Raw genomic sequence first — 51467 nt, forward strand, 5'->3', positions numbered from 1 at the left:
ACGGGGTCTTGAACCAAAGAGCAGATGATAGAAGGGGAAAGAGAAAGAGAGAGACGCTTGGTTACGTATGAGCAAAGAAACACAGGGACACGGCTTTGTCAACGCAGAAGACACGAATGGACACAGAGACAGAAAGACACGGAGCAGAAGATGAGGGGGTCAGATCTTGCAGAGGCCATGGCTTCGGCCGTGGACCGGATAATGAGCGTGCGCGAGGGCACCAGTGCCCTTGACAGGGCTATTGAGGCGATCGTCGGTATGATCGGCCGGTTCAGTGGAAAGGATGCCACGAGTTATTTGGCGTCCTACCGGGCGGAGATGTTGATGAGGGATATTCCAGAAGAGAGGCGTATTGCCGGATTCCCTCAAGTGGCGATGCCGGGCATCCATGCGGAGGTGCTCGAGGTCCGGGCGGAGAGCCGGACCTAGGAGGAGTTCGAAGTGCGGCTCCTGGAGAAATACGGGATGGATGACGCGCTTCGGCTTTCGAAGCGGGGCTTCATGGAGTGGGTGGAGTTCCCCAACAAAGGAAGAAATGCGTCAATACTCCTCCGGGAGTTTGAGGAACGCTTTGCGCGCCTTTCGGCGCTCGATCGGACCGTTCTTGACACAAGTCGTGTCCTACTGTTTGTCAAATCGGTTGACGCACGGGATCGGGGGCAAGTTGGCTCCTTACTGGAAACTGAAGACGGGCTGACGACTGACTGGGCCGCGGTAAAGAGAGTCTGCGGCCGTTTTGACAAACGGTGGGAGTGGGCTGATACAGAGGCGACCGGGGCGGGACCTGTCGCAGCAAGGAAGCTCGAACCGATACTGCAGGCGCGAAGGGAAGAGACCCGAGAGTGGCTCGAAACCGGTTCGTCTTCGACCGACGTGATCAGAGGCTCATCCGGGGGAACAGCTCTGGAGGAGTTGACACGAGCGGTAAAGGATCTCCAAATCGCCCAGGCTCGGAGGGAAGGCGGCGATCAGGCTCGTGACCGATGGCCTCCGGCAGGAAGTAGGTGCATGTGGTGCGACGAGGTCGGCCACATCCGGAAAGACTGCGGGGACTTTATGGAGGCTTTGAGAAGCCGGGTAGTGTACCTGTGGGAAGGTCGGGTGCACGCCAGCGATACCCGGAGGGCCCTGAACCGAAACGACAAGAGAGGAGGAATGAAAAGGCTGATGGAAGAGGCGGCAGCCCGGCACGCGGAGACCATCCACTACTCAGCGTCAGCCGGTATTCGGGTCGGGGGCAGCGGGGCCTGGAAGGAGAGCAAAGCCGAGTTCTGGCTTACGGTGCTGGAAGGCCTCGCCGGTGCCCGACTGAAGAGAGACGAGGCGGACCGCGCGGAGAAGCGAGTCCAGGAGGTAACCGGGTGGAGTGACCCGGTCGAAAAAAAGATAGGTTTCGTCGAAGCAACTTGCCAGAACTACAAGGCTCTGGTTGAAGACAAACGGGTAGGTAAAATCAGAGGGGCCAGACATACGAAACCCGATTCGGGCCGAAACGGAACAAGGCCGATGAGTCCAGTGCCCGGGATAACCACAAGAAGGGAGGATACCGTTTGGGCACGAAGATCGAAAGGTCCTGGACGAACGAATCCTCGACAGCAAGGTGGAACTGTCATTGCGGGAGGTGCTCGGGATCGCCAAGGAGTTCCACGACTCCATCGTGGACTTGGTGAAGAGGAAGAGGCTGTCGACAGAGGCAGAACCAGAAAGGCCGGTGGAAGTGCGGACGACGCACATAGAGGACATGGCACAGGAAGACGAGTGGGCGGAGAGCCACTATTCGAGGCCACACTGGACCCGAGCAACCACGGAAACCCCAGTGAAGATCGGAGATGTTCAGGAACCGGTGGTGGCGCTGGTGGACCACGGTTCGGAAATAAACCTGATGTCCATGGACTTCTACAAGAAGGGGAAATGGCCGATCAACACTAAGCACGGGTGGAAGATACGGGCGGCGACGCGCGCCACCGAGGAACTACACGGGGCCTGCCCAAACGTGTGAGTCAAGATCGGCGACGTCGAGATAGACCAGCACTTCTTTGTGCAGGAAACGTCCTCGCACCCGGTCATACTAGGGGAACCGTACATTACGGCAGCACGAATGGAGACCAAGGTGCTGGACAACGGATCGGCTTACGCGAGGGTCAAGAGTCAGGATGGGCGTCATTCGGTCCAGTTCCTGATGGTGCGACCCAACCACGAGCGAAACCGCGAGTCCCTCGGTGGCGAGAACCGAGAGGATTTTTAGAGAGGGCTGCCAAGGCGTGGGGCCGCGACAGTCCGGACACTCCGGGAAAACCCCACAAATGTACGATAGAAGCGAAAACAAAGAAACCTTGTACCATAAGTAGGAAGTTTTGTTTCTCCGACAACGGAGGGTGTACGATAGTCGGCGTCGTAGGCCGAGAAATGACAAGGGCAGAAGAGCGACTTCGGGCGTGCGGAGTTCTCGGGCCCAGCTAGGATATCAACGGAGCCGTGGAGGCGGTCTCCTTCGACGATACCTTGGGAATATTGCGAGGGATGGTCGAAGAGGGCCTTAAAGAGGACCGGACGATACCGGTTTGTTCTGAAGAAATGTACGAAGTCATCGCGGACTTTAGTCGAGGGCTCCAGTCGGATAGGACGGCCCGGGTTAACACGAAGTACAAGACTGTGGACCGGAAGGTGAGGCCAGTCGCGGCACCCTTACCGGAGGGCAGCGAGTTACAAATCAAGGGGGTCGCGTCGGACCCCAGTTTACGAGATCTGGCCTGCATAGGGCACGCCTTCACCGACAGAACGCTACGGGAGCTCAAAATCGGTGGGGGCGGTTTCCTACTGCCGGCGGAAGAAGACCGGTTTTGGAGAATGCTCGAAAGGCACGGGAAAGCCTTCGCATTCTCACCAGAAGAGATCGGGTGCGTAGACCCGACAGTCGTGAAGCCGATGGTGATATTCATGGTACCGCATGTCCCGTGGAATCTCAAACCAATTCCGGTACCGAGAGCTCACATCCCGGAGCTGATGGAGCTGTTGAGGCAGAAAGTCGATATGGGCAGAGGCTAGAGGACGCGAGGCTCACCTTCTCCGGGGAGAAATCGGCCTTCGGGCAATCGGAGATCATGGTCGTCGGACATCTATGCAGAGCGTATGGCCGGAAACCGTCTCCGGCCAAGGTGGAAGCCATCTCCGCTATGAAGCCCGACTGTAACTCGGTCACGGAGGTACGGAGGTTCTTGGGAGCATGCGCGTTCTACCACATATGGATCCCGCATTACGCCCACGTTGCCGAGCCGCTATACGGGTTGCTGAAAAAGGGGAGAAGATTTGAGTGGCGAGATGAGCATGCGGAGTCGGTCCAAAAGATGAAGGAGGCTCTTGTTGCAGCTCCGGCACTCCGGAAGGCTGTCTACGAGAAAGGCACCCCGATCTACATAACGGTAGATACGAGTCTGACCGGGATCGGATGGGTCGTCAACCAAGAAGAGGAGGACGGCATTCGGTTCCCAATCCGGTTCGGCGCGAAGGTCCTCAGCGAGCGGCAGCGAGGATACGCCCAGGTTAAACGCGAACTCTGGGGTATCGTTTCGGCGGTAAAGGCCGATAAAGACTATCTGATTGGGACAGAGGTGATTATCGAGACGGATTGCCTGCTGCTTCTCGGCATGGTTTCCGGATGCACAACCCCGGACAAGGCAATGCTCAGGTGGATAGCGTACATCAAGTCCCTGGATCCGGAAATACGACACATTTCCGGGAAAGACAATGCCATGGCCGACATGCTTTCGAGGGCGCGATTCGACGATGAGGGCGGCATGGTTTCGGAGGACGAGGAAGTCGGCATAGACTTCTTCGAGGCGGCTTACGTAACAACCAAGGGGGGAAGCACTCCGGTGCTTAACGATTTCAACGAGAGCAAGTACGACGGGGAGTGGCTGCAGATTGGGGGATTCTTAAGGACAATGGTGCCGAACGCATCGTGGACAAGGGACGAGGCCAACCGGATCCGGAAGAAAGCGTACCGATTCTTTCTCCGGGACGGATACTTGTTGAACACCCGAAGAAGAGGAACAACATCCCGCTCCGAGTAGTGGCGATGAAGGAGGAACAGGAGGAATTGCTGAAGGCCTACCACGACAGCCCCTGGGCTGGACACCGTGGGACGTGGGCCACGTTCGAGAAACTAAAGGGGAAGTACTGGTGGCCGGGACTATACTGGGACGTGCGTCAGTTCGTGACAAGTTGTGAGAGCTGTCAGATGCACTCCATAGTCCGACATCGGGACGAGCTTCACCCTACATACCCTACGGCCATCCACTTCAAATGGATGGTAGATTTGGTGACGATGCCGATGAGCGTAGGGCAGATGCGATATCTGGTGCTGGCCCGGGAGGACCTAACGAACCAGGTGGAAGGCCGAGCCCTGCAGAACAAAACGACCGCGGTCGTGTGTCGATTCCTGATCGAGGATGTGATATGCCGGTGCGGGTGCGTCAGGAAGATCGTGGCTGACCGCGGGGAGTTGAACGCTGAAGAGGCCGAAGAGTTGTTTGACCGGTTAGGGGTCAAGCTCTTGCTCACCACAGCGTACAATCCGGAGGCAAACGGGAAGGTGGAGCGCGGGCATGGACCAATCGTCAAAGCGCTAGTCCAGGCGTGCGAAGGACAGGTCGGGAACTGGCCACGACTGTTACCCTATGCCTTGTGGGCGGACTGGACAATGCACAGTTCGGTAACCGGGTTCATGCCGTCAGAACTCATGTTCGGACAGAAGCCGATCATGTCGATGGAACGGACGATCTCCTCTTGGGCGACAGTAGACTGGAGTGACGAAATGAGTCGGGAAGAACTGCTAGCGGCGCGTATACGGCAGCTCGAGCGGAGGCCAGAGGACGTGGAACGAGCGGTGGAGAGACTTCGGGTGGCGAGGATGAAGAACAAAGCCCGGTTCGACTGGACGCACCGGCTCCGACCAAAGAAAATCGAGGAAGGTGACTGGGTGCTAGTCTATGACAGCAGCCTCGACAACTAGCACCGAGCAACACGAAAGTTTTCGAAGTGGTGGTTCGGGCCTTACATGGTAACAAGCGCCAACGACAACGGGATGTATCACCTGGCGGAACTCGACGGTACGAGGATGGCGATGCCGGTAGCAGGGAAGCGGGTCAAAGCGTTCAAGAAACGCCACGACGACGAACCGGATCTAAGAGGCCTGGACAGCGAAGACGAACAGTCCGAAACGGAGGACGAACCAATGGACGAAGAAATGGAACTCGGACCAGTTTTCTCCAACCAAAACCCAATTTTGGCGCATACCGGTGCATGCGCGGTTAGGTGGGGGTGGATGTCGTGAAGAAAACCGTCCCTTGGCGCAATCGGTGCATAGTGCGTGTGAACCGGCTCTTCACGTGTGCGCGCCCTTAATGTATATAATAGGGAATTAAGTACGAAGGCATATCCAGGTAGTTAGATTCGGTAGGTAGGAAGTAAATGAGGGAGACGGCTCCCTTCTTAACGCTATAAAGGAGAGGGAGACGCAGGGAGAAGGGATCGCGCATTGAGGAGGACGAAGTGTTGTCGGACCGGAACCGAACGCTTCTCCTCTGTCTGTTCTTGGTTGCTCTTCTCTGTAGGTTTCGGGAGGCTCGCGCTGCTTCGCAGAACGCCCGTGTGCTTCCGGCAGCACCTCCATCCTATCCCCTTTTCGTGCGCAGACAAACAGGCATCGGCATCTGTTCGCCGGCCTGTTCGGTTGTAACCGCTCGCGTGCTCTGCTATGTACTTGTTATTCGTTAATATACAAACACTTGTGTCTCCATGTCTCTGTGTCCATTCGCGTCTTCTGTGTTGACGGGCCGTGCCCCTGTGTTTCTTTGCTCATACGTGACCGAGCGTCTCTCTCTTTCTCTTTCCCCCCTTCTATCACCTCCTCTTCGGTTCAAGACCCCGGTGGTCCCGCCTCGTTTCTCCACGCACGCGCGTAGTAACGCGACAACGGGGATCCTACTCACGCACACTGACAGAACACACCCCACTCAAAGAAACAAAAAGGGGAGAGCCTCTGCTGGAAGCGCACGGGTTGTCCACGAAGCAAAGGCAGCGAACTCCCGACCCCACAGAGACCGACAATCGGCGGAGAAGAGCAAGCTCGGCACTCGGTCCTGCAACCCTTTGTCCTCCCTCATGCGCGATTTCTTTTCCTCCTCCTTTTTCTTCTTCTCCTCTCCCTCCTTCAAATGTTCGCCCAAAAGGGGGTGCCCCTTTCTCCCTAGTCAAATCGCTTTATTCCCTGTCCCTTTTGACAAAGATACGCACAATTCCCTAATAAATGTGTACTACTACTTAGTATTTACATCAGCCGACCCAATTACGAATTATGTACAAAATATCAAAATATCAATTCACGCGTCCATCCGTGTAAGAGCCGGTTCATGCGCCCTTTTGTCCGATTCCGCCTATGGCCGGTTTTCTTCACGACAGCGGCATTCCACACGAGACCACCGAGGAGAAGAGATGTTGTACTGGAACTAGTACACACAGACGTGTGCTATGTGGATGCCCCATTGCATTGAGGAGGACAATACTTTGTTACGTTTATTGACGACTATAGTCGGAAAACATGGGCCTTCGTACTAAAGTCAAAGGATCAAGTACTGTCAGTTTTCAAGGAGTTCCAGGCAAGAACCGAAAGAGAGTCAGGTCGGAAACTGAAGGTTGTTCGAACCGACAACGGTGGCGAGTATAAAGGGCAGTTCGAAGAATACTGCAAGTGCCAAGGTATTCGGATCGAATACACAGTACGGTGCCAAAGACCCCAGAGTTGAACGGGCTTGAAGAGAGGATGAATCGAACAATCAAGGAGAGAGTAAGGAGCATGCTCTCCCATGCGAAACTATGCGAAACTCTCCCTTTTCTTCTTATCCCTCCTTTTACAATATAACCTCATACCAAAGCCTTCCCCTTATACATTAAAGCCCATAAAATCCTCTTCCTTCTTCTCCAAATCTTTCCCCCCCTTTCAAATCACATCCATAAGCACACCCCCACTCCCTATTGTCATTTCTCTAAAGCCACTCCGAAAACTCCTTATATAAACCTATCCACCCCGAATGGTCATTGTAGCACTGATGAGTCCCGTAGGGGGCAAAACTAGTTTGCTCATGACCATTACCCATTGTATTGTAATTTTTCCTTTTTCTTAATGAAAATTAGTCTCCTTCTTAATCTCTCCCTCTCTCTCATCTAGACTATTTAGCTTATGGTTATGTTTTAATTTGTTTCTAGTTTTAATGTTAGTGATTAATCCCTCGTCTCTCTCTCTCTCTCTCTCTCTCTCTCTCTCTCTCTCTCTCTCTCCCCCCCCTTCCTCTATCTCTTATTATGCCTCACTTACACCAAGTTTGCCAAATAATTTGGGTGTGCTCAAATTATTCTTGGTGTTTCTTTTCACTTTACTCCCTCTTGCACTTAATCGTAAACCCTTTTGTCCTCTAAACCCTAAGCCCGAAACAAACACTAAACCCTAATTCTTAAACCCTAAACCCTAACCCTAAACCAAAACCAAAACTCAAACCCTAATTCCTAAACCCTAAACCTTTTCTCTATAACTCTACATCTCACATATTGCACCCACTGATTGCCTACCGTCTGCACTCCTTGTTTCGACTTCACGGTCCAATTGAGAACACACAAGGTTTATGCGGATCGTCATCGACTCCCATCCAGTTTTAACATTGGAGATCGGGTATGGCTACTACGACGACACATCAAGACTACTCGCCCATGCGAGAAGTTGGATTATCGGTGATTAGGTCCTTTCCGTATTATAGGAAAGATTAATGATGTCGCTTTTCATCTCGATCTACCTCCACAACTTCGGATACATCCGGTGTTTCATAGTTCTCTCCTCGAACATCAAGAGAGCACCATCCTAGGACGGATTACACAACCTCCACCCCCGATCGAGCTTGAAGATGGACCTGAGTACGAGGTTGCCGCTATCCTTGATTCCAAGATTGTTCGCAACAAGCTCTACTATCTAGTTGATTGGCTATGATATAGTCCCAGTGAGCGTACTTGGGAACCGATAGAGAATGTCACCAATGCGCATGCTCTTCTCTAAGACTTCCATCGTCAATATCCAGACAAACCGGGTCTTCAATCCAAAATTACTGGTAACACTCGTCGTTTTAAAGGGGGGATAGTGTCATGATATGGCAAGACTCGAACCCATGACCTTATGCTACATGGGTCGAGCTCTTGACCATTAGACCATACATTGTAATACATAGAATATTATTTTCATTTATGTTTTATCATAGAAAATTGATGTATATTCTAGATTTCTCTAGAACATTCTAGAAATTTCAGGAGTATCCCTTAGAACACTATAAAAGGAGGCACAAGGCATTATTTCGAACCAAATCGGTTCAACGCCAGTCTTAAGCCTCCTAGCTACTACTGTACATCCTCTTCCCATAATATATATATCTTTTCTATCATCACACACACACACACACTCTCTCTCTCTCTCTCTCTCTCTCTCTCTCTCTCCTTCTCTCGAGAGTTCTTCACCTCTCTTAGTACTAATACTTCTCTTAGTACTAATACTTCTTTTAGTACTAATTCTACTTCTTTTAGTACTAATTCCTTCTCTGTCTTAGTACTGTTCCTGACACTTATAGAGGAAGAGTATATGGCAGCGGTAGAAGCCGGAAAAGAGCTTATCTGGATGAGAAATTTTCTCACCGAACTAGGCTTGAAGCAAAAGGAGTTCTTGCTTCACTGTGACAGCCAAAGTGCCATACACCTAGCCAAGAACGCAGCATACCACTCCCGGACCAAGCACATACAAAGAAGGTATCACTGGTTGCGGGAGAGAGTTGAAGATGGAGAGTTTGCTCTTGTGAAGATCCATACTGACGACAATGGATCCAACATGTTGACGAAGAACCTACCTATGGACAAACTCAGAATCTATCGACAAAATACAGGACTGACAAATTTCCTCCCACAGGAGTGAAGGGGGAGTTTGTTGGGAATATGTCCCTCTAGTGGGAGGATGATCCGACTGTTCGGAAAGCCGACAGTCGAAGAGTTGGAAAATAGGAGCCGAGTTGATGAGGAACTCGGCCTTGGCCGATAGGCCTCGACCGAAACCGGAATCGTGTAAATAGCCAACTCGGGAGACTATATTTGTAAATAGTCTTAGTGCGCACCCCATGAGGGCTATGTATGTAAATAACCAGAAAGTTGCGTAAGTATATATATGCAACTAGGGCAAACATGTTGTATGTGAGATGTAGGAACAAAAGTAGTCGAAAACTCTGTGCAAGAGTGAGAGTGAGAGAGAAGTGTGAGCCGCGCCATAGTTGTGTGAGTAACAACAAACGCGAAGAGCCCTATGCAACTGCTACACTCGACCGAGTGTTGTATTCCTCTTGGTGTTGTATATCCATTTCGTATAGTGAAGAAATCTGTTCACTCGTGGTTTTCCCGTTTTAGGGTTTCCACGTAAATCTCAGTGTACATCTGTTTATCTTGTTTTTTCTAGTGTATTTGTATTTCAACGTTGTCTATCTATTGTGATTTAAATTCCGCAATGATTTCTCAACATTGTACGCCCGCCCATAATAATTTGCAATAGTGACTTATCTCTATATGTTGGGTTGCACCGATGCATATGAGCAATGAGCATCATCATCACTAGAATAAGCATAGGCAATAACATCATAATGGTTGCTACTCTAGGAGCTCTTGGGGAATGAAGATGGATCACCCGAATTAGGATCTTCCCATGATTAATGCAAGTGACACACATCATAGGGAATGCTCCGACCATTGAGATTGTTGTGACCACCACAAATTTTTAGGATCATCACTATCCCTTGAAGTCCTTGCACCATGGTTTGTAATAGCAATATGGCCATCCGCCTCCACCCTACAATGCTCGCCACTTGTACTAGCCTAGGTGACCCCAATCGCCCCGACTACAACCAATGGATCAACCAACTCATGTGTTGGACATGGTGCCTCCATCACAACCAACTTAGTCACTTCACTACCCAAAGCCTCCTAAGTCAACCAGAAGCCAAGGGAAAATGCTTAACCACTAACTTCATTGGGTCCACCACCAATAACATATTATAGGTGCATTTTGTGCATCAACTTCATTAGGTTCACCACCAATACCATATTATAAGTGCATATTGGGCAATAGACAATGGTTGCCAATCCTTGGGCCACACACAAGGAAGTCGAACTTAGGACCAAACTTCCGTCAAATGCAAATGCCAAGGAACACTTCCCACAATGTCTTTACCCAAACCGGTAAGAGTATCCACATGGATAAGCTCCATCAAGCTCCTCTTATCATGGCAAATGATATCTAGCTTCCCCTCCAAGCTAGTTAGGTCATGATACTACCTCTCAATAAACTATTATGCCTCTTGTTCATGTTTCAATGCACTAACAAGTGTCATTCCCTTTGCATTCTACACCCCCACGAAAGAAGTGTTCACCAATATGGCCTTCACAAAGTTCGCCATCGGCCCCGTTGGTTGTAGATGAGAACTCGCCCATTGTAAGCCTTCACACAAATGGGTTTGATGACCTAGAGATCATGATCTATGGTGGGTTCAAGACATCAATGTCATCAGTAAGCACACTTGTCATTGGTTGGGGATTCACAAGAGTAAATTGCCCTTTCCACCTTGGGATATGGTGGATGGGATCTCGTAGAGCGATAATAGTTATGACTAAGATAAAGTGAGAGGAGGAGAAGTAGATCACGTTCTCAAGTTGACAATGTTGGAGTGATTTGATGAGAGAGGATATGAGAAAACAGACACATAGAAAGAAATGTGAATTATGTGCACACCATGGATGGAATGGAAGCAGGGAACTCAAAACAAACAAACCCTCTCTTCACCCTAATGTGTGTAACTCTAAGAATCACTAAACCCATAAACTAATCTTCTTCTCATCAAGTCACCATATCAATAAACGTTAATTCCAACTCTAATTGATAGGCCCTAACCCCTAAACACATCCTCCTCCTTGACAGATCATTGCCCAAAGTTATCTTGGCCCCCCTCTTTATCTCTTGCAATGGTGAGTGACCTTCCAAGGGCATTCAATGTTGCTTCTGCTACTTCTCTAATGTTTCTGGTTTCTTTAGGTTATATATATATATATATATATATATATATGTTGAGATATCAACCTCAACTAACTTTAGTTATTTTGTCAATGATGTAACTTAGTTGTTACATAAATAGAATCTAGTTAGTATGGTGACCTTAAAGCCTTAAATAGGACTTTGTACTTAAGTGGGTACATTCTAGATCCTCCACTCCCAAGTACGTAAATAATATAGGACTTGCATCGTTGTACCTATATTCTCCTCACACATATGCACCATTGCACATGAGATGTATATCTACCTCATTGTGGGTATTTTTGAACTTGATGTTTATTAATATAGAGAAAGTCTTTAAGCTAGACTTGTGTTAATCATCCCCCATTGTGTCGTTCATTAGTGTAACTTCTCTCTCTCTCTCTCTCTCTCTCTCTCTCTCTCTCTCTCTCTCTCTCTCTCTCTCTCTCTCTCACACACACACACTCACTCACTCACTCACTCACTCACTCACATATCACATAGTCTTCCGTTGCTCAATCACATACGTGATTAACTACTCACATAATTAGATACTAATTAACCCTTAGTTAATGACCTAATTATTAATATGGTATCAGAGTGTGTGGTTTAGCATATCCACTAAGCCCATCTTACTCGTAGTGATTGTGTGTTTGAGACGCCGACGACAAGGCCAACTCATTAGGCTCATGACCTGAAGACTACGGTGCGGGTTCAAACCCTGCCCCCGCACTACATGTTGTTAACAGTAAAAAAGCAAATGAAGATTATTGTATAATAATCCATGCTTAAGAATGGGAAACTAACGTGACTATTCATATTGTCAATTCGTTATCATTCGTGTTGTCAATGAGACAGTGAAAACTATACGAAGCATACAAAATAACTAATATACGAAACAAACGCGATCGAACATTTGGAAATACGTCAGTTTCTTACGATTCTATTGTTCTCGGTAAAATTCGAGTGGAAATCTAAAAAGGAGTTACGGAGTAGCTTTTTCGCCTCAATCTATCTCGGGGGAGAGGGCGCAATCAAAAGATTGTGGATTGGAACCGGGGCGCGGGGTGTTGGGAATTGGAATGCGCCACAAACAAACGATGGATAATTAGGATTTGAACGATGAGTAGGAGAAATCTATCGATTCGTAAGTACCACTTCGCATGAAACTGAGGCGCCAAGCCTTGGGGGACCAGGCAATTTCACGTGATACTTCCATTGGAATTGAGTCGATTTCGAGTGACTTCACCACTGGCTGGATGAGCCAGCCATACCACATTTTCACCTATCAATCTGTCGCTAATTCTATCGGTATTTAGATTTCCTTTAGTATTAAACTCCGGTCATTCACTACCATAGTAACGCTATGTAGCAAGTGTACGTGATCGAAGAAGGAAAAGCCGAAAAAGAAGACACTACATCAACATGAACACACAAATGGGTAGCTCGCTCCCTAGTGAAAAGCTAGACCGGAGCAATTTCTCATATTGGGAGTACAAGATGAACCAATACCTTGTCGGCCAAGGTTATTGGAGCTACATCAACGACGTACTTGAAAACGAACCCGACATCACAATAGCCAACTACCTAACATGGATGCAAGCAGCGAGTTGGGTCATGTATTGCTTGTCAACATGTGTCCACGATCACATGCCCTATCACATTCAAGACGCCGAGACGACTAAAGAATCATGGGAAAACTTGAAGAAAATATTTGCCATCAAAACGACCGCCTGCAAGCTTCAACTTCGGCAAGAGTTGAACAACATTCGGCAGAAGGACATATCCATGACAGATTACACCGTCAAGATAAAGAGTATTTGAGACTCTCTTGGCTCCATCAACATAAACATCAACGAAGACGAAATGGTTCAAGTATGTTTGGGCGGACTCGCACAACGGTTTGACCCAATAAGGACAACAATCTTGGCGAGAGAAAACCCGCCCTCATTTTTCAATCTCCAATCCATGTTATTGGTTGAAGAGAATCACATTAGAACAAAGAGCAAGACATCGGAAGTGACAAATGTTCGTCTTGAACTTGGAAGGTGGTTGAGGTGAAAGATGTCGTTTCGGCCAAGGTCGAGGAGGACAAGTCAATTGGAATCACGAAAGTAACTCAAACCTTCAGCAACCAAACAGAAATACTCGAGGAACCTTCAGAAGAAGGGGGTGTCAAATATGGGTATATAATGACTGTATTCACATTGTCTCATTGGACACACTAGGTTTAGGCTATTTCTTTAAATAGCGGAAAGGGCAATTACCCTAAGTCAGTCAATATTTAAATTGAGTCTTGTAACCTACTCTTGTAATTGTATTATTCTCATTGTTGACCTTGTCTTATGATTCAATTGTCTATTCTTACCAATATGTTTCTTTGTACTCGTTGAAGATCTTCAACTCAAAGAGTGTTGAGATTGTTCCGCATCTGACGACCGGTTCCAACATATGGTATTAGAGCTAGGTTCTTGTATTTAGCTAACGGTTGTCTTCTTGTCTTCATCAGCATCTCACTTTTTAGCAACCCCGGAAGATCTCTCTATTAACTTCACCTTGATAGAACAAATTCTGATTTCACTCTGGCTGAAATCTTCTGATCAACAACTCCAACAAGATCATTTTTCATCGAGGAGAAACACCTGAAAAGTTTGCACTTCACTGAGCTTAATCAATCTTGAAGTAAGCCAGTCAATTGTACTTTACTATTATGATTGTAGCCACTAGGAGTGAGACTCCCTTCTTGAACCGACCATACTTGTGCTTCATCCGGTTAGGCGACAATCGAATAGGTCATCCAACGTTATTCACTCGGTCACCGTAACCACTTGAAGCAAAGTCAGCCCCAAGAACAACCCCCATCCGTTCTTCATTCGCTATACGAAAAATGTTCGGAAAGACTAGTCGGATTTGTTCCTCTTGTTGTCGTAGCCACCCGAAGTAGGATCGACCTGGAAAAACGACACTTCTGGACCCAAATTTGTGATCGGATTTGAAATCTAAATTTGAAATTGAATTGATAGTTAAATGTGCTCAATCTGACTAGGCAACATTCGGGAAGACCAGTCGCTTTGTTCCTCCAATTGTCATAGCCACCTCGAGCAAGCTTACTACCCAATTGTCACCCAAAGTCCAATCGACTAACCAATTGTCACATTCGTGTCCAATTCGGTTAGGTAGATTGATTGTAGCCACTTCGGATAGAATCTGCCAATAGTCAAATTTGATTTGACTCGTGTCCAAATCTGACTAGAACGATATCGGGTGAGCTAGCCGGTTGCACCCCATCATTGTTCGTAGTCGACTCCAGACAAAGTCTAGTAAGCCAACATAGATGGCATCAACATCCGACTCATCAGAACCTGCGGGTAAAAAATATTGGGAGGAAGGTCATGTGTCATTCTCGCATATGTTGAAGTTCTAGAAACAATTTTGGTCACTTAAGTGTATGAATAAGGTATTACATTTTCGATGGTTGATGATTCATTACACCTTGCCAATAGGAGGTATATTGAGGGGAACAGTGCCTGACAGATCATGTGTTATGTGTGGGTTTGCAGTTGAGACATTGCATCATGTTTTTTGGGAATGTGTTGCGGCCAAAAGTTTTTGGTTTCGAATTCTTAGGTTATTAGGTCGTAAGTATGGTAAGCCATTTTCACGTGGGGTGCAGTATTTTGGGGAACGTTGGATCAGCAAAAGGCTTTTTATCATTATCATAATTCTTCATTGACTTTACAGGTAAAAAGTTTTCAAGTGTACTCTATTTCCAACTTTGTACCGGGAATCAAGTTCTTCTCGCGGTGTTATGTTTGGCAGATTGTTTCCTCTTTGGCCCTATGGGTTTTGTGGAAAGCGAGATGTTCCAAACTATACAACGATGAACAAATTCATGTGTGAATCAGGTTAAGACCTTTTGGGAATTACTGATACATACAGTAAAAGGTGAGTATGATAGTTATAAGGGTGATGGAAATAAAGCTAACCAGAAAAGAAGAAGAATTTGTAGAGTCTGGGCAGTTATTCCCATTTTGTTGGATGCAGATGATGATGTAAAGTGGAATTACGTTCCACCTCGTTGGTTGTTTCCGCCACCAGCACCGTTCTTAGTGTATACAACGTGGCAAGGATGAGTGAGGATGTTGTTGAGGGTTGAAGCAAAATTTCATGAGGACAGTTCATTCATTTTGTTTGTTGTCTATACAGGAACTTGGTGAAAATGGCGAGAGGGTTGCTGTGGAATTATTTTGAAGCAGATTTAGGTATTATAACTTTTAGAATGATGAATGAAGATGGGGAAGGAGGCAAATACAAATTTTCATGATGGTCTGAGGAGTGTATATATACAGGAAAGTGTTGAAAGTGGAGAGGATTTTGATGCAAAATGGTGAGTTGTTTTGATGTGGAAGTTTTTTTTGAAGCAAACTTATTTATTTTCAATTTTTAGAATGATGATTGAAGATGGTGGCAGAGGTAGAAGCAAGGTTTCATGAGGGTTTGAGGAGAGTGGATTCATTCTAGTATTCTTTTTGTAGGTAGAAAACTCGAGTGATGAATGGCAAGTGGAAAATGAAGTTGATTTATTTTGAAAGGATGAGTGAAGATGGTGGCGGAGGCCGAAGCAAGGTTTCATGAGGGTTTGAGGAGAATGGATTCATTCTGGTTTTTGTAGGTACAGGACTCGGGAGATGAATGGCAAGATGGTTGTAGTGGAAAATGAAGTTGATTTAATTTTGGAAGGATGAGTGAAGATGGTGGTGGAGGTAAAAGCAAGGTTTCATGACGGTTTCAGGAGTCAGAGTGGATTCATTCTGAGTTTTTTGTAGGTACAAGACTCGGGTGATGAATGGCAACAGGATCTTGATGGAAAATGGAGAGATGGCTGATGTGGAAATATGTTTAAGCACATTTATTTGTTTTTAGTTTATACAACGTTGAGAGAAGATGGTGGCGGAGGTAGAAGCAAATTTTCATGAGGGTCTGAGGGGAGTGGATTGATTAGAGAACCAATATTTTCATATGGTAGGCTCATCTGGCTCATCTGGATCATTTGGATATGATGAAATCTTACATGTAGCAGCGATCAAGGAATCATTGTGAAAGAAGATATATCACTACATGTTGAATACGATGGAATTGATGCTAGGGGCTTTGGCATGGAATCAACATTACTTGGTGATATGGACACTGGTAGGGCAACAATATTACTTAGGGAGAAGTTCACCGATATTATCTTGTATCTTGCCTTTATCTTTATCTAGAAAGATTGGCTACACATTATTCATTGTAATGTTGGATTATTTTGTATCTTGCCTTTGGCTACTTTAATCTTAATACTAATGGAGGATAATTTTTATGAAAATAAAAAAACATCCGGCTCATCAAAAATGAGTCTAAGGATGTTCAACAAGTAAAACTTCAACTTCTAGAAGGAGCAGATGCAGGACTATCTAATAGTCAAGGGTCAGATCGACCCAATCGAGACAGAAAACATTCCAAAAGGATACAAACCGAATGAGTGGAAATAACTTGATAGAGTTGTCCGAGCCACCATTCAGATGCACTTCTTGGAGTCAGTGTGCCATAATTGGAATCGGCACAATAGAGCTCAACCTTCCATGTGGCTCTACATTTGTACTACGCAATGTCTGACATGTATCTGAGCTCTCACGACCGCTATCTCAATTGGACAACTTGACGAAGACGACATCCATGTCAGCTTCTCATTAGGAGGGTGGACACTCCATAGAGGGAACCTCCTACTTGCTCAAGGACCAAAAGTACATTCATATTACCCGTTATACGTCACACTAAGCGAGGGTAACTTGTTCTTGGTTGATGTCCCCGTGTCATCACTATGGTACGGATGACTTAGACACCTTGGCAAGGTCGGCATAACACACTTATCTAGAGTCGGATATATCCCCAAACTCTCCTTCTCGGATCACCAGTTCTGCGAGCATTGCTAGTATGGCAAACAAGTCGCAACCTCATACCCTACGACCGCACTCAGTTCACTCGATTTGGTCCATTCGGACATCGGTGGCCTTATGCCACATTAGTCTCTCGGTGGTGCCTTCTATTTCGTTTGCTTCATTGACAACTTGACTAGAAAGTTGTGGGCATATCCAGCTAGAATCAAAGATCGGGTGTTCTCGATCTTCCAGGAATGGCTCGCTATGGTCGAAAATCAGTCCCGCCGAAAGCTGAAATGCCTTTGAAACAACAATGGAGGAGAATCTAAGTCTGAAGAATTCGTCAGATTTTGTCGGCAATGCGGCATCAAACGTGAATACACGACACCTCATAGTCCAGAGTAGAATGGAATTGTCGAGCAGATGAATTGGACAATTCAGGAACGGATACTATCCATCCTCCAACACTCCGAACTGTCGGATGATTTCTAGGCAAAGGCCCTACTTATGGCAGTACACATAATCAATATGTCGCCGAGTAGGCCTCTAGGAATTCAAATCCCTCAAGAATTATGGATTGGGAGTAAGTCGAAATACACAAGCTGAGGATTTTCGGATGTGAGGCATACGCCCTCATAGTGAAGGACGGTCGCCGAAAACTTGAACCGAGGTTCAAGAAATGCATTTTCCTTGGTTATGGACTAGAATGTGAGATCAGATACCGACTCTTGGACCCTAAGCACAGACAGATTGTCCAAAGTTAGGATGTAGTGTTCAATGAGTCGGATATGCATAAGATGGCCGATACGGCTATTGAAGTCTGAAGGGTAACTTTTTCCGAATTGTCAGCCCTTCATGATGGCCCAACCCATAACACGAGGTCGGCTTCATGGGTAGTCGAATCCTCTAGCACTGAATCAACACCGATCAATTTGGCGCAGCCAAATGATTCAGCTTTGGACCATATGACTCAGACACCCGATGCAACTAGCCCAATCTTACTTCAAAGATCCGAGAGACTATCACAACCGCCAAAGAGATACTCTCCTGGAATTTTCTTCACGGACATCGGTGAGCCAACGTCATACGAAGAAGCATCAACATTAGCTGATTCAACCACTTGGCATCTAGCGATGGCGTCAGAGAACAACTCCATTTGGGCAAACAAGACTTGGGACTTGGTCGAATTACCAAAGAATCGACGCGCTCTTCCGTGCAAGTGGGTCTACAGACTAAAAGAGACGTCTGATTCGACCACCCGAAAATTCAAGGCCAAATTAGTAGTGAACAGTTTCAATAAGAATATGGCGTCGATTTTGACTAAATATTTTCACTAATGGTGAAAATGACAACCCTTCGCTTATCCTCAGCGTTGTGGCAGTCAAAGATTTGGAGTTGATTCAACTAGATGTCAAAACGGCTTTTCTCCATGGTGATCTAGAGGAGGAAATTTATATGGAGCAACTGAAAGGCTTCATGGTATCTGGCCAGGAACATCTAGTCTGCCGACTCAAGAAGAGTCTTTATGGCCTGAAACAAGCACCAAGGCAGTGGTACAAGAAGTTCGATGAGTTCATCCAATCAGTCGGCTTCTCAAAGAGCGATGAGGATCACTGCCTCTTCACCAAAACAATTCGAGATGGGTCTCCCATCTTCATCATCATTTACGTGGACGTCATGCTACTCTCTGGTCGTCATGCCTAAGAGCTCACCGAACTTGTTCAACAATTGCGGTTGAAGTTTGCCATGAAGAACCTCAGTTTGACAAACATTCTAGGGATGAAGATAGTTCGGATTTGAACTCGACGACAATTGTTTCTCTCTCAAGCCGACTATATTGGACGTGTCTGAGAACGCTTCAACGTGCAATGGGCCAAATCTGCTTTGACCCCGTTCCCCATCAGCCTTCAACTCTCTTAGCGAGATTGCCTAACATTTGGTCCAATGGCGAAGTTATGAAGTCAGTATCGTATGCACCAATAATTGGCTCCTTGATGTACATGATGGTCACAACACGGCCTGACATTGCCCATGTCGTAGGAGTCATCAACAGATTTGTTCATAATCCTAGCCAATCGCATTGGAACGCAGTCAAGCATGTGTTCAGATATCTGGTGGGCACAAAAGACTATGGCATCCTATTTGACCTGAACAATACTTCAGGTGTACTTGGTTATATCGACTCGTACTTTGCCAGTTGCATGGATAGTCGAAAGTCAACAACCGGATATTGCTTCAAATTTGGCAATGGAGTAATTTCGTAGAAGTCGAAACTCCAGGAGTGCACTGCCACATCAACCACTGAGGCCAAATACGTAGCCGTGTCTAACGTGGCGAAAGAGGCCTTATGGTTTGGTCGGTTGGCGCACACATTTCAACAAGTCAACTCCGACTCGGCTCTAGTTGTCTATAGTGACAGTCAAGGTGTTGTCGCTTTGTCAAAAAATCTGGTTCAACACAACACCTTGAAACACATTGATGTGAGATATCACTTTGTTCGAGACCGGGTCATTTTAGGGAAAATCGGCCTCGAGAAAATATCCACAGTTGATAATGTCGCAAATGGGATGATCAAGTGTCTTCCGGTGGATCAATTTCGATCACTTTAGCACCAGATGGGCGTAATGAAGAATCAACCTGATTGAGTCGGACATTCAGGATGGTTTCAGACAATAACCATCAATTTGATAGTTCAATGCTTGCCTTCAACTCTTCCGACCCCGGTCGACTCGGCTTTCTATTCTCAGATTTTGCCAACTCGAACAAAGTCGACCTGTTTGACAACCTTGTATAAATCTATATTTCTTGCTCATTTGTTTTATTACAGATTTTTTGTTGTATACAACCATTACGAGGCAATGTCGAATATGGGTATATAATGGCCGTATTCACATTGTCCCATTGGACACACTAGGTTTAGGCTATTTCTGTAAATAGCAGAAAGGGTAGTTGCCCTAAGTCAATTAGTATTTAAACCGACTCTTGTAACCTAGCTCAAGGTTGTTCATTTTGTACATTGTGCTATTGTAACACTCTAAGAATAATACAGTTACACCTTGCTTGTGCCTACTCTATTGTCTTTCTTCCTTTTTTCATTGTTGATCTTGTCTTATGATTCAATTGTCTATTGTTACCAATATGTTTCTTTGTACTTGTTGAAGATCTTCAACTCAAAGACTGTTGAGATTGTTCCGCACCTGACGGCCAGTTCCAACAGGGGGAGCTTTCATGCTAAACACGGTCCGCAAATCAGGCTTATTACTGGCAACTATTGTAGTAAGATCGGCCACCATGATGAGGAGTGCCAAAAGAAAAGAAGCAAGTTGGCTTCTACAAGTCAACAAGTCGACAAGTCGACAAGTCACCAACTACACCTCAAACTCTGTTGATGGGTGGAGGGTGAAACCTAGAATGGCTTCACCCCCCTCCCAAGGGAGATTACGATAAAGAGAGAGAGAGAGAGAGAGAGAGAGAGAGAATGAAAATAAGAACAACACCAAAATGAGAGGGAAAAATTTATGTTACATTATGCCCCATGGGTAGGGTTTATATAGTACAACAGGTAACTATAACAAATAAAGAACGAGACAGGGAGGGAGTTACATTACTTACCCACTTTCTCACCTTTGTACACATGCACACAAATGTGCATGTGTTCATACACATACTCATCCTCATACACTCATTTACGCATACACATCAACCACATTATCGTGTTCCACCCCTTATGCCTCCCCGTATATTCTTACGGGTAACAAACTCTGAATTTGAAGACTACGAAGGCATGTTTGTTATGAAGCACAAAGCAAACACCATGTCGGCATCCGGTTTGGCCAACACCTCTACATTAGAAGAAGTATGGTTTGTCGGCTCCGACGCCTCCAATCACATGACATCCCACGAGCAGTGGTTCAACGATTTGCGTACGCCTCCAATCACTTAAACGGCTTAGCTGGCTTAGCCGGCTCAAGCCGGTTTGGCGAGGCTCAAGCCAAGCCGAGCCGAGCCGCTAAGCCGTTTTAAGCCGGCTAAGCCAAACGGTTTAGGCTTGAGCCGAGCCGTTGCCGATCCCTAGAGAGAAGGCCAAATTTTTATTCTCAATTTGGACGAGGTAAAATCGTCCATGTATGCCAAAGGTCTCAAAGTTGAGACGAATATCGAGTTGTGGCACAAGAGAATTGGCCACATCAACCTCCAATGGCTTCGAGCTATGCAATCGAAGGGAGTCGATTTGGAAGGTCCACAATAATAAGGTCATTGATCAAAACCAATTGCATGAAGTTAGCTTCTTTAAGCAATCCCTCAACAATCTCTATTTGATTGTCTGCAACTTACAAACATCACATTGCAAATTTACAATCTTTACTTTGAGTGCTTCTAAGCTCTTTAGTGTCTAATCGACACTTCTATATTTCTCTTTATTCTTAGTGGGTTTTCACCTCACTTTGAGGTTTCCCACTAGTAATAAAAGTGTTACTAACAAAAAGAAGAGATACGTTTGGGGTGGATTGAAACAGAAGAGAGCAAATAATGTCCATTTTAGACAGCCATAGAAGAAAGAGAGAATTATATTGTCTTTTTTAATGATCAAGATGACACATAATGATGTTAATTTACATCATCCATCCATCAATTGCATTTGTATTACAATCATTAGTAGGTTTGAAAAGTAGACAACAAAATCATTGTAAAACACACACATAACTATGTTGCAACAAAAAAGCAAAGACTTTAATACAAATAATCAATTTTAAAGGCAAACTTAGGTAGACTATACATAAGGTGTCCAAACGAAGTGATTGTGAGGAATCCAATGGCAAATCCCTTTTCCATTGTTTGGATATGTGTGAAGTTCTCCAAAGGCAGGGTGGTTGGTATTCCATGCGGAGGTGTTATGGTGACAAACCACCAATGCATGTCCTTGCGCTTCTTTAAACGAGACACTTAATACAGAGGTTGATGTTGTTGTATGACAACCGTAAACTAAGTATGGGTAGACTAAGTTATGGCATGTAGTTGTGGCAACATCCTTAAGATTTCTAGTAATGTTCACTATCTCATTTATAGTAACTTGGTGCCGATTTGAATAATCATAGTGTTCAACATTTTCTAAATTAGGTGTCCACACCATAACCTTGTTGCCTAGCGTTCTAAAGACAAAGTCCACCATTGATTCAATTGATGTAGCACATTGCATTGTGTCTCCACCCATATTTGATTTGTCACAAAATTCAAGTGTTTGAGCCATGTTGTCTGCCATGGATGAGTTGATGGGAACATTGAGAAGGGAGAGCAATTTAAAGAGATTTTTTGAGTCAAAGGGAAACATGTTTGCTAAAGATTGAGGAAGAAATCCTTGGCTATTGTGAATGTTATTAGAAATGAGAGGAAAGGAAATTTGATCACCCACAACAAGTTGATGAGGATGAAAGAAAGTTTTAATGGTTGGCTTATACATATCTTCTTGCTTCAAAATGAAGGATGGTCTTGACTCATTTTCTTTCAAGTGGGAGTCATTTATACGTTGCATTGTTTGTTGATTCTTATTAAGCATTGTGGTTTGCATATCATGAGATGTGCCATCTTTTAATATAGGAAGTTGTGTTCCCTTGCAATTCTTTTCATATTCATAAAAAAATTGATATACACATGTGCTCGCTGGAGGTCCTCCGGAAATATTACTGTTTGCACAAACATTGAGATCAACTTGAGTGCATAAACACAAGTTGTGGTTTATTTGAGAGATGCACACAAATGATTTTCTCATAGTCTCCACATCAACGCTCAATGGGGATGCGAGCATTGTAATGGGCTTGGGAGGTTCTAAATTTGGAAACTTGAGTTCCCAATGTTCTCTCCAACCTAATAGTGCATCTGAGGTTGTCATCCATTGAGCCTACATAATAATACACAAACATTGATATATTTCTCCCAAATATAAAAGTAAATGAGAACTTTAACATGTTCACAATTAAATCTGGTTAACTAATAATACAATTTACCTACCAAAATAGCAAGCAAAGTATATGTCATTCCATTGCAAGGGGTCATTATTCTATTTAATGCCATCTATGACCTTTGTACCTTATGTTTTTGTTGTCATTTCCTTGCCTTTATATTGTCCATTGTATACAGTTTCATTGCATTTCCTTCAATTGTCATGGAGTTAGGAGGAATATAGATACACTTCTTTATTCTCCTTGGATTGTTGATACATCAACTTTATGTGAAGTTAGCTCTAAATTTGGTAAAGAAGAAAAGATTGTCAATTAATGTTCTCTTGGTAGTTTTATCACAAATGTGGTTTTGTAAAGTAAAATATTGGATTGTTCTTTATGACCAAGAAAATGAGGTTATTTACACATTGTAATATGGACAACAATACTTAACAAAGTAAAAGATTATCTAACAAATTTGTTCCTCTTCTAAAGGTTTTGAATACATGATTGGTTGCCGGTTAACACGACCCAAGTCACTTTGAGACCTTTCTATTAGGTTTTGTAGATAATATAAGGTTACAACAAATATTGTGAAAATGCATATATGCATTATTTTCGTTCTCATTGAATTAAACATATGCTCAACAACACAAAGCAAAACAAAACAAACATGGATACATAGACAATAATCAACATTTTTTATTATTATAAGCTAGAGACAATTTGGTTTGTTAGGAGTTTGATTTATGATAACGTATTGTTGAACCCAATATTGAACAAACCACATCTTGATGTGTGCAAATAGATGGACATATACTTTGTAATCTTCTTAGCCCTAATATGGTAACAAATGTACGACAGATGTCAGAGGGATCTAGAAACTCATCAATAGTTAAAGAATTAGATGAGTTTCAATCCAAAGTCTAATTGAAGACACGTCCATTCTAACATGCCTACGTGGAGATTCAATTCAACATATTTACAACTAAATCACCTAACTCAAGCCTAAAGCTTCAATTGTTGTGCTCATTCACTTCATAATTATTATTCAAAGTATATTTTTAGGATTGTGAGTTTTTAGTCAACGGTCTCTTCCCTATGAAATATAAAATAATATTCTAAACTTTGATGTGTTCCATTGAGTATTATTGGCTTCTGTCACTTAGGTTGTGTTGGTCATTAGGTTTATAACATAGTCTATTTTTACTTTTCGCTCAGGATAACTTTGGTGTACTATAAATTTGTATCAAAGAGGAATTGAAGCTCATGAATATTTCACATTGGGATTCAGAACAAATAGGAAAGTTTATTATCGTTAGTTATCATGCAAGCTTGCAATGGGAGAAATTTGCATATCATGTGAGTAGAATATAGCTTTGATGACTTTCAGAGAAAATTATAAATGTTTCTTGTATATGTAGCTTGCTCTAGTTGAAATTATAAGTCTAGCCCCAATTCCAGATTCTTAGCACATACCATGAACAAATTAGAAATTGCGAGTGACACTCTTTTAACAAATGTGAAACACATACATTCAAGAGTTGGAACCTCATCTCTACCTATAAACAAAGGGTGGGTCGCGTGGTTCTATAAGATGATTATGAGTTGAATGAGGTTGATACTAGTGTTGGGATCCCACAATCACATTTCTTCACCTTTTGGCTATGACAATATGCAATATATATTTTTATAGGTTTAATATTCGAATACATCGTCTACATTTCCACATCTTAACCTAATTTCTTGCATGTGGGAATATCTCATCGAAGAGAACAAGGGGGTTGGGTTGGGTTGCATGTGTCACCTTGGTCCTTGCACTACAACCAAGGTCACATATGCCCCTTTTGCAAAATCTCCAAGATATCAAGAAACATATGGATAGATTGCTTGCAAGATGGACGTGTGCACATAGAGAAAATGAAAGGGATAGAGAAATATTAGGCCATATTTTTAATCAACAACCATGAAAGGCTAAAGCCCTCCACACAAAATAGACAACCACCTAACATAGATCTAAGTTTGAGTACTATTGCAATTGCATTGATACTCAATATTGGGAAAATAATTGGCAATCATTGGCTCATGCCCAAAATCACATGTAGACAAACAACCATGCCCAATAGAGTTAAGCATGCCATCACATTCATGGCACACTCAAGACACATTGAAAATAGAAATTGAGGGTTGGAAGAGTTGAGCAAAAAAGAAAAATATGCAACCTATGTTGCCTTAAATGTAACAAAAACAAAGGAATGTGTACCTTTGGAATGCCTTGCATATCAGGACATCAAGAATAAATTTCATGATTTACTCCAAGGTTTTACTAGCTTTGAAGATATTCGAAAGAGGATGGAACAAGTGTCAATGACACCAAGAATGTTCTTTCCTCATCTACTTAACAAAACAAAACTCGTGGAAGATCTACATCGTGAAACTAGAAAATAAGATAGTTTACAATTTCAGCAAATCCCCATATATCTACCTTGGTTGGGATAGTGCTTTGTAAGGATTGTTTGTCCCATAAGGCATTTTGGCAATACACCACATCCTCTCTTGTAAATATATTGTCTTGCATTGGTGTCTCTTCATCATGTTCTATGCCACCACTTCATGCATAGCTCCTCCCTTCATAGATCAAAATTTATAACTATAATGTTGTGAACCATAGCTTAAAAGTTAACTTTGCGTTTCAACTTTGGTTTGCACGAGTCTTTACCTTGCTTATTTTTGCCCCAACTTCCACATATAAATTCTAGGAGGGCCATATATTTGTGAGGGTGTATCTCAAAGGATCAAAATCAATATGAACTCCAGTGACTCCATTGCAATTGAGAACTCGAGGCAGATTCCTATGTTACCAAATATCAAAGCAGCTTAAAGAGAACCTCACCAAAACAAAGAAATGTCACCAAATAGTAAAACTCCAGAAAAGCTCCATGAAACTCTAGGAAAAGTTGTGTGCATATAGAGCAAAGTGCTGCTTAATGAAAAGAAGCATTTCAAAATGCCCTTATAAAATACTATGGTATTGGCGGGACAAAGCAAAACCTGGCCTCCTTGGATGTTCTCAAAACAAAAAAAAAGGTGTTGTTGGCATAACAATAAATTTCCCAAACATAAATCAAATATACCATAACTCAAACCCAAGAAACACAAAATATGAAACAATACACACAAAAATAACGTGTGTATCTAAGCTCTAGACACTTTAATCTTGGGCATGGCTTTCTTCATCTGACGCAGTCTCTCCTTCTCTTCTCTCTTGCGGAGTACTTCCGTAGCAATTCTGGACTCAGAATTTTCAAGTGCTTTCCTTCTTTCTTCCTTCCTCTTTTGCAAGGCTTCCTGACGAGCACTCTGGGCTTCTTTGAACGCTTCTTGAGCTACTTTTGCTCTTGCTGAATCAGCCTTTGAGCGAAGCTATAATATACAAACAAGGATGCAAATTTAGTTTGCATCAGAACATCAGTCGCTCAATCTTTAACATAATATATATGGTAAAAAAACTTTTGAACACCACCAAACTTTTTCTTTATTTCCCTTAATATCCCTGAGTTTTCATTATTTCCGTAAAGTCATTCCTTCAAAGCAACTATATGTGCTATTTGACCAAGTTATTGGTCAAGTCATCCCCTTTCCCCAAGTCTCTTATCGCTCAAATATATGAATGTTATTTGCAATATTATGTGGTGAATTCATCCATTTTATCTGTTCCAATGGTTAACCAAGGACATCTGGGGAAACAGTGGAAACTTAGGGGTATTTCAAAGTTTTTTCATGCATATATGTGTAATCATTACTCACCTGTGCATTCAGCTTGTATCGACCAACAAGGTCAATATAGTAAGGTACTAGTGCGATCAGACGAGACATATCTGCCATAGCGTGGATTGATGGCAGAGTAAACTTGAACTGAAGTATCTTCTTATGTGAACCAATGGGAAATTCATCTGTAAAATGTAGAGATACAAAATTGCTTCCATATTTTTGAAAAGCTTTCTCACCAAAAACCTGATCATAACAAGGAGTAGTTAGTCCAGGAAATGGTGCATACTTATCACATATCTTATTAGCCTGCGTTGAAAGACAGGCAATGGCTTACATATTATATATTGGTCCTACTCTAATTTGAATGGATTTCTAATGGAATATGAATTGGTTTCTACTTCAATCTCTCATCCAATCTGAGTCAGTTTCTAATACGATATGCATTAATGTCTAGCCCAATATGCATCAGTCTCTAATTCAATATCACTATAAAAGAAATAAACAAAAGAGATCATTAACTATATTGGGGGTTGCAGAACCTTGTCCAATCGAAAACCAAGTTATATTGCAATATGTTGTTTGATACCATCCACATATTGATTTCCAAGATAAGACATTAAAATGTTGCCTTAATGTACACCCCATATTTTGTATTGTTATAAGAAAAAATGATCCATCTTTCTCATTATGTGAGAAGACCATATCTAATAATTGACAATCTAAAACAAAGAATAATAATAAATATTCATTAATTAACACACAATTGCATACTGCAAATTCCCTTGATTCTTTTACTTAATATCCATGAGAAGAGCTAATCTACCAAACAAACAAAAGGAACAATATCACTTAGCATAAGACCATACCTGATCAATAACAGCATCAGTGAGAAGATCAATCCCTAATTCTCGCGATTCTGAAATAAAAACAAGTTCTTCCGATAATCCTTTCCGTTGTTGAGACTGAACTGGAGCAAAAGTCTGAATATCTCTCCACTCTTTCACCATTGCTTTCACATTCTTCTTTCTAACCAGAGCAAATGTTATAGGCTCCATATTCTCATCATTCATAAATACATCAACAGTGATTTCATCTTTCCTGGGGCTTATGAAATACCACATACAAGCAATAAGATCGTGTCTACATTGTAAATCCATGGTGGCTAGAAGACCTTTGCAAAATCTTCTTCCACTGGCATAGAATTTGAAGAGATTTTGGCCTTCTTTGATAAGGAGAGGTGAATCTGCTTCTGGTCCCGTTCCGAGGAGACTGAAATTCTTCTCAAAGATGCAATCTTTGCTTGCAAATTGTGCGGCCCAAGCAAGAACAATCTTCTCGTTCTCTTTTTTTCCAAAGAAGTAAGCTATGGCAAAAACGATAAGAAAACATATACAAGCTATCTCAAGGATGTAGTTCCGAGGATCAATTCTGCTTTGCACATTCTTTGGATCTTGATTTGAAACTTCAGAAGACAGATCTGATGGAGAAGAAGAAGAAGAGGATGATGATGATGACGCTGAAGAAGAAACTGTTTCTTCTTCTTGTTCAGGTAAACCTTCGAACTCGTCTTCGTCCCAATATTCATGTCTCTTAGTTGCTGCTGGGGCTGAAGGTGAAGATGAAGGTGCAGAAAAAGTCAGAGTCTCATGGGTCTGAGAGCTCAGCGATGGTGTCTGATCAGAAGTTTCTATAGCATCTTCTGCTGCACCTATTTGTCCTCCTTTAACTTCTTCGTCTCCTTCTGTTTCGATCAGTGACGAACGAGAAGGAGGGCCTCGATCCGTTTCGAAACCAGATTTTCTGTGAAGAGAAGGAGGGGGGGGAGGGGTAGAAACCATGGAGAGAGGTTCTTCGTCTGCTTCTTCGGATTCATCGCCGAAACCTTCGAAGTCTGGGACGGAGGAGACAGCGATGGCGAGGGCGGAGGTGCGAGCGATCTCTTGACCTAGAAGGGAGAGGATGGATACAAGAGCGATCCACCACCAAAGGCGATCCATACCTGGGAGGAAGAAACCCTTCAGGAGCCATTGCAGAAAGCTTCGACGCCCCGAATTCGCCATAGCCACGAGCTCTCTGCGAATCTCTTCTTCTTCTTCTTCTTCTTCTTCTTCTTCTTCTTCTTCTGCTTCTATTGCTACTGCTACTGCTGCTGCTTTTTTTTTCTTTATCTTTTTGTTCAGAATTTTGGCGAAAAAACGAAACCTCAAAACATGCCCCTCATTCTCTGGCCTGAGTTTTACTAAATTTCATATAATGCCCCCCCATCTCTTTCTTTGCACTTTCACTTTCTCTTCTGTGTTTTTGTCCGATGAGGCCCATACCAGACCTCTTCCTTGGCTTCAAATCTTATCCTGCCTTCAATTCGGATCATCCCCATTTCGGAAAAGAAACGTTCTAGAGCCTTCTATGTAAAGCTACCAAGAATCCCTGATCTTCAGAGGAGTCGTATGATATGAATGTGGATCGTTTTCGAAGTCTGGTCTTTCCCTACAACAATGGAGCTGCTTGTAAAGCAGTTATGTCGTGGTTTCATGGTTTGGTTTTGGCCCTAACCAAACCATTGTCATTTACGCATTTCAATCAAGGATGTCGCCTGCTCTCATCGGTTCATGCATCGATGTTTGGAACAAATGTCCGGTGAGGCTTGTAAAAGAAGAAGACAATGAAGAGTTTTATCTTTAGTAATTCAATCAACGTGCTTTGTTTTACAATTATGATGTGGTGGTGCTTTCAAGAAGTATTGCACATATACAGACAAGCTTATGAGCAGCTTGAATGACTTTTGCGTGCATAATAAGCTAATGTGTCAACATCTCCATATGTAGGTTATGTTGGTCAACGCTATAATAATGATAAACCATATACTGCATGCAACAATGAGCCATATGAAATGATAGAAAGTTTCAAATACGTTGGTCGTGAGGTTGCCTCGCATCATGGAGAAAAGAATGTACTTTTTGGCACTTCGAAGCAGACAAATTATGCAATGAAGGCGAAATAAACAAATGTAAGTCCACAAAAAATCCATGCAACAAAAGAGAAATCAACATGTTTTTTTATCTTGGCGGACAATAATGATATATATCCAACCAACTTCTCTTTTCGTCTTTGTATATGTTTTTTCAACCTCCACCTTCATTTCGCATGTTTGATTATCAAAATACTCATTCACATGTTGGCTAACGTTGCACTTTGATGAGGACATGTTAATGAAGTAAAATAAGCAAGTAACTAACTAATTGAGTCAGGGACCAAAAAAGTAAGGAAAATATTTTGAGAAGAGAGGAAACTGAAAGACATAGATTTGTTGACATGAAAAGCCAACATCTCTAGAGATAATTAGATCACATTTTATGGTTTAAGAGGAACCTTGGAGTATTGAAATTGTTTGTTTGTGTGATGTTGGGGGTATTTCACCAAGGTAAATTTGGAAATTGTATCTTTTTCATCTTCGGAATATTTGGGAGGATAAGGTAATGGTGATTTGTTGTATCACCCAGAGCAAAGGACACGATACAAACATAAAATACCATTGGTGTCCCATACCACCAAATATTTCCTCAAGTCATACATTGGTTGTTGAATAAATTATCTAAATAAGATATCTTAGGCTCATTGTGAGAGTCTGCTTTATATAGCCCAACGCTTAAGGTCCATATGAGTTTGTCCTGGTTCCGAAAGTGTCATGTCATGGCACCTTTTATAGACATGACCTATAGACAAGTTCTATAGCTAATTTTAATGGGTTAAGGGTAGGATAATTAGGATGATAGATTGGAACAATATACCCTAGAAACGGGACAATGATTAGCCATATAATATTTTGGCATAATGATGAGATCAAAATGTAAACCAAAACAATTGATCACCATTGGTAAGTTTTCAAATAGAGACACAGGGATAGTATTAGAAATTAAAATGTTTGATGGAGAGGCTAGAGAACTCAACTTGGTTTGTCACAATCATAAATTTGGCATGTGCATCAAGACATTGTAATGACATAGATTCTACATATTCATAGAAACCACAATGTAAACAATCCATATTTGATGATAAATTAGGCATTATGTGCTACTTAATGTGTTAGAATATTGGATATAGTCACAAGTTGATTGTATGTTGGATGCCATGTATCATATATTGGACATGTCTTTAGAATTTATTGCCAAAGAACTCAACATGATACAAGAATGAGACCATGGCATTACTTATTATACTTTCACAGACTTCAAAACCCTTTTGTTTTTCACTCTCTCTCCATTTATTGCGGTTTTGTAGATATTAGGTGCAAGATATATCCACTTCCACATTGAAGTACATAGAAAATGCTACATTTATTTGGATCCCACCTTACTTTTCCATTCAACACAACAGAGGTGAAGAGGGAACTCCCATACATAAATTAGGGAAGATCTTAACTATCCTATATGGGTGCTAGCTTTGTTTAATGAGATACTTAATTTTATGAGTATTATTTTTGTCAACTCCAATAGTTATCTAGTTATCGCCTTGATGCACACTACCTTGGATTATTATTTTATGTAAATGCATCAAAGGTGAGAGGGCTCATCACTTTTATGTGGGGAGAACTTAGAAGTTAACCCTATCTAGTGTGTAAAGAGTGAGAAGTCATTGGGTAATTTATCTAATTAAGTAGTCAATGGATGAGCATCATTTTTAAGTATATAGTTGTAAACGTACACTCAACAAATTTAAAACTAATAATTGCAAAGGTGTGGGCAATTTGCAAGGTCTAGAATGCATGCTAAGAAAATTGCTTTCAAACATGTCATGTATCAACAAAAGATGTAAATGATTTTGTAAACTCAACAATTGAAAATCTCCTTTTTTTTAAATTGCACTTCTAACACTTCGTCTTGGGTTCAAAACCCAATCTCTCTCTCTCTCTCTCTCTCTCTCTCTCTCTCTCTCTCTCTCTCTAATACAACAAAAATGAGGTTGGTATGTAAGGCGCAACAAAAACTACAAAAATGTTTGGTAAGTCTTCAATGCTTTCCAATTTCATTGTATGTGCTTCCTACATGTCACATTTTTTATCATGTGTAAATCCCAAACATTTTTATGCCATCAACAATCTTCATTTTGAGTCACAATCTTACACACCAAATACTACATATTACATGTAATCTAAATACATTGTTAAATTACCTTGATTTGGATTAGATTGGATTAGAGATATACATATATGAAAGCTATTCCACTATCACTACCCTAGCCATGTTCTTTTTCAATCATTATGGAAGTATTCCATATTCAATCATAATAGACACTAAATCCCTTGTATAAACACAAAGAAAGATATGATAGCATGATAGTTATGTAATGGCTACATGAATGATTGGTGGATCATCTCTTGCATGTAGGCACCGCACCTATTACGAATATCAATGTCCAGCATTATCAATTATATCGAATCCCGTGAAAACTAAAAGTTCCCATGCCCTTGTAAAGAGGAACTTTTAGAGAAGTTAACTGTAAATCTTGCTTTAGTTCACAAAAATAAACAAGTAGCAATTATGAAGATACACTACTGTTTTATACATGAACAATATTTAGCACATAATATGGCTAGAGTTAGCACATGAAAATAAGAGTAATAGGGTAATTGCATAACTTATGCAGCGAATGACTTTCCGCAGCCACATGTTGATGTTGCATTCGGGTTACTGAAGGAAAACCCACCACCAATAAGGGCATCACTATAATCAAGCTGCATCCCATAAAGATAAAGTAGGCTCTTTGGATCACAAACTGTAAAATGGAACAGAAAGTCAACAGTTAATCTAGCATAAAGACTACAAAAACATCGCATAAAAAACTTAATTGAATTTAATGATAATATTCAAAAATCTAAATTAATCAAAAAGTGAATACTAAAATTTCAAGTTCAATTCACTATTTTCTTCTCTCTACATAAAATTGAAAAATTGCTATCTCATATAACCCAGCAGTGCAGCATCTAGATCTTCACCAACAATTTCACCAGACTATTTCTATCTTGTTCCTGTCCTGCCCCAAATTTGAAATTAAATTTTTGTTTCAAATTATCTACAGTCTCAATCTCATTTGTTTCTGCAGGTATTAAAGATTGCCTTTTACGATTTAACCTTTTGTTTCAACATTGAAGATGGTCCAAGTCAACCTTTGAGGAAAAGCTAGAACTACAAATGTGAATCTAAATTTCAAATGCGCTGATAGTAATATTAATGTAAGGCAGTATCCAATAAGTGGATCCATCAAAGAAATGACAAATTTCTAATATTTTCTCCTACTAACCTTAACAAGCTTTGATAGATTAGTTGTTTCTTTTCTGACTGTGTTGCTTTCAGATTTTCCGTAGTTATTTAACAAGCTTTGGAAGAACTACCCAATGTCAATGTCAATCTTCCTTAAGATATATTATCTCAATCGATGAGAAACGAAAACCTAACTTGGAGTTACTGGAATAGGGTGAGCAGCTTACCCATTGTGAATCCTTCATAATCAATAAGAGAATCCTCTTCTCTCAAGTTTGATTTAAGTTCAAAATCCATAGTGTAAGACATTCCAGAGCAGCCTCCTTGCCTCACTCCAATCCTCAAACAAAGTTCTTCATTGCGTTCTGCCCTCATCTTATTCAAATGGCCTAACGCAGATGGTGATAGAGTGATTGGAGCCTTGACAACAGGTTCCGTTCCTGTTTAGAGATGGAAAGTGACTAACTTATAAGTACCAATTGATTGACATCAACATGAAAGACCTTAGACTACACAAGATGAACACTGATTGTTATGTGCACAGGCATAACCTTCAGTAATTATCAACATTAAAAGAGAGGTTAGATTTATTTGCATGTCTTTGTCCATGGCACAGAAACTGACTGGATAGCAATGCTCTAGACATAGCCATTTGCCTGGTTCAGTTTCGGTTTGATTCGACTTGAGCAGAGCCGAATCAAACCATTTAATATTGATTAGAGGTTACAAACTAAGTTAAGTTGTTTAACCATTTGGCCTAAATATTTAAACCAGAACTGTTTAAGCCAGAACATTTGAGCTATAAGAAAACTTTAGCTAAACAAAATTCATAGAAACAAAAACCTAAACCAAACTGTTTGATCAAGAATCCATTTAGCCATCAAACCAAACTTGAAACCATTAAACCATTAAACATAACCAGAAACCATTCCCAAGTCCATTAAATTGATCTAAGCACATCTGCATATATTCAATTTGACATGAGCTTCCAGAAAAATAGAAATTTGTCCATGCTCACCAGCAATGTAATGCATGAAGCAAAAGACAATTCTGCACATTACAAAGTGTGAAGTAACATACATACTTGAAGACATCCAAATATAAAACAAAGTTACATTTTCAGTGTTCCCACCATGATTATCACTTAAAATATAATATATAATCTCATCCTCTGTAAACAAGTCCTCCAATTTCATACTTAAATCCTCATATGCTTTCTGGAAATCATCAGGTATTGCCATTTTTTATTCTTCTAAGATGGTCATCTATGATTAAACTAATATTTTAGCTTTAAATGTGGAAGCATGCAGGTTAATCTTATCATCAGAAGTTGATTCCCTCACTTGCCCTCTTAAATTTTTGGTAGTAGTTAGTCACGAGCGTATGTATGTGATGTATGTATGTATGGAGAGGCCATTTCTAAGGTGCGCTGTGTATTGTATTTGCAGAGGGACATGCAAGCAGAGGCAGGATGTGCAGTAACTTCTCAGCTGAATTTCCCTCTTCTGCGGGTAAGAAAACGCTAGTATTCCATGGCAGTAACAAGATAAAGAATCCCAATTTCTGAAAACTATAAGCCTAAAACGTAAACTGTGTGAAACATTTAAATCAAGTTGAACCAAGCTAGAAACTGCTAAACTGTTATATTTTGGGGCCAAATTAAATCAAACCCTAAAGCTTTGGGCGAACCAAGTCAAATGAAAAAAAGTGGAAATGAAAACGAATTGAGCTAGCAAAAGGCACCATACAAGGTCCTCTGCATGTGCACTCAGACAACCATCTTTGACCATCATGTCACCCCAACCTCACTTAGGCATAGGCTTTAGGCTTTAGGCTTTAGCTGAGCCTGAACACAAAGACAAACAGAGTGTCTGCTCAGAGGGGAGTCAAACATCTTATCAATTGGATGGAGTTCAAGACGGGTGTGCCACGAATACCAGAAAACGAGATTTTCTCTAATTATATGGAAGTAGATGGTCTGTACAGTCCTTTATAGACATTGAGGAGATTTGAAATGAAATATATTCAATTGTCAGCTGTGACTAAATGGTTTCTTTCAGCTCAATCCAAACCAGGAAAAATACCAGATTGGACAGGAAGTTTGGGCCCTAGGGTCTGTCACTATACAAGGGCTAGATACCCTTAAACTTAAAAGTATAAAAAGATATCCATGTCAGCATGAAAGACAGTGCAACATGAACCAATGGTTGTGGACATATATAAGGGCAATCTATGATCACATGCATTTTCATTCATTCTCTTATTTTCCTCTAATCTAATAGTGGAAGCAAGTTCGAAATATTGACATAACACAATGATGTGTTCCCCAGAATGAGGATAGTGGTGGGTAGAGACTTGAATCTATATGCCTTCTATCGATTCGTTATAGTTAATTCCTTATTATATAGGAATATCACAGAGATTGAGACTTCAAGCACTCAAATACCATGTGAGGTGATCATACAATGTCCATGTGCCCCATTCATTATGTAATGAGTCCATCTATGACAAACATAATGGACTTTGCTCCAGAGGACTAGATGAGTATCTATGTTCCCTGGATAACTTGATTCCACCTGAACATAGAAAATATATATTGATATTTTTGTTCCAAGTTGAATCATTGGATCTTAAACATCAAATATATACCCACCTTCCTTGTTGAATTTGTTCTGCCTAACCCAGTTCTAAAGGAATTTTAACTAAACAACTATATACACGTCTATGATCAATCAATCTAACAATTTCCTGGAAATATTTTCACCAAAATATTATGTGGATATGTATGTTTCTGGTTTAACACAAGGAGAAAGCGATTTCCACCAGAAATAAAGAGATTTAACATACATGTGTTCTTGGCGAGTACTGAGCATTCAATCTAGTACACACATGAAGGGATTTCCATCAAGTGACTATGTATACATCTATTTTCCTCGTTGGATAGTTTGATATAGATTAAGTATAAAGCTATATTTCACCAAAAGATCAAGGAAAACTCACCAAAAACTAGCCCCTTTTCAACCAAACAATACTAGTTTTCACCGAAAAAAGGAACTGTTAACCAAAAAACTATGCAGATATGTATGTCGCTGGTTGGATCAGTGTATCGAGCACAAGCATGTAAATGTACATTTTCCACTAAAACGCTCAAAAAATACATATTTTCTTGTGGAAATACATATTTTCTTGTAAACAGATTGACCCACCTGATTCTGCAGCGCGGATGCGGAGAGTATCAAAGCGTCGGCTACGCAAGTGAGAGAGACAGAGTTTACTGTTGATTTTCAGTGAGACAGGGCTGGCATGGAGACCCAGGGAAGCTGGAGGGACTGCGATCGAGCACCGTAAAGAAGAAGCCATGGATCGATCGATCGATCGATCGAAGAAAAAGGAGAAACACAGGAACAGAAGAAGAAGAAGCAGTAGTACGAAGAAGATAGAAGCACTAACAAATATGTTTTTTTATTATTACTTTTGTTTACAAATATGTTTTTTTATTACTTTTGTTATATTTATTATATTATGTTGTTTCCGGTTATCATCCCATCATTTCCCATGTATGCGGCGGCATGGCATGCCTTGCTATGTGTGCATATATGTATATATGCCTACATGCATGCTGACACTATGGTGTATCAATGGCATCGGGCGCATTCCGGAAATCATCATCTAACAAGCCAACGAGTTTGAAACCGATGTTTCAGAAACAAAAACAAAACACAATGGCAAAACACCAATACGATGGTGATGGCGATGGTCATGGTCATGTTCATGTTGGCATTGAAATCCGAATTTCTCTGCCCTCCGAGTGCGCTCAGAAAGCTAACTATGATTTGTTGTCATGTGTTCATATGGACAAGATCAATATCTTTCGCCAAACCCCACTCTTGAACGAACCTGATGGTGGATTTCAATGTGTTTCACGACATGTGGTTCTGATAAGTTTGAATATAACTTTAAAACCAGGGGTAGAAAATCGACAATTACATACGTCCAACTCTAACAAGGATCGCATAATCAAGCGACATCAGAAGTAGCCATGGTTGTGCCTCTACTTTCATGACTGACAAAGTTGTCATTGGTTGATTTTTACAATTATAGGTGACCATTGTGCTCCAAGTGGGAAACTCGTATCCACTTTTACATTGTCAAATTGTCAGGTCGCATTTGCGTTTCCACCAAGGGTCTACACAACTCTTACCTTCAAGTGTTGTTATGCACTTCCAAGGACCACTATTAAGTTCTCTTCACTAACCCACTAACTGGGGGATGAAGAGTACAAGTTTGCTGGGAAATACCACATCATGTTTCAATACTAAAGCATACATCCCTCGTCTGTATGAAACCATGATTGATTTGTGTGCATAACTTTCTCCAAGTTGAAAGATTATATCACAACATCCAAATAATAACCTAGACAATAGCTCCCTCCATCCACTTGACATGTACAACCTAGAGTTGGCCAATGACACCGACCTCAACCAACTCTCTCGTGGAAGTAAAGCATATGTTCATCATGGTTAACGAGGGCATAAAAACGTGACCACAAATGTTAACAATATATGTTGTTTGGGTTGTTGGATTTGGTAGATGACTTGATGTCAATCATTGTGAAGGAGATGACATTCATATTTAGGACTAACCATGAGCATAGTTTGGAAGTGTCATTGCATTGTACGCAAACAATCATTGGATCCCCGTTTCTTATTGTTCCTACTTAGCATTGAAGAAGTCCACCTTTCACTTTTCATTATGCTTCACAACGCACCCCTTGATTGGGGAGATTAGTCGAGTTGAAGTAAGGGACAAGAGGGGGAATGACACTCACGCTCGTATCTAGATGAATTGCAAACATATTGATCGTGAACAAGAGGGAGCTCAAGTAAACGTTAAACCATGTCTTGGTGTCTATAAAATATGTTGCCATTGAAGGTCAAACAAATGTAAAGAAAAAGAAAAAGGAGTTATATTAGTCAATCTCTCTCTTTGTATACATGTAGAGAGAGAGTCCAAAAACTCCAATCAATTGTAAAGAACCTTACATAAATGTTTTATTTTGTAGTTTTTTCCATATAAACCCGTATTTGTGCTTCAACAAAGTCCAAAAATCATTGAGACCGGGTCTCAATTATATATCTCGCCTTGTTAACCCTCAAATGAAAACAATAGATTAAACTGAGAGAGCAATCTCTCATTTCTAGATGAACATAATAACCAAGAAGACACGAGTAACTCTTTTGGCGCTCTTCGACATTCTCAAACTCATTTCAATTGGACTTAAGGATGTCATCAACCCTCGTTTGGGTGAAATGAAACAAATGATAAACAAAAAAGAAACATGAATTAAGAGTCTCGTGACTAGTGATTATCTACTTGAGACAAATTAAAATATATATATTTTCTCCTCTTGAGAGATCAAGCTCAACTTAGTTTAGTTAGTTAGTCAACACATGTAACTTAGTAGTTACCTAGATAGAATCTAGTTAGTGTGTTGACCATAAAGCCTTAAATAGGATTTTGTACTCGAGTGGGATACATTGTAGATCCACCACTCCATGCTCATTTAATATAGGACTTACACGTTGTACCTATATTCTCCTAGCACATGTGCACCCTTGCACATGAAACCTATATATACCTCATTGAATGTATTTTTGTATTTGATGATAGTTGATGATATTTACCTTTTAACATACTTTATCATCCCCCATCTTGTTTTTGTGTTCATAAGTGTACTTCTCTCTCTCTTCCTCTCACGCACACATACACGCACATATCACTTAATCTTCCATTATGTAATCGCTTAACTTAATCACTTAATTAAGTAATAATTATTCATTAATTAATTACCTAATCCTTAACATGGTATTAGAGAGTGTGGTTTAGCATATCCACTAAGCCCACCCGACACTCCGTGATTGTGTTCAAAACGCCGACGACAAATCCGGTTATCCGCTATCGTAGTGCCGCTACGTAGCACGTATACGTGATCGAAGGAAGAAAAGCAAAAAGAGAAGACACTAATCAACATGAACACACAAATGGGTAGCTCGCTCCCTAGTGAAAAGTTAGACTAGAGCAATTATTCGTCTTGGGAGTACAAGATGACCCAATACCTCATCGGACAAGGGTATTGGAGCTACGTCAACGACGCTCAAGAAAATCGACCCGACTCAAAAAATGTTGACTATGCAACATGGGAGCAAGCGGCGAGTCAAGTCATGTATTGCTTGGCAACATGTGTTCACGACCACATGCTTAGCCACATTCGAGACGCCAAGACGCCCAAAGAGGCGTGGGAGAACATAAAGAAAATGTTTGCCGCCAACACGACCGCCCGAAAGCTTCAACTCCGACAAGAGTTGAACAACATTCGGCAAAAAGACATGTCTGTGTCGGACTACACCGCCAAGATCAAGAGCATTTGTGACTCGCTTGGCTCCATCAAAATAAACGTCGACGAAGACAAGTTGGTTCAAGTATGCTTGGGCGGCCTCACCATTATGGACGACAATCTTGGTGAGAGAAAACCCTCTGTCATTCTTCGACCTCCAATCAATGCTATTGGTCGAACAGAACCACGTCTAAACCAAAAGCAAGACGTCGGAAGGACAAATGTTCTTCTCGAATTCAGACGGTGGCCGAGGAGAAGGTCACGACAGTAGAAGAGGTCAATTCGACCCATCACGCGAAGGGAACTCAAACCTTCATGGAAGCCATCGAGGAACCTTCAGAAGAAGGGGGAGCTTCCACGTTGAACATGATTGGCAAATGAGGCCCGCAACTTGTAATTATTGCAGCAAAATAGGCTTCTACGAGGCGGAGTGTCGGAAAAAGAGAAGTCAGTCGGCTTCAACAAGTCGACACCTCACAAACTACGCATCGAACTCCGACCACGACAACCGTAGCGGAATGTTCATGAATCACGCGTCCAATTCTGACTACGACGATCGTAGTGAAATGTTTACAAATTATGCCCCAAATTCCAACTACGGCAACCGTGGCGGAATGTTCGTAATGAGGCATAGAGCGAACTCTATGACGGTCTCCAACTCCGCAAGCACCTCCAACTCAGAAGACGTGTGGTTCGTTGATTCCGGCGTCTCACATCACATGACATCTCACGAAGAGTGGTTTCCTTATTTACGAACGCCGGATCGACCCAGCTTCATACAGACGGGAGATGACACCACATACCCCATTCAACACATCGGAAATGTCCCATTCGAGAAAGAAGGGTGAGCAAACTTGCATCAAGAATGTCTTGCACGTGCCCACAATAACGAAGAATTTGGTCTCAGTCGGCCAAATCATGGAGCAGGCATGCAAGTCCGCTTCAACAAAGAAGGATGCTTCATCGAGAAAGATGGCCGACTCATAGCGAAGGGGCGGAGAGACGGCCGAATGTTCATCCTCAATTCGAATGAGGTGAAATCGGCAATGTACGCCAAAGGTCTCAAAGCTGAGACAAGCATCAAGTTGTGGCACAAGAGAATCGGCCACATAAACCTCCAACGGCTTTGAGCTATGCAAACAAAAGGAGTCGTCATCGGACTTCCGACATTCGAGTCAAAACGAGTCGATCGAGTATGCGAAGCGTGTCAACTTGGCAAATAACATAGACTTCCATTCCCCAAGGAGAGCCACGCAAGTAAAGGCCTCCTTGACGTCATACATTCGGATGTATGGGGACTGGTTCAAACGCCAACGATTGGCGGATGCCGATACTACGTAACCTTCATCGACGACTACTCGCGCTACGCGTGGATCTACCTAATGAAGAAGAAAAGCGAAGTGTTCTCCCACTTCCAAAAGCTCAAGGGGCAAGTCAAAAAAGAAACCGGTCGGCACATTCAATGCCTACGATCGGATGGAGGCAAGGAGTACTTCTCTGACAAATTCACCTCCTACCTCCAAAGTGAAGGCATTTGAAGAGAATTCTTGTGCCGACACACACCCCAACAAAATGGAGTCGCCGAAAGGAAGAATCGGCAAATACTCGAGGTAGCACGTGCCATGATGCATGAGAAGCACATGCCGAATTTCTATTGGGGCGAAGCGGCATCCACGGCCGTCTATCTCATGAATCGATGCACCACTAATGGAGTGCATGAGCTAACTCCATACGAGCTCCTCATCGGAAGGAAGTTGATCCTGTCGCACCTCAAGGTGTTCGGAAGCATTGCGAATGTACGCATCCCGAACGAACAACAACAAAAGCCCGACGCGAAGTCGGAGGAATGTATCCTCATAGGATACTCGTTCGAGAAGAAAGCATACAAGTGCTACAACCCTTCTACCCGAGCGGTTCGGGTAAAGTCGAGACGTAGTCTTCGATGAGTCCGCATCCTGGTACGCACTAGAGACAACTTTGACTCCAACTCCGCTCGACCCAGAATCCGCCGAACAAGAGGTAGAAGATGGAGATCACTTCGAACACATGTTCGAAGAAAGTCTGATTACGACAAAGCCTAGTGGGCCACAAGAGCCCCCACGCTACCCAAGCACGCCGCGGCCAAGTAAGAACTTGGACAAAGGCAAAGGTAAGATGCCCGAATACGAAGTCGACCACCCCGACGACAATGATTCGGATGGATCGGCTCCCTCACTAGACAGTGAGTTCGGTGTACCCTTCATGCGTACACTTGGAGTAAAGAAGGCGTTCACATCGGCGAGCAAAAAACTTCGATGCTCTTCTAGAGAGAAGAATCTCGTCGCTCGGCTCGGCTACAACGAGTAGATGGCCCATCATTACGCCTTTATGATGAAGGTAGTGGCCGAACAAGAGCCCAAGAGCTCCACCGAAGCAGCTCGTAACCCACGATGGGTGGAAGTAGTCAACCTTCACCCACACGCTACAAGCCTTCGTCACCGACTTGAGGGGGAGGACTTGAGATTGCCACGGCGAACAAAGCCAAAGGCCGGACGAAAGCCGCACAGAAGCCGACATCGAAAGTCAGACAACGCCGAAAACAACGCCGGATGTCGGACACCTCACACTTGAGCTTGAGGGGGCGTGTTGAGAGATCAAGCTCAACTTAGTTTAGTTAGTTAGTCAACACATGTAACTTAGCAGTTACCTAGATAGAATCTAGTTAGTGTGTTGACCATAAAGCCTTAAATAGGATTTTGTACTCGAGTGGGATACATTGTAGATCCACCACTCCATGCTCATTTAATATAGGACTTACACGTTGTAACTATATTCTCCTAGCACACATGCACCCTTGCACATAAAACCTATATATATACCTCATTGAAGGTATTTTTGTATTTGATGATAGTTGATGATATTTACCTTTTAACATACTTTATCATCCCCCATCTTGTTTTTGTGTTCATAAGTGTACTTCTCTCTCTCTTCCTCTCACGCACACATACACGCACATATCACTTAATCTTCCGCTACGTAATCGCTTAACTTAATCACTTAATTAGGTAATAATTATTCCTTAATTAATTACCTAATCCTTAACATCTCCCCTAATAGTAAATATTCCCAAAATAGATTGTACAATCCCACCACATGTTATGCATACATAAACCTTTGTGAGGGTAGGTCAATAATAAGTGATGGGTATGTTCCGATGTTAAAAAGGGACTAATGTTATTGGATAGAAGGAATAATAGGTGCATGCACTATCATGATCTTGATAACTAATAAATGGAGTGTCTTTTAGAAAAACACATATATCAGTGGGCTTATAAATATAAGGCCTAGCTAGCCTCGTGAAGCACGTTAAATTAGAAGGTTGAAATCTAAAGACACTAGCAGTGCGGGCTAGGATTTCATCACAATGGTCGTGTTACCTATTTCAAGGTACCAGTCATCCTAACATTGGTGGCAGGTTGGCTATGTCTTCATCATATCTCAAGGGAGGTATGTACTATGGAGGATCGAGTTCTCCTATCCAATCTATTCACATTTCTCTTGCTTTTATTTGGTCTATTGATTAGTAATAAACTCTTAACACCTCATTCGTCCCAACAATTAAATTTAATTTGTGTCATTGACAATTAGCTAAAAAAACGAGCCAACAACATTAGTTGATTCCACACAACAATACATGTGCAATCTCATTGTATTGGTGAAAGTGTTGAACTCATCATTCACACAATGATGAGTAATCAATGATAACAATTATAAACAATAATTCATTTGCACAACTAATGAAGCTCTCAAACCAACTATTGATTGCACTTGTTGATTCATCAACTAAGTAACATGACACAAACTCCCCATGTAATCAATTACAATTGGGTCATTGGAGAACGTTGTTATGGCATTGAATAATCTATCTTATATCGATGAGATGTAAGGGCAATACATGGGTTGTTACTCTTGCGTGTCACACTATTAAGAGAATGATTTGTTATGAATGTTCAAGACAAAACTATTTACAAATAGGCATAGTTCTCTTCACCCACAAATACTTCTAAGGCTCTTTTGAGAAGGGAATTCCCTTGCATTTTTCATTGTGCAGCATAATAGCAATTCATGAGAAAATGTTGCAATTTATAGGTATTTAGTAGAAGTTTTATATATAATATTTGATTTTATTCTTGTTGTAAATGTTTTTCAACTTGCCACTTCAAACATTTGATTGATGTTGGCATGGATGAGAGCACATTTTTGTTGAGTGCTCTTGATTATTGTAAAACATGTAATGAGTTGCATTGAGTTGTGGTTTAACGTGCTTTCCCATGCGGGAAGTGGTCATTGTGGAGACTTCGTTGACGTAGATTGTGGACATTCTTGCTAGGATTTCATATGTTCGTTAGTGATACGTGTGCACCTTTAACTAACATCATAACTTTATGGGCATTGGGAGTGTCGAAGAATGGTATTGTGTTCAGTTTGTAAGGGTTTAAGACTTGAAAGCCATTCTATACAGATTATATAGGGTTAAACATACCAAGGGAAATGACAAACATGGCAAGATGTTAATAGTTTTTTTCGACATTGAGAGACATGTGAATAACTATTGTGTGGTACGGTGTCTCTCATGGTGGATTGTAGTGAGAGTGATAAACAAAGAAACCGTGTTGTACAACCAAAAAATGTTCGCTAAGTCAATGATATGCATTCGGATATGGATGCCATCAACCAAAATGAAACACGAGAATCAATATAGTTGTTCGTCCCTCATGAAGGCATTAACATGGATGGGTTGTGGGTTACTATGATGATTTTCCAATTAATACAAACAAGGTTTGTATGGTTGGACATGTTTATAGAACTAGAATATCCCTAAAGTGGGAATTGTTGATTCGGTTATTGGGGGTTCCACGTACCAGTTAGACAAATAGTACAATCGCCTCTTTGATGCATTACTACCACTAGATAGAATATTTGTGGGATAAGTATCTATCAAATTCTCTCATAGACAATAAGTCTACACAGACACACACACACACACACTCTCTCCCTCTCTCTCTCTTGGTAAAACACACAATTATATTAAAAAACGTGTGTAAAAAATACTTACAATGGGTGTGACAATGGAGTATGGTCACCCACTAACTACACTACACTACATGGGTATTGGAACATGTTGAGTTGCCAATAAGCAAGACAAACACTCCACTGAGGAAAGAATTTCCACTTGTTCCAATGAAGAAAATTGTCACATTAGTACTCCCTTCAACTTTCGTAGATATACTTTTACTCCATGTCTACCATCGAATACAAGAGCGTTGCGCATATTCCAATTATGACGCAATCCCCAATACCTAAGAAATAGAAAAACGATCTCCATCTCTGATTTTGGGTTGTTAAAGATTGCTTGTGGAAGCGTTAGAAAGAACAATACACAAAGAGAGAGAGAGAGAGAGAGAGTACGCGGGAGAGAGAGTGAGAGAGAGAGTAGGATACACTATTCTTCAAAATTATATGAATACTCTGTGCTCTGTATCTACAACGCGCTCATCAGCGCTATTTATACAAGTCCACACGGGACTGTTAGAAGTACGGTGTACTTCAATGCTCACACGAGCATCTAACACTAACTACGAGACTATAACTGCCTATTAGTCTAACCTATACTAGGCTTCCGGTTACGGATTGGATCCGCCATACTGGCTCCCCAGCTCACCGGTCCTTACTGCTTACCAGCTCAGGCTTATTCAGCCGATCCAGCTCCGGTTGAGCTTGCCGCTAAACACTCCCCCCTCAAGCTCAACCTGAGGTAGGGTCGTAGTGTCAACCTCTGTGGTAGCCGGTTCTTCCAACCGACTTCTCTTGGCGTCGCTCGCGCTCCTTGTCCAGTCTGGTCCCGTTTGTTGTGACCCCTTTGGTTTTGTGCGCCTCGACCTTCGGCATGTCTGCTCAATAGGCCGATCTCAGCTCCTTCGCTGATATGACTCCGACGCTTGCCGATCCGTCGGTTCCTCTGCGATGGCATCGACTTCTGCTGCGTCCGTGTCTCCTTGGCCTCTTGTTAATCCGATTCATTCAGATCCGTTTGTTGATCCGAATCGGTTGTCTCTGACTCGTTCCAGCTCTTGTCCGAATTAGTATTTTCCAATTCGATTTTCGGCTTCAGGCCTCTCACCACATCGGACCACGTCCGGGTCTTGGTCTTCTCCGTGCTTCCCTTGGCTTCTTCAACCGGTTCATCGAAGTCGAATGAAGAATTCGACTCCGCATTACGATCGTGATGACCTCCGCATAGCATGCACTTCTCTTCCTGAGTGTATACTTCTTCTTCACATCCGCTCACTCCGACCTATTCGGATGTGCCGACTTCCTTCGTCGACTCGGCTTCATTTTTCTTCTTGTCTCCACCTCTACCGATTCTTCTCTTACCTACGGGTTCAACAATTTTTTTCCCTTTGCCCGTTTCGGTAGTGTCTTTGCCCTTGCGTCTCCCCCTCAAGTGCGGCACGTCGAGATGCTGAACACCAAGCATTTCGGTAAAGTGTTGCAACTTGTCCGACCCGAGTGGCTTGGTGAAGATGTCGGCAACTTGTCGATCCGTGTGAACATACCGTTGTCGCGTTGTTACACGCGTGCGTGGAGAAGGGCGGAACCACGGGGGTCTTGGACTAAGGAGAAGGGGAGAAGGAATAGGACTTCGGAATGGAGCTTAGCACAAGAAGAGGAAGAATGAACAAGAGGAAGATGGAGGCCAAATGCTCAACAAGATATATTAGAACCGAAAACCGATTACAAAATGGCGGCCGCGTAGGCCGCACCAAACGACTATGATAAACCCGAAACCCTAATCCGACGAAGAAGAAAAGAAACCCTAACTAAGGAACCCTAAACGAAATGGTATACCTCACTCACACTCAAAAATAAGGCAACCCCCACAATGGTGCTCTTCCTCTCCTTTTATAGCACAAGGAGAGAAGACCGTTTACAAAAAGGGTGCTACAAAATATCCCCTTTCAATCAATGGGGATATTTCCCTTGATTTTAGGGGAGGTGGGAAGGATGGGTCTTAACTCCCACCTCTACACGAACTACTATGTACCTATCTCTCTCTCTCACGTGGATGTGCGCGCAAAAGCACATCACCTTTACACTTTACAAATCCTAAGGTGCATTTCTAGCACCATACTTATCACTATCGATAAATAGAAATACAACATGTTGATGTGCAACGTTGCACATCGCGGTTTTGCTTGCTTCGCTCGGTTTTCCGCCTATGGACGAAAATCTTCACGACATCCGCCCCCACCTAACCGCACATCCACCGGTATGTGCCAAAAGGGGAACAAAACGCGAGATTTTCGGCCAAGGCGGCCAACCGAGCCCTTGACAACCTCGTGGGCTTGCCCGGCTTCGTCTTCCACTTCGAGCAAGTCCACCCCGTCCACACGAACCACCGTCGCCTTCCGGCCCACCATCTCCGCCGAATGGTCTCGAACCGTCGGCTCCATCCGATCCGCCACACTCGACGATGCTCGCCGAGTCGTTGCCTCCACCTGATCCGCCACGTCCACCGTGTTTCCTCGAACCACCGACTACACTCGGACCGCCATATCCGATGCCCGCGCTTTCCTCCCCGTTCGGTCCTCCCGAACGCCGTTGCCGACCCTTTGTCCGCCTCGCATATCCTCCGGATCCGCCTTTTTCGTGCCGCGCACCTCGTCGTGCCGACTCTTCTCGCTCCGCGCTTGCCTTCCGTAGGCTTTCCCCGTACGTCGGTGTTGTCCTCCGAATGCGTGCTCGTGCTTCGGTCCTTCGATGACCCCATCATGCATTTTTCGCCTTCCCTTTGCTTGCCGTGCTCTCTCGCCGTAGAGCATACCATCGTTCCCGTGCTCGTTGCTTGGCCCTCATGCGGCCGCATTGCACGTTTCGCATTCCGCTCCTCTTCGCGTACCCTTTCGGAAAGTTACCCTTCTTCCCCGACCTCCGTTTCGCTCGAAGGAACACCCTCTTGGCCCTCTTGGCCCGCTCGACCGCACACATCCTTCGTGATGTCGTGTTCGTTCCTTTGGGCGCATACATCTTCGTTCACCGCGACCTCCCGTATGCCTCTCTCGGTGCCTTCATCCGTTGTGGCCTTCGTCCCCTCGCCGCCACCGTCCGCCACTCTTGGTCTCACGTCGGCACTCGCGCCGATCGCCGGAGTCTCTATAGCCGGTGTGGAGGATCCCTCTCGGGTCTTATCTTCGTGGCCGCCGGTCTTAGCCTCTCCGTAGGCCACCTCTTCCCACCAATCTTCCCTAGCATCGTGCCGGGTCTCGTCGTCGCCGCCTTCCTCCTCGTATTCGCCTCTCGAAGGCGTGATCCGACCGTCATCTTCGGTCGCTCGATGTGGCTCCTTCGTAGGCATGCTTGTGTCTTGGCCCTCCATCGGCCGTATTGCATGCATCTCGTCTCGCTCTTCCGCCGTAGACCCGACCTCCGTGTCGGTCTTCTCCTCCTTTGTCGCCGTAGCCCGTTCCGACACGGGCTCGCCGTCTTGGACCCACCCGTCCACCATCTCGTACCGGATATCTGTTCTGGTAACCTCGTACGCTCCGGCCTCCGACTCCTCGCTGCCACCCGCCGTTTCTCCGGTCTTATGTTGATCCGCAACCGCCGTAGTCTCTAGAGTGGGTATGGAGGGTCTCGTTTGTTTCCGTTTTTCCCCCGAACCATGGTCGTCGTGCCCGGTTAGCCTCCATCTCGCACTTACCGGCTCCCATCGTAACCGTAACCGTAACCGTAACCGTAACCGGCCAATCGGTCTGGCCGGCTTCCTTCGGTTTGGGCCCGGTTCGCCGGCCCTTACTCTCTTCTTCTTCCGTGCCGTATTCCGGTCGGGTCGGTTCCCGACTCTCTCCTCGTTTCCGCTCCGGTCCTCTCCGTCGGACCCACCGTATACGCCCATTCCGGGCCCCGCATACTCGTCTTCGTATGCGCTCTCTCCGGGCCTCACCTCCTCACGGTCACCGCCCATCTCTCCGGTCTCACGTTGGCATTCGAGCACAACCGCCGAAGTCTCCGGCCCCGGTGTCAAGGGGTCTTGCCTCCGTCCGCTCCAATCTTCCTTCTCGTTTCCGTTGCCCGCCCTGCCGCCGTCACCTCCCGTCGCACTAAGCCTCATGCCGGCACTCGGGCCGGCCATTGGAGCCTCTAGGATTGGTGTGGGTAAGGACCCGGCACCGCCGCTTGTTGTCTCCGTAACCGCTTTCGTTCGGACGTCGTTGTCCGCGGCTCCCCCATCTCCGATTCCGTAAGCCTCTAGTATGCTTGCCACCACCTCTTCTTCGCCGTTCTCCGCATCATTTTGTTTGCCCGCCTTGCCGCCGCCACCGCCCGTCGTTCTAGGTCTCGTGCCGGCACTCGGGCCGACCGCCGAAGCCTCTAGGGCCGGTGTGTGGAAGGTCGCGGCACCACCGCTCGCCTCCTCTCCGCTCGATGTTTTGGGCCGCCGTGCCCCGAATCTTCCGCCCACTTTCGAAGTGGCGCTCTCCGCTTTGTAGTCACCGGCCTCATCCTTGGCCGTCCATTCGCCGCAAGACGAGAGGGTTGCTCGCTCCGCACCCTCTCCCATGTCGTCGTCGTTTCGGTTGCCCGCCTTGCCGCCGCCACCGTCCGTCACTCTAGGCCTCTCGCCGGCTCTCGGGCCGGGTGCCGGAGTCTCTAGGACCGGTGTGTGGAAGGTCGCGACACCACCACTCCTCTCGTCCGTAGCCACCTCCATTCGGACATCGTCGTCCGTGGCTACCCCGTCTTCGGTTTCGCAAGCATCGAGTATGCTTGCCGCCGCCTCTTTTTCGCCGGTCTCGTCCTTATCTCGGTTGTCCGCCTTGCCGCCGCCACCGTCCGTAGCTCCAGGTCTCGTGCCGGCACTCGGGCCGACCGCCGAAGCCTCTAGGGCCGGTGTGTGGAAGGTCGCGACACCGACGCTCGTCTCCTCTTCCTCCTCCATTTCGCAAGCCTCGAGTATGCTCGCGAAATCCTCGTAGAACGTTTCGGGCAACCGCGTCCCGAAACTTCCGCCCACTCTCGAAGTGGCGTCCATCGCTCCGTAGATATCGGCCTCGTCCATGGCCGTTCTTTTTCCCCGAGATGAGACGGTCGCTTGCTCCGCACCTTCTCTCGTGTCGACGCCGTGGTCGCCCGCCTTGCCACAGCCACCGCCTTTCACCATAGGTCTTACGCGGGCACTCGGGCCGGCCGCCGTGATCTCCAGGAATGACGCGTGTAAGGTCGCGGGACCGCCGCTCGTCGATGTAATGTCCGCAGCCACCTCCGCTCGGACGTCGTTGTCCGTGGCTACCCCGCCTCCGTATATGCAAGCATCGGTTATGCTTGCCGCCGCTTCTTCCGCGGTCTCCTTACCGTTGTCTCGGTTTCCCGCCTTGCCGCCGCCACCGTGCTTTTCCCTCGGTCTCACGCGGGCGCTCGGGCCGGCCGCCGGGGTCTCTTGAACCGGTGCGTGGAAGGTTGCGGTACCGCCGCTTGTCTCCTCCGTACTCGATGATTCGGGCCACCATGTCCCGAATCCGCCATGTCCGCTCGAATCGGCGATCGCCGCCTCACCGTCCCCGACCTCGTCCTCGGTCGTTCTTTCCCCCCATGTCGAGAGGGCGGCTCGCTCCGCACCCTCTCCCGTGGTACCGATGTACCATTCTCTTTCGGCCTCCGCATAGGCCCCGTCCTCCATGTGTGAGGAAGCTCCTTCCTCCGCGTCCTCCGATCCGCTCGGGCCCGACCCCGCAATAAGCCATTCTTCGGCTTCGATTTTCGCCATTACGAGCCCGCACGCCTCCCGTATTAGCGCTTGTAGGTCGAGCCCCTCCAAACCGGTTCGCGATGAGCTCTCGTCCGGCGGCATGGCGTAGTCGGTCGTCGCTCTCTCTTCTCCCCCGCTCGCGGGCCGTGTTGTGGCCGACCGCCTCGCCTCATGTTGCCGACACACCCATTCCACTTCGGGCCACTCCTCGGTGAGACCATGCGCCCCATAATCGTCTTGAAGCTCGAACATGATGTCCATCCTCTCCTCATGATGGACCGTCTCCAAAAATAGGAGGACTTTGTCCGCCCCCACCGATCTTCGTTCCCACTCCGAGAGTTGAGAGAAACGACGCTCGAACTCTCGGAATGCCTCTATTGCGCTCCGATGGCGCCTCGCCGACGCCATCCACCGATCGAACTCTCGCCGACCTCTTACCTCCGATTCCGCGCACCCGTATGCCTCCATTAGAGCCCCTTCAAAGGACTCCCACGATTCGTGAGCTTCTTGGAGCTCCTTGACCTCCTCGTACTTTGATGCGGCCGCCGCTCGACGAAAGAACTCTAGCCTCGTCGCTTCGTCCACGCCCATCCCCGTCATTTCCGCATCGTAGGCTCTCAAAAATTTTGGGACCTCCTTCCCATCGAACCGGCCGACTAGACGGACCACCCTTTCGACCGCTTGTTGAGCCGCCTCTCGCCTCGCCCTCTTCCGTCCGGCGTCCATCAAGATCTTTGTCATCATCTCCTCGAAGTCGAAGCCTTCCTCCATCTCTTTCTCCCTTGCCGCCCTTCACGTCGGGTTCACCAAAGATGTCGCGTTGTTACACGCGTGCGTGGAGAAGGGCGGAACCACGGGGGTCTTGGACTAAGGAGAAGGGGAGAAGGAATAGGACTTCGGAATGGAGCTTAGCACAAGAAGAGGAAGAATGAACAAGAGGAAGATGGAGGCCAAATGCTCAACAAGATATATTAGAACCGAAAACCGATTACAAAATGGCGGCCGCGTAGGCCGCACCAAACGACTATGATAAACCCGAAACCCTAATCCGACGAAGAAGAAAAGAAACCCTAACTAAGGAACCCTAAACGAAATGGTATACCTCACTCACACTCAAAAATAAGGCAACCCCCACAATGGTGCTCTTCCTCTCCTTTTATAGCACAAGGAGAGAAGACCGTTTACAAAAAGGGTGCTACAAAATATCCCCTTTCAATCAATGGGGATATTTCCCTTGATTTTAGGGGAGGTGGGAAGGATGGGTCTTAACT

General features: G+C 44.0%; 3 protein-coding genes across 3 annotated transcripts; all 3 read right to left on the reverse strand.

Annotated features, from left to right (window-relative positions):
* Positions 1-21823: 21823 nt before the first annotated feature.
* On the reverse strand, positions 21824-23121 carry LOC147853585 (BURP domain-containing protein BNM2C-like). The gene is made up of 2 exons (XM_087332417.1): positions 23059-23121; positions 21824-22948 (listed from the first exon to the last, which is right to left on the reverse strand). The coding sequence occupies exons 1-2, from the start codon at positions 23119-23121 to the stop codon at positions 21824-21826; spliced, it is 1188 nt and encodes a 395-aa protein (XP_087188543.1).
* A 2798-nt stretch (positions 23122-25919) lies between these two features.
* On the reverse strand, positions 25920-28895 carry LOC147853586 (uncharacterized protein At5g49945-like). Its single transcript, XM_087331980.1, has 3 exons — positions 27626-28895; positions 26796-27002; positions 25920-26411 (listed from the first exon to the last, which is right to left on the reverse strand). Exons 1-3 carry the CDS (start codon positions 28817-28819, stop codon positions 26184-26186), a joined length of 1629 nt encoding a protein of 542 aa, XP_087188106.1. The 5' UTR covers positions 28820-28895; the 3' UTR covers positions 25920-26183.
* A 3258-nt stretch (positions 28896-32153) lies between these two features.
* On the reverse strand, positions 32154-36453 carry CPISCA (chloroplast-localized ISCA-like protein). The gene is made up of 3 exons (XM_087331981.1): positions 36223-36453; positions 33244-33456; positions 32154-32531 (listed from the first exon to the last, which is right to left on the reverse strand). The coding sequence occupies exons 1-3, from the start codon at positions 36374-36376 to the stop codon at positions 32395-32397; spliced, it is 504 nt and encodes a 167-aa protein (XP_087188107.1). The 5' UTR covers positions 36377-36453; the 3' UTR covers positions 32154-32394.
* Positions 36454-51467: the final 15014 nt, after the last annotated feature.

The sequence above is a fragment of the Azolla caroliniana genome, unplaced genomic scaffold, assembly GCF_043228905.1.
Source record: "Azolla caroliniana isolate FFs.n. ecotype wild unplaced genomic scaffold, voAzoCaro1.0.p SCAF_16, whole genome shotgun sequence".
Classification (NCBI taxonomy): Eukaryota; Viridiplantae; Streptophyta; class Polypodiopsida; order Salviniales; family Salviniaceae; genus Azolla; species Azolla caroliniana.

What these genes read in the sequence shown, in the direction of transcription:
- CPISCA (XM_087331981.1), bottom strand. Translation starts at nt 36,376, where the DNA reads ATGGCTTCTTCTTTACGGTGCTCGATCGCAGTCCCTCCAGCTTCCCTG. An exon ending in CATCCGCGCTGCAGAATCAG is followed by an intron (nt 33,457 to 36,222) that starts GTGGGTCAATCT and finishes ATCTCTAAACAG; the next exon opens with GAACGGAACCTGTTGTCAAG. An exon ending in TTATGAAGGATTCACAATGG is followed by an intron (nt 32,532 to 33,243) that starts GTAAGCTGCTCA and finishes TCCATTTTACAG; the next exon opens with TTTGTGATCCAAAGAGCCTA.
- LOC147853585 (XM_087332417.1), bottom strand. Translation starts at nt 23,121, where the DNA reads ATGGCATTAAATAGAATAATGACCCCTTGCAATGGAATGACATATACT. An exon ending in ATACTTTGCTTGCTATTTTG is followed by an intron (nt 22,949 to 23,058) that starts GTAGGTAAATTG and finishes ATTATTATGTAG; the next exon opens with GCTCAATGGATGACAACCTC.
- LOC147853586 (XM_087331980.1), bottom strand. Translation starts at nt 28,819, where the DNA reads ATGGCGAATTCGGGGCGTCGAAGCTTTCTGCAATGGCTCCTGAAGGGT. An exon ending in CTGATGCTGTTATTGATCAG is followed by an intron (nt 27,003 to 27,625) that starts GTATGGTCTTAT and finishes TGTTATGATCAG; the next exon opens with GTTTTTGGTGAGAAAGCTTT. An exon ending in GATACAAGCTGAATGCACAG is followed by an intron (nt 26,412 to 26,795) that starts GTGAGTAATGAT and finishes TGTATATTATAG; the next exon opens with CTTCGCTCAAAGGCTGATTC.